This window comes from Rhinolophus sinicus, linkage group LG01 (assembly GCF_036562045.2).
Source record: "Rhinolophus sinicus isolate RSC01 linkage group LG01, ASM3656204v1, whole genome shotgun sequence".
NCBI classification, from domain to species: domain Eukaryota; kingdom Metazoa; phylum Chordata; class Mammalia; order Chiroptera; family Rhinolophidae; genus Rhinolophus; species Rhinolophus sinicus.
The window spans coordinates 149,417,220-149,476,422 of NC_133751.1; the positions used below are offsets into that span (position 1 = coordinate 149,417,220).

The 59,203-nt window shown below is 35.3% G+C and overlaps 1 protein-coding gene across 1 annotated transcript; it reads right to left on the reverse strand.

Annotated features, from left to right (window-relative positions):
- Window positions 1-3,516: 3,516 nt before the first annotated feature.
- IFIH1 (interferon induced with helicase C domain 1) lies at window positions 3,517-54,973 on the reverse strand. The gene is made up of 16 exons (XM_019727302.2): window positions 54,054-54,973; window positions 47,742-47,910; window positions 43,089-43,235; window positions 30,669-30,773; window positions 25,169-25,389; window positions 18,371-18,581; window positions 17,139-17,356; window positions 15,534-15,650; window positions 13,688-13,811; window positions 12,884-13,159; window positions 12,250-12,509; window positions 9,490-9,639; window positions 7,821-7,982; window positions 4,747-4,937; window positions 4,136-4,229; window positions 3,517-4,027 (listed from the first exon to the last, which is right to left on the reverse strand). The coding sequence occupies exons 1-16, from the start codon at window positions 54,504-54,506 to the stop codon at window positions 3,848-3,850; spliced, it is 3,078 nt and encodes a 1,025-aa protein (XP_019582861.1). The 5' UTR covers window positions 54,507-54,973; the 3' UTR covers window positions 3,517-3,847.
- Between the last annotated feature and the right edge of the window lie 4,230 nt (window positions 54,974-59,203).

Here is a 59,203-nt window from a genome sequence, read left to right on the forward strand (position 1 = left end):
AATTAAAATTGTATCTGCATAGTAGACCTAGTTAAGTCCTATACCCACTTAATAAATAAGTGTTGATTTGTGTATTTATCTTGATACTTAAGTTTTTATTGTGCCTACAGAAGATCTAGACATTAAATCCTCTCTCTAGCTACACTGAATACATATTTATGATGATCATGTTTCGTTACAGCTACTACTTACTTCTTGGGATAAGCCATCTATGCTAAACATTGGATGTGAGGCTCCAATACTGTATATATTCTACTTACTATCACACACACGTAGGTCTAAACTTTCCCATCGTTATGCTATAGCTATAGCTGTGCTAGAACTGCTGCTGCTTTTCTGTCAACTCCTATTACTACATTCTGTATATTAATTCCTACCAACTGCTAGGTATGTTCCATGCAATATCCAAATTCTCATGACAGTCCCTCAAGTCGGTATTAATTCCCTATAATCTTAGAGAGATTAAGTGACTTGTTCATGTTACAAAGGCAGTGAGGATACAAACTCAAGTTTATCTCACTTCATTGTCTCCCCATAAAAACAAAAATATAAAATTGTATCTTTTTTATGACTAATTTTTTAAAAAATCACAAACTGGAGAAGCCAGAGTTTATAGTTATTGCAAATTAACTTCATAACTCTTAGAAGGGAATAAAATAATTTTATTTTTTTTCCCTTATTGCTATGACTCATGTAATTGTTTACCAGATTTTGGAAACATGTACTTTATTATGCTCAGCGTGAGTGAATGTTACTTTCCCTGTATGTTCTCTCCATTCTAGTTCTGAAAACGTGAACTATGATATGATAGCTGTTGGGAAGTGACACATGGGTTTTGTCTTTGAAGAACATACAGATATCTGCTGAAGAGATGGCAAAGAAGGGCTTCTAACCATGTGCAAAGGCCCATATTTGAGAACAGATCAGGGTGACCAGAAAAGATTGTAGCAAAAGCATTTGGTAGAAAATGTCAAAAATATGCACTAAGCTAATTCACTTTGGGGTTGAACACTGCTAATATTTTCTCGCTCTCTAATTGTTCTGTCCCATCACCCCATAAGTATATTCAGAGTCTCTTATACCTTAAAAAGCAATATTGATGAGAAACTCCAAATTATTTTTGGTTTTATGTTCAATTGAATTGAAAATACCAGACACCTTTTCCCTAAGGCACAACACTCTGATGTAGGAACTATTAAGTTGCAGAGAAAAAATATTCACCTCTCTTATAGGGTTTTTCATTTTCAGCAATTGCTTATGACGTGCTAATCACCTTTGGAAAACCATTTCTTATTCATTTTTGTGTTGCCTCAATGTCTTACATTCAAGATATTTGTATAAAATGTAAGTTACCGTGCTTTAATTTCATACGGTCTGAAATGATCTCAAACTTTTGGTATAAAATTTTACATTTCTTATCCACAGGTTGGCTTGGAAATGCATGTTCTAAAATTTCCTAACACTTTCAGGCCTTCAAACCTGCCTTGAAACATATGACTGTAGGCAGTGTAACTGTCCTATGAGACCTCTGCAATGTCTAACAGATATGAGCTACCTTCATAGGTGTAACGTACTCAGCAAGTATTAGATAAGGTCTGAAAATGAAAGCAGCCAGGGAGCCAGATGTAGGGACTATGAAAATGTTGGAGTTGTAAGAAGGCTTTGATATAATTTAATCCAATCTCTCATTTTCCAGGATAGGAAACACAGGCCCTATGTGATGAGGTTACCCAATTAACTAAAGGTTTTGTAGGCACTGAAACTCAGGAATTCCAACTTCAGGCTGATGTATACATGTCATGAGCGTATTCTGTAAATGATCCTAAAATATTATGAGTACTAAATGTTCAGTAACAATCAATTAAATCCAATAATTATTACAACTGTTTTTGAATGAAATATATGTACCACAGTTTGAGTTTTCAGGTACTGTCACATATTAAGTTTTATACTATTTGAAACATGTATTTTAAAAATTTGAAGTAAAAGTAGCACTTCATTACTAAAAAAAATTACTGGAAAACATGATGAAAAACCTGATTATTTGTTGACACCTTAAAAACAGTCTACCTGTATTCCGGTAGCACAGTTAGCTATTTTATGCATTTGGTTTCTTGCATAGTTTCCAAATGTTTTAAAAGACAGCAATACTTTACATGGAGTCAGCTGGAGTTTTAAAAAGTATTTTAAGAATACCACAATCTTCTTTTGCCTTCTTGCATTCCCAAGAGCCCTGATTAGCTAATATTTATCTTTGATTAGACTTACCAAAATTTAAAGTGACTGTTAGATTGAATTTAATTAATTCATCAAAACCATAGAAGACTTTCTTTCGCTCCCTCCAGCACTTTATTTCTCTTTAGTCATGGGGGTAACTGTTACCATAGACCAGAACATCTGTGAAACTGGAGAGTGGGGGTTATAATGATCAGTTGTGGCTTTGTCTCAATCACGTGGCTCTTCCATGCCAAAAGAGGCTTTTTGTCTACTGTGAGAATGTTCTGAAGTGCTGGACCCTGTATCTATCTCCAAATGGTCACACTTAGTTCAGAAACACTGAAAATGTCATGCCCACAAAGAGGTTACTCTTCTGCCTGCTGCTAGACAGGAGTAAAAGCAGACATTTTTTCTTTATTCTCTAATAACATTCAGCATCTGCTCCTTGCTAAATCCTATATGAACCCTGGACATCTCCATTGACACAGGTACTCTTGTAGGTATTAATAGCTAGTCTGGACTTAGCCACCATTCCTGTTGTTAGGTAATTTTTTAACACGGTGTAATGTTCATGGAAGGAAAGCTGAGGAAGTAAGCCTTAAGCCATCTGATGCTGCTTTTTAATAATATCTTGCCTTTTATGGTGCTTTGTATTTTTCAAAGTGCTTTCATTTTTCGTGTGTGTGTGTGTGTATCATTTAGTTGCAAAAACTGGGCAAGTGGTATGGGAGGCAGAATTCTAAGATGGCCTCCAAGATTTCTGCTTGCTGCTGTATATGCTCTGAAAACTCCCTTCACGTTGAGTGTGGGCAGGACCTGTGAACAGGATGATAGTCACCCCTGTGATTACAATTAAGACATCGATCTTAGCAGACTTGAGAGAGAGGGATTCTCCTGCTGGCCTTGAAAAAGCAATAGTTATGCTGTGAAAGAGCCATGTGGTGAGGGCGGCCCTAGGAGCCCAGTGATCCCCAGTGGACAGTTAACTAGAAACCAGGAATCCCAATCTACAACTGCAAGGAAATAAGAGCCAACAACCTGAAAGAGCTTGGAAGTGATTCTTCCTGAGTGTATCCAGATGAGAAAATCATCTGACTGACACCTTGATGTTACCTTCTGAGACCCTGAGAAAGGACTCTGCCCAGACCTCTGAGCTACACAATATGTGCAATAATAAATGGATGTTGTTTTAAGCCATTAAGTTTGTGATAATTAGCTATGCAACAATAGAAAACTAATAAAAACAAAGGCAGATAATATTATAACCATTTCACCAATAAAAAGACTGATTCAGAAAGATGAACTGATTTGCTTAATTTTATTCTGAAAATTGGTGATAGGCCTGAAATTAGTACCTTAGATTCTCATTTATACTCCAGCATTTTTCCCCACAGTACTCCACATTACTGCTCCATACTAATGAGTGTTGGTATTGGTAGATTTTCTTTACCCCTATCCATACACAAAATGAATAATTGAAAGCACGATATACTGTCATCCTCTATACAACTCATCTCAGAGAGAAGCAATTATTTTATTCTCACATCAGTTCATAAGTATAATAAAAACATCAATCAAATTATATTAAGTGTTAAGTTGATAATATTTTAAAAGAATCTTGAACCAAATGTTAATCTTCGTCACTACAGAAACAATACTGTGAATAGTCAAGATCAGGAAATGTGATAGGTAATTCTACCCACTTTTTATATTGTTTCTTTGCTGAATTATTTTTGAAAACCACTACAAAATTTTTTATTTTGAGACAAGGAAAATCTAAGGCTTTGTGCACCATCATTGTTCCCCAAGACTGCAAAACAAAAGAGAGAATGAGAGGAAAAATTAAATGCACATTCAATTAGAATCCCTTTTGGTCAAAGTAAGAATAAACCCAAGTAAGAATAAATTCAAAACTCACTTGAGCACAAGTTTTGCAGATAATCTCACCATTTGTTTGATAGTCTGCGAACTTCTTTTGCAGTGCTTTATTTTCTCTCACAACGTAGAGTTCCCTAAAATTATCAAGGAATAAGAAATATTCCTGAGAATTAGCAAAGAACCAATACACAGCCCTTGGGTGTATGTTGTTGAACTTGATGCTCATCCACATGCATGTATTATCCCACACCTCCTTCTTCTCTGCCCCCTCCCCCCGGCCCTGAAGATCTTCAGGCAGATGTCCCTTTCATGGGCACTCCTCAAAGGGCATGTTGCGTTTTGTGACTTCTTTCAAGTTTGTTGATTACTTTAACTGGATTTAAGTTGTTCAAAACTTTAAGAAGAAATATGAGCATACACAAATTGATGTGCCTTGGATCAAAATGGTTTTGGGTCTTATACTTCTCCCTCCCTGCCTCAGTGCAGTATATTTGAAAAATAGACATTTTAAATAGAGATATATTTGGGGGCTGAAAGAGGGGAAGTTCTGAAAAAGAATAAATTTAATTTGTACTATTTTGGAAGAACACTTTAGTATAACCTGCTTCAGCTCTTATAAAGAAACTTAAAATGGAGTCTTCCTGGACGTACTTGAATTCTGGTGTCATATTGACATGGTGCATCTTCTCAATTACGTGGATATGGTCTCCAGAGCAGGCGAACACACTACAATTTTTGCAGACGAAATTTATTAATGATGGGTTTTCCTTGTAATGCTTTGCAGTAGTTCTCTTGATTTTCATTTTATTTTCCATTATACTTTGTATCTGTAATTCCAAAATCTGCATCGAGAAAAGAATATTCAATGTTTTTTTTTTCATAGTTTCACTTAAGTAAATCTCCTTGAGTTCAGAGACGTTAGATAGTTAGGAAAACATACTTTTGGCCCATGGTCTAGAAATAAAAATAATGAGGCAATGGGCCACAAAGAATTTAGTACATAAACCTTCCAATATTCATGGAAATGTGGAACCTTCAAATAACAGCTCATTCTATATTAGGAAAGTTCTATTGTGAGAAAGTCCTTAGCAATAGTCAACAAGACAATGCCCCCTCTAATTACCCCCCTGCTACTTTTAATTCTGTCTCATAAAATAAATCTAAACTTCCATATGAATTTCTTTAAAGATCTAAACACTGTTATTATAGTATTCATAGTCTTCTCTTTTCTATGCTAAGCCCCTGTTTATTTCATTTTTCCTCATATGTTATAATTTCCAGACCTTTTGTTATTTTAACAAATCTCCTCAATGAAATCTCTTCACGTTTATGGCAGAAACTACGAGTTTCCCATCCAGTATGCATTCTTCCTAAGAACAGAACTACAATTTTATTCTGGGTAGACATATGACAGCTAAATGATTATATATTTCTAAGCCAGTGGTCAATGAAACTTAAGAAGATGTTAAGTGGTATTTCCAGAAAGGTTCCTTATGTATCAGATAGCTGGCATGTGTACTTTTTGCTTTTTCCATCTTCTTCATCTTTCCTGCCTAGAATGGGCATGTGACAGCTGAAATTCTAAAAGCTGTCATTGACCTTCTGAGTAGAAGCCAAATACTGAAAGGGCAGAAAGCAGAAAGCGAGAGAGAAGAGGCCTGGGGTCCTCATGACTTCATGGAACTATCATATGAATCTAGGTTGCCCACATTCTTTATGTGAGAGAATAGGCCTTTACTCCATGTATTCAGGCTTTGTGACTAGAGGCAAAACTTATTTCATAGCAGAAATAAACTAGTTCATGAAAGATACAAAACATGAACTATGGACTGGCCAGTTCTCACACCTATCCAACTTCACAGTAGAAAAACCTGGTTCTTGAATAATTTACTTCCAAACTGGAACTCTTGTAAATGACAGTTATGGTATATCGTGGATGAAACCATTGTTTTCCTTAAGACCTGGGGGATTTTTCAGTAAAAGAAAATCATCAGTGCTGACCAAAGCTGAATGGCCCACATCTTTGGCTCTTGCCTCTCTGTTTTAGGCCTTGATTCGGGGCAGCCATATTCAGCACTGAAAAGAGAACAAAACCTTGCAAGCAAAGTGACAAGCTATCGAATAGTTTAATCGGAGATGTACAAAGTCTAATTTCTTATGTAAATTATAACAATACAACAAATTGAAGTGTTCGTTCCCCTAACAGTGTAATTAGGTTGTTCTTGTAAGATATTTATGGTTTAGTGAACTGATTAAAAGATGATTTGTCCTAGGATCACATACTACATATGGACAATTAAGACATACCTATGAGTGTGACAGGAAAAATAAAAATAAAACCCAGGTCAGAGCATGAATATGTAATCAGGACACCAGAAACTAAAAGATAGGCTTTAAATGAGTTCATCCACCCGGAGTAATTTTAGGAGGGCATATCACTCAGCCAAAGGAGACCTGAAAAGGTAGTCCATTCTGGGTCCCCCAAAAGGGTTGTGTCTTATTCTAGAGATTATCTGGAAAAAATGAACTCACAAACCCCAGCGATTTTTCAAGAGTTTACCCAATACAACTAGTCTTGAAACATCAATTTTTGAAAACACCTATTTGATTTCACTCATTTAGAACATTAAACGTAAGGCAATAACTTTCCAGTGTCATTATTTGGCCACAAACGTTTGATTTGACACCACAAAATGTTTAGTTTGCCTTACATTTAAATGGGGTTTTAAAAAATAAGTTTGTGTAGAAACCTGGCCAGGAAACCTTGGAGTTGGTTATAGCAAAACACACACCAATTTGAAAGCATCCCTTTCATGAAACTCTATTTAGGGTACAGCCAATTCCAATGTTAAGAAACTAACATTCACACCCATATGCAAGGGTGTGAATTTTCTTCTAAATGGATTGTTTGCTATTATAGTACTTACAGTCTTTACTTCGATGGTATGGGGGATTTCCTGAATATTGTAGAAATACTTTCTTCCTTTACTGCATTCTTCTCATCACTCAAATAACTTTATGTTAGTAAATTGAGATTCAGCTAGATGGCATAATACGCATTTTCTTTCCATTCAGATTTATCCTTAGTGTCACCCCCTCTAAGAGGTCTTCCCAACTACCCAGTCTAGTGATTATTCTTCTAGTGACTTTTTCTTCATCGTCTTATTCTAATTCTCCAGCACTTATCTCTATGTGATATCTTTCTTGCTTCATTTCTGTTTATTGTTTCTTTTCCTCAAATCTCACTGTGTATACACTAGAATATAAGCTTCATGCAGCAGAGGTCTATCTGTTTTGTTTGCCATCATATTCTTTGTTTCTAGAACATTCCCTCTCACACAGGATGCATTTCATAAATATTTCTGGAATAATAATAATAATAATAATAATAATGTGCCTGTACCAACAGATTGGACCAAACAAAAATTACCAGATTGGGTTGAATAGGTGAGTTGCACTCGTCTTTTCAGATCAAGGGCAGCTTAAACTATATTATCAAAGTTTATGGTTGGTTCCATTGGAATTGCTCCCTTATCATTTCTGCCTGCTATGACTCTTGAGTCTTTGTATGTGAATCTGGACTAAGCACAGCTCATGAAACTGGAACATGCGTATACTTCAGCAGAATTTCTGTCTGGAGACAGACTCAGCCACAAAGATATCAATGGCAACCACATGCAGCCATTTTAAAGTGAAAACTAAATTCAGACAGCCAAAAACAATACCTTATGGGCATACTCCTGTGGATGCATATTTTGAACACGATTTATAGCTTTATACATCATTTTCTCTCGGAAATCATTAACTGTCTCACGTTCAACAACTCCTGAGCCGCTGTGGGCAACCAGGACGTAGGTGCTCTCATCCGCTCTGGCTCGACCACGGGCCTAAGAATAGAAATAAATCATGTAAATGAAGCTCTATCCCTTGCTGTGAACTCTCCCATTTTTGTCCTGGAATGATATCTGTTGCTCCATGTCCCAGGCTTCAAATGATCTCTTTATTCTCAGTAAAGTTAGTTAGTATCTATTCTTTATAAATCAGTCATTTGAAACTCAAAATGCATTTTAATGCATGTTCTTGAGTGATGATGGTCAGGCCCTCACACCAGCCCTCAAAAGCCTCAATAACACAATGCTATCCTGTCTAGCCTTTTTGCTCCCCAGGGCCCACCTCTCAAACCCTGGGAACCATCATCAGTGATTTGGACTATGGGAACCCCACGCTCCTGACCCTACCCCCACATAGTAGGAGTGATGAATGGGGAGAAGGGGCATCTCTGACCTTGATACCAGGGTTGTGGAGAGTGCAATTCTGTTATGGGCATCCTACACTGGATTTTCAGCACATTTTCCCATGAAAACATGCTCACCATGGTGATAAATTCCTATAGTTCTCTTTATAAAGTGATATTTAGGTACATTTTGAATAACAGAAAATTGTGTGGCCTGGCCCAGGAAATTAACTATCAACCATAATATCTTCATGAAAAATGCTTTTTGAGTAACAAACGATTAACAAATCAACTCTTGAAATACAATTACTTCCTAAGTTGGTGACAGTCTGGTTATCCTGGTCCTCCACGACTTGCCTTCCATTCAAGGATGTAATTTAAAATATTAAAAAAAAACCTCTTTAGTTAATTTTATAGGAAGAATAGTATATCTATTAATCAGCACAACTCCTGCGCATGTGCAACAAAAGGTAACAATTATATTATTAACATAGTGTAGGTAAGAGACAAAGTGAAATTGAATGAAAACTGCAACATTCACTATATTTTTCTTTTTTGTGTGTGTATGTCTGTCCACCACCCACCCACCACCATATCATTATGAAAAATTTCAAACAAACATAACAAAAGTTCAAAGAATAAAGGAGGAAAATGCAGAAATAGCAGGGCTCCCACCCTAAGGTTTGGCGTGTTACTTTGTCAGATATTTGTGGGATGCTGTTCTGTAGATTCCTGGTCCACCTGGGGACTCACAGACATCCCGGGAAAAAAGAGGCCTATTTTGACTCTTACAGATGGGGTCAGTGTCATGTTCCTAAAAAGTCTTTGGACACAGAAATAACAAGAGTTGTTTAAAAATACAACAGGTATTTGGTTGTCATATGAATTAAACAACAATTTTATAAAAGGCAGTAGTGTACAGCTCTTCAAGATTTCTCTGTTTTTTACTGATTTATAATTGACATATAATAGACATAACATATTAGTTTCAGGTGTGCAGCATGATAATTCAATATTTATATAATTGTGAAATGATTTCTCTGTTAGTAGGAAAACAGCTATATGTTAAGAACCATGGGTGGTATTTTACTGAAATAAAACAATTAAAATAAGGACACGAAATTTAAAAAAAAGCAACATATTCAAGTATTTGAATATACCTGGACCATGGCTATTTCATTAGTGACGAGACCATAACGAATAATGATATTACATTCTTTAATATCCAGACCTTCTTCTGCCACTGTGGTAGCAATAAGCAGATTTATTTTTCCTGTGCGAAATTTACTAATGACTTCTTTTTGTTCATTCTGCAAAAAACATTTTAATACGTTAAATTTTGTGATGCTAAACACATTAAAATCTTCTAATTAGGAGAAGAAATAACAAACTGCAACTGGTCAGTGTAAATCAAAGGATTAGATCATACACGGATTTGGTGCCATCTGTTTTTGTCATTGAACAAAGACATGATGGTGAGACACTTGATTTCCAATCTGGGATTATCACACAATAACAAAAATATTTCCATCCTCTAGTCTGGGGTGGAAAGATCATCATTTATGTCAAGGAAATAAATTGATGGGCAACTTGGGAGGAAGAAAGGAGAAGATGAGAAACGTGAATGGGTTTTGTTTTTCACTACATTAACTTCAGAATCTTTACTATTCAGAGAATAAGATGCACTGACACGTCTGAAAATTGTTGAGTTTTGAGTCACCGAGAAAATACACACTGCACACATTTGGTCACTTTAAGAATCATTCAAGCAAGAAATGTATGGAATATTCCTGGAAGGACATGTGAGAAACTGGAAACACTGGCTGCTTGCAGGGAGGAGAGCTAGAAGACTGGAGGACAGTGTGGGCTCTGTGCCTTATTAATTTTGAAAGAGATAAATATATTATCTGTCCAAAGGGATGATATAAGTACAAATAAAAAAGTTATTAAGAACATATTTAAAACAACTATATTTAAATGAAAAAAACCTCGAAATTCTGAAAGTTAATATGGGAAATTAAATATGTTCTCTGGCCGTTGCATCAGAGGAATGGGTGAGTACAAACGGAGTATAGTTTTATTTCCATAACCACTCTCATCAAAGCCGTTGGTCCAGTTGGCTTTTGATGTACATTCACACTGTCTTTTGTCCCCATACATTAAACAAAAATAAACACGTCAGATTGACAGTGTGTTCTCCCATCCACTTCCTTTCTTCTCAGAGCCAGTATCTGCCTTTATTTGACTCCTAACTGCTGGAGAATCCTACAGTAAGCCCCCTCTCCAGTGTCCTCTGATAATTTCTCCCTCTTGTGCTCATCTCCACTGATGAAAATTTACACGTCCTTGGATTTTAACGGAAGAAATGTGTGCCTTAATTCAAAGGACTAACTTTAATCACGAGAATTTCAGACACAGTGTCAGACCCTTAAATCATACCAACTACTTAGATGCCTAACTCCTCTCCCAGTCAGTCCAACTCAGATTATAAAGTGAGGATACAGGAAATAAGGAAGGGGTGTGTTCTATATTGTGGCATGCAGCCCCAAAGTCTGAAATGGATGAGGAACAAAAAGTATCTTGAAATTTGTACCCCACCTTTTTTCCAAAGAGGAACTGAGGCCACATACAGTCAAAGTCATAACACTAAAGCTAATATAATAGAAACTTAAAAACAGGAACACGAGTGAAAAAATATGTATATATTACTTGCAAGGATTAACACAGAGATTAAACTTCAGTTTTTCCTGTGAGCTTCCTAGAAGCTAGGACATAAAGGGAACACATTAAGTAAACTAGCTTTCATCACAAAGGAGGAAGCCAACTCCTTACCCATGAAACACCATGTAAAAACAGAGAACTGGCATCAATTTGAGAGGCAACTTTAACGAGAGTACATGTAGAGAGTATTTTGAGAGAGTGGACAATTTCGAGAACTATTTCCTTTCAGCAAATACTAAAACAGATTTAATTTGCTCCATTGAACCAAATGATGGTGACCATAACAGAACTGAAGCATCCCTGTGTCCAGTAAGACTCAGTTAGGGTTTCCAGGAGGGAATTACCGCCCATTCTCGGATTTTTTTTTCGGCTTTCCCATTCCCGAATCCCAGGATACAAACTGTTTTCTGTTCTCCACGATGAATCATTTCCACAAAGTGATAGCCAATATTACCAATCACCTGGGTTCAAGGAGCTAATTTTTCCAATTTCTCGACCAACTTTTCTCAGGATTCGGGTATGGGAAAGTAAAAAAAAATCCCAAGAATGGGCAGGAATTCCCGCCCGGAAACCCTATTCAGGATCAACATGACTTCAGAAGAACATTTTACTCTAACAAGCCACAATGTCTCACCCACGCTTGTAATGTCTGAAAGTGCCTTTCTTCTCTCCCAAGTGTTTTCTACTGTACACATTATAAGTAGTATAATGAAATAAAAACTAAACAAAGAATCCTAAAAAGGTAAAGAAAATCTCTCACAATCTCAAATCTCTAACATATAAAGTGTCTTCATTTTTCTGAATTCCCCTACAGATCTCATGCTATGCAAACATATATTACATAATTCTAATTGTAATGCACACATTTTTGTGGAAATTGGATTTTTTCATTTGATAATTATATTGCAACCATTTTTCCATTTTGTTACTAAGTTTAAATGTCAATCATTTTGCAAAGGAAACTCATTTTAGAAAGTTCCTTCAAGTATGTGGGGGGAAAAAATGACTGCTAGGACAATGCCTGGCCTATCAAGTACCACAGATTAGATTGCTATTAAACTCACATTTTGCTTCAAGGACAAATACTTCATTCTGTAAGATCATTTGTGGGGTGGTGAGAGAATTGATGAAAAAATGACTATATGATTTGTGAAGAGTAATAGCAGTATAAGAAAAAAACTCCCAAAAGATGTTTATACCTGAGTCATGGGCTTGAACTCACTGCTGTGTCCAGCTCCAATCAGATGGTGGGCTTTGACTCCTACTTCTGCAAATTTTTCATTGTCAGTAATCCACTGGCAAAGAGCATATGCACTCTGTCGTGTTTTCGTGAAAATTATTCCTCTTGCCGATTCCGCTGTTCTTGTATATTGTTCCATTATTGTGTTTCTTAATTTGATCAGCTTTTCATTTTCATGTTTTGGGTTTTCAGCCAGCTTTTTCAACATTTTCCTGTTATCTTTAAGACATAATTAGTTTAAATGAGTAAACTGTGAATAATTACAGTGGAAGATTTGATGTAATAATGCACTGAGATGTAGTTTCACTACAGTTAATCTTTCCTTATGCCAAATGATCAGGCTAGTTTAATAAATAAATTCATTGCAGTCATCTTGACAAAAAACACACACGACCAAATGATTGATTATGATCATACAATTCATGGCTACTCTGGTCACATCAATTAGAAATAGCCCCAGTATTAGTGAAGTTTATTCTTTTAAAATGAAAAATTATTTTAAAGGACCTTTTGGAGAACTCTTAAGAAGCAGGGGTTCATGCGAAAGAGGTAAATGCATGAGACTACACAATAAATGTCACACTGATTCTTACCAAAAAATAAAGTGATGAGAAATCTATCTGTCCCATCCAGTTTCATAGGTTTCTTTCCATCATCCTCATCTTTATCACCATTACCACCGTCATCACCACTGTCATCGCTATCATCATCTAGGATTGCAAACTTCTTTTCTTTTTCATCATTATAGAAAGTTTCAAGGTGATTATATGCATCAATCATTCGGATTGTGTCATTAATTTGTAGGGCCTCATTGTACTTCCTTAAATGTTCTGCACAAAGACGGTCTTTGCGATTTCCTTCTCTGGCAGCTATGGAAGAATACATTATATAGAGTGAAATAATGATTGAACACGCCTCCTTTATATTGTGCTGTGGACTTGGATATGTTTGTAATACTGATTCTACAATAGGCTTCACCTTGTTTTTAAAATGGGCAAGTTAAGACTCAAAATGTGCCATAGCTCTAAAAAGGGCCAAGTTCTCCAACTCCCTGACTTAGTTAGGGCTTGAGTTCTGCATCAGCAAGAACATATGCCCGATCCATGCTGAGTCAGAGGAATGGCATGAAACACATATTAGTTGAGTGTGTGTTTGGAGACAGAGATGTTAATACTTATTTTAATATTTTAAATATACAATAAGTGAAAGACTCTGGAGAGAAAGAGAAAATGGATTAATTGGTACCTCTTTCCTTAGGTAAAGAATTGGAACATGCTGATTCTTGTCTTACTTCGACTTTCCATTTGTTTTCACTTTGCTTGGGACTATGCGATATAGTCATCTGAAATCTTGGCATAGACATGGGATAGACTGTGTCAGGTCAAAAGCCAAATTACCTTTTTTTTCCATTTGAATGGCCCATTGTTCATAGGGTTGAGTTCCAAAATCATGCATTGGACTCATTAGGCAAAAAGTTTGAATCTTTGTCATTATTTCCAGAAGTTTGTCTTTAAATGGATCCTAAAAATAAGTTATACACTTATTCTTACATGTTTATATTGTTAAAGGAATAACATTATCCTTTTGAAAATAATTTTTATGTTATAATAAATTTGATTCAGAATCTTTGTCTAGGCAAAGTAATAAGTTAATCTCTCATTACCTCTTTGTATATTTATTTTTTATCATTTTTTCTTTTAAGAGTCTCTACACTTAAGACACAGCCACACAAACACCATGTACCACTTCTGGAATTTCCAATTTAAAAATTTTACAACAAAAATATTAATAAATGACATAAATCTTGAATGCTAAGAATAAATTTAAAAAATAGCAAAGTAATGTTACACTTATTTAGAAAGCCTACAATCTAATTTAAGAAACATTCCTTTTTGACAAACTGGTTTCAGCATTATACCAAAATAAAAAGCTAAGAGAATTTTGAAAAAGCCAGAGACAGAAGAATGCATAATACGCGATTTCATTCATATAAAGTTCAAAATCAGTCAAAACCTATCTTTTGTGTTAGAAGTCAGGATAATTTTTGTCCTTGGAGTATGGTGACTAGAGGGGCAAATATTTATTCTTGGGGTGTTGGCAATGTTTTGTGTCTTGATCTGGATTTGGGTTATACAGGTATTCAGTATATAAAAATTCAGTAATTGTATACTTATTAATTTTTACTTTTCCATGTGTGTTATACTTCAATAACAAGTATGCTAAAAGTTAATTTCAAGAGTAAGATGGCAGATTCTTTTTTTAAAATAGCCTAAATCATACCCAGTGACTTAATCCCAGCCCTCTCCCCTGTAAAATAAATAAATAAATAAATAAATAAATAAATAAATAAATAAATAAATAAAATATCCTTAAAAATTTGATTTATTTATGATTATAAGTAGAAACATGCATTTAAACTTATCAAGTAAAACTGAATAAGTAACAAAAATTGAAGAAAAATAAAGTATGTCAATTATGCTAGTTTAGCTGGAGTAGACAGTACCCTTCCAGAATTTAAAAAAACACAATCTCATGGAGGTTGGTCACTAACATTGGTTTAGTGCTTACTACATTTCAAACACAATATTATCTATATTTCATATTATTTAATCCTAACATACGTATAAGGTAGATTTTCAATGATTACATTTATTATCAGTACATACAGCTGAGGCTTATCATGCTTTATAAATTTTACAAAAGAAAGTATTGACATAATGTACTGGTCATAATGTTTAAACTATCAGTTGTTATTTATTATCTGAAAATATCCATCTCGAAAGTACTATTAAAGTATTTCATTTCTTTCTCACTGTGTCAGTGTTTTCCTAAGAAAGTAAATATACAAATTAGGTAGAATTTTCATTATCATTGACAACTGTAATCTGATAGCAACAGAATGGCTCTGTGGAATGTTAGAAATCTAATCCTGGAATTCACCGAGAAAGTGAAAAAGGATAAAACAAACTACGGTATAATTCCTCTAGTTTAGCTATGCAACCTTCCCTACCCTCACCTGCCATGGCTCTCATGCAGTCAGTTACTGAGGTACTCTTACCATAAACTGGAAAACAGAAGGATGGGAGAGAGACTTCACAGCAGTGTTTTGTGGCCTACTATCAATAAAAAAGTATAAAACTACAACTCATTTGCTAAAAATTTAAAATAACATTGTTTAGATGGCCAATATAAAATAATCTTTTCATCTTTCAATCAAATAAATATAAAATTTTAAGCACATACTTTTCTGGTGTCATCTGCAATTGCAAACTTTTTGCATGGCTCCTTTATTTGATCTTTGAGTTGACCAATGTTTTCTTTCACAGTTTGAATAGTAGATGCATCAAGATTGGCACATATCTGGAAAAGAGACATTTTTAAAATATTTAAATAATTAGTATTACATTTCAATTGATTCAGTGTGGACTTTTTTCATGTAAGAAATAAGTAGCATTACTTGCTAAATATAGTATTTTAGTATTGCTTTCCTGTTGATCCAGTAAACAATAACATTTGTCTTGATGGAGTGAAAATGAGATTCTAAATCAAATTGGTACATAATTCCTGTCTTGAATTCTATATCCTGGAAAAGCTGACATAGAAATAGTATAGCAACTTGCAGATCAGCAGAGAATGGTTATGAGAAAACCATATTAAATGAGGCATTTTAAAGTTCATTTTGACATCCATGGATCATATTACCACTCTTTCCTTCACATAAAAGAAGACAGTGTGAGGCTAGGAGAAGCCAAAGCTCATGGGCCTGGATCTAGATTGGAATTTGTCCTTAATCCCAGTAATAAATTGTATCTTGGAACTAATAATTATACTTCTGTCTGTCTACTCTACATGATTTTGATTGAATTCAACTTAAAGTAAAGGACTTAAAAGCACAAATGCAATTGCCTTGATGCATTTCTTGGGTTACTCTGAATTCATTTAATACTTGACATTAACAATATTACTTTATGTGTTGTTACCATTTGGGGACAGTGAACAAGTAATACATTTTTACTTAAAGATTCTCATATCCCTATTTTCCCATTTAATTTGAATTTCCCAGAACCTGAGAATTACACTGAACAAAAAAGATGCAGTATAAAATATGCAGTTTTAAAATTCATGAAGTATAAAAATTAGAAACTTTCATACTTTTATACACATTTCTATTTCAAATAGGTCATTAAGTTAGCAATAGGAGTAAATATTAAATAAAAGGTATTTATTTAATTTGCCCCAACTTTTCATAAATTATATCAGCTCTTCATAATTTTTGTGATTTGTTCTGTCATAACTATTTATTTTTATTTTTATTAGTTTCAGGTGTACAAAACAATGCAATAGTTAAATATCACAAAGTGATAACCGCACTTCCCCAGTCTACTACCCCTCTGACATCATATATAGCTGTTACAATTCCATTGACTCTATTCCCTATGCTGTACTCCCCATCCCTATCTATATATTAAATTATAGTTGACGTTCATTATTATTCAGCTTCAGCTTCAGGTGTACAGTGCAGTGGTCAGGCATCTACACCATCCATGAAGTGGTCTCCCTAAGACAAGTGCCCATCTGACACCCTATTTGGGGAATATAATCAATAATGTTGTAAAGATTTTGTAGGGTGTCCTAATTTATTAAGGCATATTACTGTTTTGTAGATGATTGAATATATTTACTTTAACTAAAGAAAATAGATTTCACTTAACTGGTGATCATGGAATGCCTTCTTTTATGTACTCTATGGCACTTGAACTTGACCTTCCTTAAAAGCCCAAGAAGCACTGGCATTTTTTTTTTTTTAGCTTTGGGTATTTTTGGTTATACATAAAATCAATGACTTACTTTTAAAATGTGTTCTTCAGCTTTGGCTTGCTTGTTGGCTCCTCCAACACCTGGTGAAGCTGTTAGTCCCAGTATCTGAGGTAGGGGAATCACTGGTTTGTGTTCTTTTTCGAGCCTTTTGTTTTTCAACTTTTGTTTCAAATAACGCCTCATGATGTTATTATAGACTGCTTCTTTATTAGTGTGATGGCATTCATCAATGATGATGAGGGAAAAATCTTAAAAAGGATCAAATATATGGTGATGGGAGGAAAACTGACTCTGGGTGGTGAACACACAATGTGACATACAGATGATGTCACAGAATTGTACATCTGAAACCTATGTAACTTTACTAACAATTACCACCCCAATAAACTCTCATTAAGAAAAAAAAAAAAAGAAAATTCAAATGGTTCATTTGTCCATACCAGCAAGGTGCAGCTAAAAAAAAAAAAAGGTACCTTTAACCTAGTATACTGAGTTGCTATGGGTATGTCTTTCCTTGAGCCGAATACTGGCCCAGCCCTCTTTCTACTTTGTAAGAGGAAAATGCAACTGTCCTTGTCAGCTGTTCATACAAAAGTTCATGAAATATCCCTATTAGATATTATCCCCATTTAATAAATTTGTTTTGAAAAGTTTATAGCTCTAAAATGTGTTGTGGAATGGAATTCAAACCCAGGCTTATTCCCCATAACTCTCAGTACACTTTCGTTCTTTAATAAAATGTTTAGTTTTAAGTGGATGAATTTTACTTTCATTACATCAAATGAAAACTATAGTATTTAGAGAGGTATAATTTTTGTCTTGTTTTAACATTGCGTTTAATTGTTATGATTATTTGTACTTATTTCTCTTCCTTTTCCCTACTTTCTATTCCCATTTCCTACAAAATAGAAAGGATTACATTTTTGTTCTGTGAAGAAGGCAGGTGTAACAGGATACACTAGCATATAAAATCTTGTTAGTACCTAGAATTAAGAAGTAAGTGAAAAGTCCAGGGATTCTTTGATGTAATAATGATATTCTTATGCAGAATAGTGATCTAATTAAAAACTTTTCAAATTTTTTGTTTTTTCCCCCAAAGAAATAAGAGTTTTAATGAAAACTTAAGCAATAAAAGAAAATAAAAATCAAAATTAATATTTTTAAATAAATATTTTAAAATTATTTCATTAATACAGGCTCCATTGCTATCATTGATATTAATACTACTTTTTTTGTTTTCAAAAATAAACACTTCAACCAACCTGACAACTGGACACCAGCATCTTCTCCTTTTTCTGAGTTTAAAAGGGAATTTTCAAGGATTTGAGCTGTACTGATAACAACATCATGTGATTTGACAACTTCTGGAAATGATATTTTCAATTGGGTGTCACCACTTAGTCCAATAACACAATACCATTTCTTCAAAAATGGTAGAAACTCTTTGCGGAAGAGCTGTTCAACTAACGGTACCTTTAAAAATGCCAGAATTAAAAAGAGGGAGAGAGAGAGAGCATTGTCAAAACAAAAGAAGTATTGATCAAATTAATCAAAGGCCTACTATGTATCAAATGTTAACAGAGGTGTTTACATTATCAGTTAATTATGTATAACAACCTAGCCGTCATTCCATTCTTTCATCCATCTGTAAATAAGAATTTATTGAATGCCTATTAGGTACACATTGTAACTGGGACACAAAGATTTTTAAGATATGCTTGACGATTTTTAGGAACTCAGTATAATTGAGCACGTAATTTAAGACTAAACAAAGGAAATTATTACAACACCATATGATAATTTTCCCATGGAAACATACAAAGTGACAGCAAAGAGGAAGAAGCAACTGATTGCTCAAAAGAAGGGTTTAGAAGAAATTTTAATCTTGTAACCTGTGGGTCAGTGAAGAGATAAATGAAGCTAAGCCTGGATAAGTAATTAATTTTGAATTTGTATAACAGGACCAGGCTATAAAGAGCTGTCAACACCAAGCAGAGTGTTTTAAATTTAGGATAAGAGTTCATAGGACCGGTAGGAGTTGTGCCACATTTATGGTTAATTTATTCTTGTTTGTTTGGGGATCAGGCCGGAGGCCTAAAGGAACGGAGGGAGCAGGGAGTCAAAAGTGAGAAGGTAAGACATTAGTGAGGTGAAGGAATGGACCGTTGACACAGCTTTGGTGGCTGGGAAAAAACAAAGCAACAAAGAGGTTTCACAAAAGAGGTGAAAATCTTTCAGAGGCGACTGGCATTGTCTACTGGGCATGTGTTGGGGTGACTGGATCTGATTGGCAATTCACAGTATCTTCACATTCACTAACAGGTCAAAATGCAAATCTTTGTGAAGATCCTGACCTGCAAGACCATTATCCTGGAGGTGGAACCCAGTGATACCACGGATAACGTGGGGGCCAAGATCCAGGATAAACATGGCACTCCCCACCTGGCCAGGACAGGCTCATCTTTGATGGCAAGCAGCTGGAAGATGGCCTCACTCTTTAAGACTACAACTTTCAGAAAGAGTCAACCTTACACCTGGTGTTCTGTCTGAGGGCTGGCCATTAAATTCTTCAGGCCTGATTTCACAGTGCCCAGTGATGGTGTTACTCTGTACTCGAGCCATTTGCTTCAACTAAACTTAGAAATTACTAGTTTCAGTAATAGCTAAACCTATTCATAATATTAAAGAAAGTTTTGTTGCATGATAGCAATATATATATATGACAAAAAAGTATATATATATATGTATATATATATATATATATATATATATATATGACAAAAAAGTATATACATTTTTAAGAAAGGAAAACATTGTATTAAAATTGTAATACTCAATATATACTGATAACAAAAGATGAATACAAGTCATGTTTGACTTCTGCAATTACAAGAGGTACTAAAGTGGTTACCATCTGTGCCCAGACGCTTCTGATTACGGCAAACTACTGTTTGAGCAACGTTGACCAAAGCGTTCACTTGTATACATTTTTTTGGCACCCCCGATATGTGTGTGTGTGTGTGTGTGTGTGTATACTTTCAGCAGATACTGCAACATACAGAGTCAGTTTATATATATATATATATATAATATATATATATATATACACACACACATATATATCAACTGACTCTATATGTTGTAGTGTCTGCTGAAAGTGGATGAGTTGATATCTCAATACTACACATTACCAGTTATTCAGAATATCTCTTGGATTAGGGGAATGGAATAATCAGGCCATCTTGAAGGTTATCCAAGGTTATCCTTGGAAGCCCAAGGCTATAGACTATGGCATATAGACTTGGCAGAAAGAATTTCAAGGACAAGCATCAAAGAATATGCATTATATTTTTTATAATATAATTAGCAGATAATGTAATCAATGGTTATCTTCCCACTGGTCTGCAAAGCACGTAATATTCATTTGTTTACTTGCGGTGAGCCCACTTATGAGTAGATGCAAAATAAGGGCCGGCTTATCCCCCTGATTGGGGAGAACAGTATATGAAGTACACTGCTTTGTATTATTATTTAGTAGAAATGATGAAAGTTTCTAGGAGTGAATGTGAAGGGGGGCAGGATAAAATGGAATCCACGAATTAATTCAAGTGGATAAAGTTCAAGCAAAGTGGACTTAAAATCAAGAAGTGTAAGAAGATAACATAGAGTAGAAAGGGTAGGAAGAGAAATGTTGAGTTAGTGTTTCTTTTCAGTTTTCAAAGTGAAGTCTCTGGTCTACCTGCCACAAAATCACTTGAGAGATTTGGAAAATGCAAACTCCTGTGCTCCACCCCAGAATTACTAAAACTAGGGATCATCCCTGGGGACAGTCCAGAAAGGTGCACTTCTATGAAGCTTCCTATGAAATTTAAGTCTTTAAAATTTGAGAAGCACAAAGTCGTCTCTGTTTCCACAAAGTCATTTCTGATTCATTATTCTAGAACTACAGTAGACTCTTGAACAAAATGGGGTTAGTGACTCTGAACCCCTGCACAGTCAAAAATCCACATATACATTTTGACTCTCCTAAAACTTAACTACTAATAGCTTTCTGTTGACTAGAAGCCTTACTGATAACACAAGCAGTCAATTGACACATTCCGTTGATAACTGACATATTTAATTTGTGTATAAGTGGACCTACACAGTTCAACCCTGTGTTCTGTGTTCTTCAAGGATTCAGGTCAGCTGTATTCTTTGTCATTGCACTTACACAAGACAGAGGTGATAATCTGAGAAGGAAGTATTCTGAAGAAAATAATGGAAATTAATGTTGTGGAAAGATACGGCGTGATCCAGAGGAAAGAAAGTGAGCTCTGGAAACAATTACTTCAGGTACTTGCTTATTGTGTGACCTTGGACAAGTCACTTAATCATCTCAATCATCTCACTCTCTACATTAATAAAGCTAGGATAATGTTAACCTGTGGTAGGGTTGTTGTGAAAATTAAATGAAATAGAGGCTGACATATTGCCAGTATTCAGAAAACTTTCCTGATATTTCATCCATCCTTTTATTCTAGCAGTAAGTATGGTGGAAAGAGACCAGTTGACTTTAGGAGAAAAGGGTTAAAGTCTCAGTTTTCTGATTATTGGCTGGATCATCCCTGACAGGCTAATTAAAGCCTCAGAGCCTCAGTTTTCTGATGAGTAAAATAGAGATAATTACTGTTGCTTCAAAGAGTAGCTGTGTGGTATTAATGAGATAATGTAATGTGCAACATAGTACTATTATATCATTAATACACATTTCTCATTTCCTAGACTGTAGAATCCTTGAGGACAGGTGTTGCATTTCATTTGTCTTTAAATACCCTCATGTTACTGAAAGATTTAAGAGTCTTTATACCATGGAGTGACATAGGGACCTGAGGTTCTGCCCATAAAGGGTGAGTCAAGACCTTCCAAAGAAGCAGCATCTTCTCATCTACAAACAAAAGAAGCTGTCATAGGAGGTAGCAGGTATTGGAAATCCTGACATTTACTCTGGGTGGTATTGACTTCCTGCTGAAGGACACAGAGAAAGCCAGATGCAAGTCTGACATGGCTAATTGGGAGGTGTGTGGTCCTCCTGGAGCCTTTTCTTGAGATATGATAGAGTGTCTGCCAAGACTAATCAAACCCAACTGCTACCCACTTCTGCTGAATCATATGGGACTGCATCATAGCATCTGAAGGAACCTGGGCTTTATTTCTCATGATGTTGAATCCCTAGATAGGAAATAGAAAGTCTGGGAACACAGGTGGTATTTTCATTTTTCTCTGCATTTGAAGGCGATAACTTTGGAAAGGATGGAGAAAGGGAAATGAAAGTAAATGATATTAGGGAACAGAATTTTTCCCTTTTAGAGAAAGGGTTATAATTATCTCGCTGTTGGGCCAAATACAGAATGCAGGTTATATTCGCTTACTGGGCCAGAGATTTCCTGACTCAATCAAAAAGAATTAAAGTTGGAATTACTTTAAAATTCAAAGAAATGGGATAGTAAAGTAAAAAAAAATTGACACAAGTGGAAGAACCAGAGAAGGGACTTCTAGTAATTCTTAGGGAAAAGCAATAGGGAAACAGATCAGGAATAAGACTCGTGTCCTTAAATGTCTACACAACAATGCAATCAATATGAGTAATTCATGAAGATAATTTAACATTTAAACATGGCTTCACATTTGGGTTCATAAGAATCACCTAGATCCAATGAGATGAAAGATTTGTGACTAGAATATAGCACTGAGAAGACAAGTTATTATAAAAAGGAAGGTGCATTAGATGCATATGAAAACTGAAATAATCAATTAACATGAATGATATGAAGAAATAAACATAAGTAATTGTATTTAGGCTCAAAAATTAACTGCACAAAAATAACTTGAGAGGTTTAACAGATTTTCAAATGAAAAGGAATTTCGGCTTTTTAGGTTACAGCAGGCTCCAGATGAGAATGTGGGTGACAGCACTGGTGAGAAAGGCAAACCCAGTCATGGGCTGTGTCACATCGCTCCTAAACTCTGCCCTGATAAGACTCTACCTATAGTATTTTCTCCTACTCTGGACGCTGTTTTAAGAGGGTCTGAGATAAATGTCTGGAAAACTACTAACACTCAGGATGATGAAAAGACTGGGAACTATGTTATATGAAGAACAGATTTAAAAAAAAAACACGGGATATTCATCCCAGGGAACAAAAAAATAACTTAGGAGCTATATGACACTTGCTGTCTTCTCTATGTGAAGGACTGTAATAAGACAAGAGAATTACAACTTAACTGGCTCTGTATCATCACAGAGGAAAGAATTCTAACCAATGAGTGTGGATTCACAGAAACAGATTTGATGAATACATGTAAGGCTTTCTAAATGTCAGTTTGAACAACAGTGTCAGTTTTTCAAAGAATGGATTGATCTGTGTTGTTAGGAGGGGAACCTCCTTGATATTCAAAGTTACTCAGCAGAGATGAGAGAACTACTTGGCAATGGATAAAAGCCTATCTTGAAGACCTGATAAGGGAAGTAAAGGAAGCAGATGAATCAAAAATAACTCCTATGTTTTGAGGCTACACACTTTGGAGGAGGTGGTGTAATAGAGAGACTGATAAGTAGGGAAAAAGGCTTATTGGGAGGGTAGACGATGAGAAGGAATTTAAGGAAATGGGAGAATGTCCAAGGGGGATTAAGAACATCCGTTTAAGTGCTTTTGAATGCAGTTAACTTTGTTCTTTTTTCTGGACCTGACACTTAAGACTCTGCTCACTGTTTAAGGAATTCCATTTCATTAGTTATGAAGGTGAGAACGAAGGAGGGCAGAAAGAACTAATAGCCACTGAGTCATTAATAGGATTTAGATAGGTTATCTAATTTAAACTTCTGAACAACTGTACTGGGTACTATTATTTTATTCATTTTATAGATGAGGAAATTTGTCTAAAGTCAAACTACTGGTAGGTAGAAACAATATTCACACCTAAATTTATTATATTCCAAAAGATAATATCCTTAATAAAGGGAATATATAAAAAACTACGGACAAAATATTTAATGTATCATGACCACGAAAGAAATAAAACTTCTAATAATGGCCATACGAATAGAAAGGAGAGGTCGTTAGGCTTAGCTTATACGTTAAAAAGTCAGTTGGAACTACATGAAGGAAATCATTCAGATCATGGATTCTGTGTATGTTTTTTTAGTACTGAAAAGTAGGTTGCAACTAAACCTTTTATCATAATAGAAATCCAAAAAATACAGGAAGCTTGTATAGTCTATTATTATATTTTCTGTCAAGAAATAACTGGGAATCTAGTTACCATAAGTAATAGGAAAAAAGACTGTTTCTGGTCATAGAAAAGTATACTCAATTTTTACTCCATAAAATGGTAAATATTAATATCCTCAATTTATAAATTTATAAATTAATAAACTCTCGTTTATCTGAATAAAACTCAAATTACTAGATTTTGTTTAAAATGAGGGAAACTTACACCTGTTTACGAAGTCTGCCTTCAAATGCCCCAAGATATGAATTACTAAAGAAAACCTGTTGCATTTAATAATATCTATTATATATATAAAACCTTTGAAAATTATTTATCCATTTAACTTGCTATAAATCAACCAAATATTTACTTAATTTTCCTCTTTATCTCCAAACAAAATTATATATCTTCTAGACAAAGAGCACTTGTCACTTTTGACTAACAGTTAAAGAGCCTCTAAAGACAATATCTGATCCTAGATTCCTGTGATATTTTGAGGTCATTTATGTTTAGATGCAATGATAAATTAGTACCAGTCAACCTTAAAGAATATCTGGGTAAATATACTCTTTATACATCAGTTACATTTCATTAAATGTTCTGGTTTTATAGAAAAATTCTACTTTAAAGGCTAATAACTTTGATATTTTATACAACTGGAAAAACACGACTTAAAATAAAATACTTACTTTGACATTTTTCTAATTAAACTAAATCTGTGTGATCCCTTGTTACAAATGTCACTATACACATGCTTCAAAAGAACAAAATGAAAATAGACAGTGTTATATTATGTGCCATTTGAATACCTTATTGACAAGGACTATGACTTTTCCTGGTTCAGCTGCGTTTTTCCTCTTGTCTAAGTGATCCTTGGTGATGTAAACAGCCACTCTGGTTTTCCCGCTTCCTGTAGGGAGGCATATAATGATATTCTTTCCCTCCAAGGCTGGTTGGGCAACTTCCATTTGGTAAGGCCTGAGATGCAGTTCTGGCTCAGGGGATGCACTTTTTGCCACGTTCTCTTCATCTAAAGGAAGTTAAAAGGAAGAAACATAAGGGGAAAAAGATAAATAAAGAATGGGCAACAAAATAATGAAGGCCTGAACATAGGCCTCTGTGGCTGAAATTCCTTTTCCAATGTATGGCCCAAACCAATCCATTTTCTATTTTCTACACCAAAAGGGTGTCAGCTTTCTGTTTGTATTTGCAGGATACAGCTCAGGCACTTTATCCTGGAAGTGGCCTGGGGGTGGGGGTACTTAGGGAGTAAATTAACAGAATGGAAAACTGGAAGGGGACAATGGGGGGGGGGTGTCTTTTTACAGAATGGGCAATGCCAAGTGGAAATTACAGAAAGGGCTGTGGTGCAGGATTGGCAGTTATGGTTCTTAATGCATCAGACTTTCCATTTCTTTGTTGAGCCATTATGACCTACATGTTTCTCTTAGCTTTTCCACCTACAAATCAAGAGGAACTGGGTAAGTAGGAACCTTCAGTCCTCCTTATTCTGTATCCTCTTTTATTTTTTATTGCAAAGAAGATAAGGCTGATGCTACTTCCCTTCATTTGAAAAACTTTGTCTGAGAGCCAAATACCAAAAGCATATCTATCTATCTATCTATCTATCTATCTATCTATCTATCTATCTATCTATCTTATTTAACTAAAATATCTTAAAATGGTCCCAAAAAACAAAAAAATTCATTCTTGGCATTTGAGCCAACCAGATTAAACAGAAGCAATATTTATGGACAAAGGGAAAAACTCCTCCAATACTAGCCTTTAATTTGTAGGTTTTCATTAAAAGATGAAAAACAACTTTGTTGTTTTAAACTCAATTATGACTAATTTTGCCAATTTGGTTTTGAATTATGGTCTTCATCACTTCCTTATATGAATGTCCCCATGCATTCATATTTTCCTGAAACTCAAAGCACAATATATTAAAAATATTTCCAATTAACCTAGATTTCTAAATTTAAAATACTGATAAAGTAAGTACTAACATACATTAATTTAATGAACATTAGAATAATAAAATCATTACAACATATCTCGGTTTAAATATATTTTGTTTAGAAGTGACCATATTATGTATATTAGCCAGAGGAGGAAAGGTCTAAAAATGTATAACTGATGTGGAATGCATTAAAATAAATATCATATCAATTTAAAAGCCTATCTCATGCTTATGTAATCATAAGAAAAAAATGAAATGACAGCACTTATCAGTATTTCATTACACATGAAGTAAGTGTTCTTTCTCTTATCAACGATCGCAATAAAGCTATACTAACATAATCCCATTAACTTAAAAAAAAAGTTGCTGATGATTCCATTTCAGCAAAGGGATGATTCTATTTAACTGGTTTTTAACTTGTGATAGCATGATCTGAACAGGTAGGAAAATTCACACCAAATACCACTTAGTAAGAGTCATCTACTCACCTGGCAGGAAATTTGCCTTCTGTATGGATGAGTAAACACAGATGCAATACATTTAAGTCATCATTAGATCATCTGCTGATTCATTTAATATGATTTTCAGGAAAAACTCATTCAAGATCACCAGCATTTAAAAATACACATTTACAAGTTTTCTTTCCGTGCTTGTTTTGAACTCCACAGCAATTATAACAATTCATCTTCTATTATATTCATGGAAGGTTCAAATTTATTTAAGAATATCATTACTTCTCTGTTAAGTGGCTTTCATAGATGGTCAAAATCCTAATATTCCACCTATATTTCAAGCCTTTGTAACACAACTTTTCCAAAAAAAGTCACAATGCTTGCAAAGGAATATGTATTTTAAATTATAATTAACACCAAAATCAAGATATTTACTTTTACTTTTAAATTGGTAGTTAATCTAAGAAGTTTGTTTAAAAGAATTAGAAAACTATTTAATTTCGCTCTGGGTACATTTTTGCATAGATTAAAAAAAAGAATAAAGTTCTGCTTTCCTCATAATAGCTACATGTACTTTTAAAATATCATGATTTTTCACTTTTGTTTTTCATGTTTATTATTATATCCTTGGGTAACAGAAATTAAAAGGAGAAACTCAGAGAAATTTTCAAAGTCTTTTTCCCAGGAATCTAAAACTAAGACAAATGAGTCAAACATCAGTATCACTTGAGAAGACTTAGAATGTTGAAAGGGCTATCATGTTCAAATTTAATTGTAGAATCAAAGTCATGACATTTTACTGCTACGTACTTAACTAGCCATGTACCACTAATTCATTCTGCAGTAACTATTTATTGGGTGCCTATTATAACCATACATTCTCAAGAATACAGTCCAAAGCCTCAAGAAATTTAGAGTCTAAGGCATTATCCTGCTGCCACTAAAAATATCTGGCTATTCAATGGAAAGCTCAATACTCTTCCACATTTTTGAGTCAAGTCTAGGAACTAGATGGATGTCCTCAAGTTTAAAAGAGAAGCACAGAGTGAATATGGAAAAAATTAGAGTTGGATTCATTGTGAGAATAGCATCCAAAGCAAAAGAGCTGGATGAGTGCTAAATATTCAGCCTGATTCTTGCCTTATCACATCCTCTGACACAGGGATGGAAGAATTTATCCACATAAGCAATGAAAAGAGAATTTTCTCTTCTCTGTCACCAGAAGGAGAGAACTGGACTGGTATCAATGAGCCAGGAGCCAATTTCCTTTATAAAAAAAAAACACAGAAAAAATGTTTGGGTTTTGTTTTATGTTTGTTGTTTCTTTCTTTTTGGCTCTCCTTGAAAAGCAAAATCAATTAAATGCAATAATGAAAATGGTATTTAAAATATGTACGGGCTTTGAATAACATTGTGCCTTTTCTCTACAAGTATTGATTGAAGACCTTAAAATTATACTATACAATATAAATGGTCAAAAAAAAAAAGAAATCAAATAGGGCTTAAATAATAAAATTCTATTGGAACTACACCATGTGGCAAATTTCATTCTCACATTGATTTTGACAGCTGAGTTATTCTTGGAGAGAAAAGGTCTGTCACTGCATGTGTTTGAAATTGAAAAAGTATTCCTTTACCTATAGTATATAACCAAAAAAAAAGAAAAAAAATACGCCATTCCAGCTGGACAAATATTAATAGGTATTACCTCAAAATAGTAAGGAAACACTTTCCACATATCAGACCAATGTGTACTGCCAAAAAATTGCTACTTTGTGAGAAGCTGTATATCGCTTTGAAAAATGAGAAAAAGAAAAACAAAAAAGCTTTCCATAGTACAATTAGAATAATTTAAACTTGAAAAGTATCTCTGATTATCTTCTACTAGAATGTAATACTTCCACAAAGGAACATAATGTTATGGTATTGGGTCATGTCCATTATCCTTATGGCCCATTATGTAACCTTTGAAGGTGGACAAAAGGCATGTAATAATGTGCCTTTGATGGCAACCTCAAAGGTTAAAATATAATCCAAAACATTGTAATGTTTTTTTGGGATCCAATACGTGTTTAACAATTCATAATTCATCTAAACCTTTTTCTGAATTGATTTCTACTTCATCCTATATCATGCACATAAGGGACAGGACTAATTTTATTATTTCAGAATTCTACTACCCACTATGCAAAGCAATTCTTTTTCCTAGGCACTGACCCCATCTAGAAAGTTAGTGGGTTACCATGAAAAACGTGTTTGCCTTCAAATGTATTTGCCTTTGAAAATGTATTTGCTTTTTAAAAGTAGGTTGCTTTTAGATTTATCATGTCTTTCATGCCACATTGAGGACTGAAAATCAGTAAATAGCTACATTTGCTAACTAGACAAAATGCCCTGCACATAAAGGACAGCCATTAAATAATTACTGAATGAATGAATATTGTTGAAAAGCCCTTACGTAGACAAACAAAACTTAGGATGAGGTCCAGAAGCTTAAAGCAACCCATAAAAATGTTAAATATTAGCTAGAGTATATTTTGAGTTCCAGCATCAAAAATGCAACATAAAAATGTTAATAGTTAAATTAAACAATTGTATAACAAGCATAGAAAAAATAAATATAATCCACAGAAATAAGCACATGGAAAGAATTTGATAAACTGAACACTAATTGAATTGAACAGAAAATGAATTAATGCTTTTTAATTAAAGTTATGACTGACATTTGGTGAATTCGGTTTCCTCAAACCAACTTGTTCTAAGGGATTCAGGAGTGTTACTGAGAGAAAAGACATTTAAATAAAGAAGGTGATTCACTAATTTGAAAGGCTTTTAGGGCAGATGAACATCTTTATGTAAATGATTTTGACCCATTAGTCCTATTGCAGATCTAAATTCCTACAGTTCTTCTAAGAATGCAGAATCATCTGATGTATACAATATTTTCTAAGTATTTTCTACAACTCAATCACAGAACAAATAAAGACTAATTTGTTTCTTGCGCATTTTCTACTGCTTCTTAGTTGGCCACATTGCGAAACATTTTTTTTGTTTGTTAATTTTAATTATGAAATATTTCAAACATACAGATAAGCATAGAAAAGTGTGTAACAGACATTCAAGGACCCATAACCCATTCTTAAAAAATGTTGTTAACATTTTAGCTCAGTAATAATGGAAATGAACATTCAAAGAACAGAAAGAAGGGATTTGGAATCGATCAGACTGACAAAAGTTAGGAGATTTGATAACAGGATGTATTGCTCAAGTATGGAGAGGCACTCTATGGTGGGATATTCAACTAATATGAAGAGTAATTTGGAAAACACCTAGCAAGGTTCTTACTGAGTGACAAAAATATTTTGCAAACTCTAATCTCATGCAAGATATATTTATAGAAATTGAAACTCTTTAACTATACTGGTATGTGTAATTTCTAATTCTTCATTTAAAGAGGGACTCTTGTTATCTGCAATTACCTACAGAGTCACACTCATCTTATTGATAGTATTAATTTTTTATTTAAAATGGATCTTAATACAAAAAAAATAGAATTTGGGAATAAATATGCCAAATTGGATACAGAATTTAAAAGTCAAATGAATTGAAACAGATCTTATAAATAAAATAGACGACATGATTCTATGGAACATGGCATGTGTCAGACCAAAAAGATATGAACTGGATCAAATTTAGAGAGCTTGAGTCTAATACTTTTGTAAGTTGTACTTTGAAAGAAAGCGAATGGCAAAGTTCCAAAACAACTTCAACTGTGGAAAAGAATTGCTTTAATTGCATAAATACATTAGGGAGGGTATGAACAGCCCCCATGCTTTCCACTATATGGCGTCTTATTTCACACTTTTTAAGGTTTACACAACAGTTAGGCAGTACCTGAATCACTTCCCATGGTGCCTGAATCACTGCCCATGTTGCTGTTATGTCCAAGACTTTCATCTAAGCAGCTGACACTTCCTTCTGCCAAACTTGTGTCTGATTCTGCAAAGGAAAACATTTTAAAATATTTTAGAAATATTTCTGAGAATAAACGTATTTTAACTGCACACCTCTACAACACACAGTACATACAGTTCAATGCAAGTAGGGAAGGCACACCCAGACAATTATGAATGAAAGGTAAGCGTTTCTGGCAAGCTACATTTCAAAACTCCACTATGGCTAAGAAGCTGCCGAGTGGTGAATCAAATACATATACCTACTTAAAGTACCATACATCCAAGATGAGAGCTGATACAAAGTTGTAAGGATTTATGACTTTTGTCATTCCAACATGTAAATTTTGTCCAAAAAAGAAGATATAGGCTTGATAATGACTTTTAAATGAGAAATATTATATAGAAACCATGGAGTGATTTTCACATAAAATAGTAAGGAATAATGCTTTTTTTTTAAAAGTAATAAAGTATTGGATTTGCTGATTAGTTATGAAAATAGCAGTTTGGTATTAAACGTAACTTTAAAATATGAAAAAGAATTTCCTCAGAAAGCCTATCTGTAAAGCCTGCCACTGCAGTTGTACTAGAAGCTCATGTGAGGTTGGAAATAAATAGTTTTCTTTACTATAATTAAACTAAGCTTCTATCAAAGAGTTACAATTAGTGTGAGTGGCAAGGGCACAACCTGTACTTGTTACCTGATTTCCTGTTTCTAGTACTCAGTATCAATTCTTTTTGAAAACCGCTTTCCCTCAGGGGAAGACTCCCCTTCTTTACAGTTTATTTCCAAGGATTTATGCAATTCAGTCCTCAAGCATCAGAACTATTGCTAAACTAACTGGTAAAAATAAATGAAACATGGTTACAAATGTTGGCTTTGGAATCGGAAAAAACTGTGAAATTACTGTTGCAGTTGCTCTGTCCCTAACTTTCTCTTATTTAAAATGAGGCTAGCATAATTTACCTCACAGGATTTGATAACTGTTAAGTAATATCAGGTATGATAAGCTCTTAGCACTTCAGCTTAATTGCTGGTGATTGGAAAATGAAATAAAATTCAAGTAGTTGGTGCATTACTAGGGTGAGAGTTTCACTTAATAATGTTCTTCTTATAATTAATAACATTTCATAATACTTATTAGATAACTATTATTTCATGCTAAAGCTGCCAAACACACTAAATGAATTATATTAAAGTAGCCTTTATTCAAAACTAGTCTGGGTGTCACACATTTAGGACTGGAAATAGAAATGGGTGAAAAACAGACACATAGTATGTTATCAATAAGACTTCTCTGGAAATAGACAGTGTACAACTCCTTAAAACTACAGGTATCTTCTCTTTCTTTAACCAGTTATATTTTTAAAGTCAGGTATATTGAAGTGTAATTTATACATTGTAAAAATGACTCTTTTTAGGTCTATAGGTTTATGAGTTTGACAAACACATATAGTTTTGTCACTACCATCACAATCAAGATTTTCCCATCGCCTCAAAAGTCCCCTCAAACCCCTTTGTAGTCAGTTTCTTCCTGCTATCCCCTGGCAGCTACTGACTGGGTATATGTCCCTATACTTTTGTCTTTTCCAGAATGTCATATAAATGGATTTATGACATCTATCTATGACATCTTCCTTTCAATCTGAATAAGCCTATTTAGCTTAGGAAAAATGGAATTATAGCCAATGACAGTCAAATATGTAAGATATCTTTCTTAAAAGTTAAAAGAAAGCTAATAAGAAATTTGTAGAAAAATTCTCAATGGACACACACACTGTTTAAGTACATTAGCACAACATAAATACACTAATGTGAAAATACTGTGCTTATCAGTTGATGTAGATTAGCTCTAAAACTCAGATTTGAGGAATCCCTTATGATCACACGGGAAAACCTATACATCTCACTGAGAGATTTTAAATATGGCACTTTGCAATTCCCAGAGGTATGCCTTGTTAGAAGCTCAGAGGCGAGTGTGGGATAGAACTGTCAAGTAGAAGAATGTTTTGGGCAGATGTACTGATGAAAAGAGAATATGATTTGTCAGAAAAAGGCAAGGTGTAAAATGAGATCAGGAAAATGTCATTGCAAGGATAATTCCGGATGTAGAAATAGAGACCAAGATTTTTGAGGCAAAAAAAAAAGTAAATTTTGACATGCTTTTCATTTCTTGTTGCAAATGTGGTACTGAGAATTGAATAAAATATCAAAAATACTGAGAAATACTAACAAATGTTATCTACAATCTAACACTATATCTCTAGGTTTCCAACTAAGTGTAATACAAATGGCAAATACATTTAATTTCCATTTTATTTTCTAATCACTAGTATTTAAACCATAATACTAAACCGGCTTCATGTATATGTAAAGTCAAGATTTTCCCCACACTTTGTTCTAACATACATACGATTTGGGGGAGCTATTTAATTCAATGTACACAAATAATTAATGAATATTACCGAAAGTTGCTACCAAAAGTAGGGTATTATTAATTAAGTTCATTATTTGGATTATTTCTAACAAATAAATCTGTAATGTGTTAGGGAGACCCTGAGCTTGGTGCTTTCACAAATGTAATATAAACTACATTTTAAACTCTCAACATCCTATGTGGTAGATATCCATTATTACCTCAATTTTATAGGTGAGAAACTACAGCTCAGAGTGGTTAAATCATTATCCAGATCACACAGCCAGAATGGGACACAGCTGGGAGTCCCTATTTTCTGAATCCATTTCCAGTATCCCAGTGCCTTTTACCCAACACCATGCATGGCTGATGATCTGTGCGAAGCTTTGTAAAGAAGCAAACAATCCTGTGTCTATACGTTTAAGTGAAATAAAATTGTTTGTTTAAAGCATCTACACATTTTCATTATAATCTCAAATTTTCTATCAGTGTTGAAACTACTTATTTTTGCAAGAAAAAAAAGTTTGCAAGATTGTTTTATGTTGCTAATATTTCTGATTTCATCCACAGACTTTCATGTACTTTACATTTAAATATCCATATTATGTTGAAACTTTTTTTTCTGTACACAAATAAAAAAGGAACACTCTATCCTTGTTGGACAAAATTAATTGTAATAATTCTGCTAGAGATTATTACAAAAAAGAAAGTGAATATATACAGGTCTGTTTCTTTGTCATTTTAAGCATATATAAGTCTTGAGTTTCTCAACACAAAAATAATTTTGTTTCCTAGGCAGCAAATTCTTATGCATTATATATATATATTATATATATATATAATTATATATATATCATATGTATGTATATTTATTTCACAGAAATAGAAGTACTATAGGAAACAACTTTAATAATAAAAGAAAATATGTTGTATCTCCCATAACATTGAGAATGTTTTCCACAGAGATTTTCTTCCTGCATTCATTTTTAAAAATCATGTTACACACACCTCAAAATGCCAGATCAAGAAAGTGCTTTTGTGATGCCAATATTAAATTAACCTATTGAGTTTATAAGCCAAGAATTCCTGCAATTGATTATATAGGAATATCTTGTTTCACTCTTCATACTTTTCACAGTATGTCAATCTTAACTTATGTCCTAATGAATAAAGTCATGTGTCTATAATTTTAAAACAGATCAACTGAAACAGAGTCAATTGGAGACTGGGTTTCGCCATGAAAGAAACATGGGCTAAGGAGTCAGACAGATCGGTCTCAAGGTCTATGCTCAGCCACTGTTAACAAGTGATTTAACCTTTTTTTAAAAAATTAATATAGACAGTAATTTCTACTTTATCATTTATTATGAAAATGATTCTGTTAGATCAAGGAAAAGAAACTTGAGGAGAAACAAATCGTAAATTTTCATGAAGTTGCTGCTTAAAGAGGCGTTGAATATTAGAGTTTTATTAAATAATATGTTTAGTTAACTTTTATATAGGTGTTATTTCCTCCAGAGAAAACATCAAAACTAGCTATTAAACAAATTAGAAAATGCTGGTTATTTCTGTTTAAAAAAAAAAAAAAAAGCAGTTATTCATATCAAACTCTATTGGAATGAAGGAAAATGATACTCATCCCGTTAAAAGACAGGATTTTCTGTAATAATTTTGTAAACAACACAAAAAAGAACAGCTTTGCTTTCAATGATAGTAAGTACCTAAGACCAGTCCATAAGCCTTGGAAAAAAACTGCCTCATTTTTACAATCACAACTTGAATATTTTACTAAGGCAGAAATATTAATTAGAATCTGAGAAATTTCATTTTTAACATCCTCCGGATCTTAAATACTTTAAAATATTTTTAAACCATTTAGAAACCAAAAACATTGAAGTTAAAAAAATTAAAATGAAAACCTCTTGGTTGAAAAGGCCTTTTTAAATCTATTTCAATGTAAAGTATGCCCTCTGCTGGAAAATGCTATTATAACAATTAGTTGATCAGTGCATTGTTTTTCAACCTAAGAGCTAAACTTCATTAGGGAAGACACAAATGAGCTCTTACTTCTATTCCTGTAGGTAGTGTCCCTCCTATCTTTAGCCTCGATCCATTTCTTAGCCCATAGACTGTTTCTCCTTTTTTACCCCTTGACTCGGGCTGCCATACATTTTCCTTGTAGTACAGCAGAAAGCAGGCCAGGGGCCCCTGCATGTATTGAGGAAGAAGGGCACCCACAGAACTGCTTCTCCTGAGAGGCAGCGCTTATGTGGTCCGCAAATAGTCTAATTTCATTTGTCATGGTTACCATAAGTTTATTCTAGTTCTGACTTCGTGATACAGTTTAGTTACCTCTTTCGTGATTCCTACCTTCTCTCTAGTTGCATAATCCCCACAGCCTAGAATGTTAAAGACGACCCTTAAAACTTCCAACACATGTGCGCATAAGGACACACACTCAAACATGGCATGGGCTTCTTAAGGGTACCTGCTTTCTTACTATTAATAATACAATTTCCTTTTCTTTTGAAATAACCTTCTTTTGAGAGGAAATAGATGACTTTTATTTTCAGCTCCATGTATATGGATGTGTGCGTGCGCACGCACACACGCTCACATTTTGGTCTGTCAGATTTTTCTCTCCGTGCCAGGGAACATGTGTTCCCACAGAATGGAGAGAAGCCACCTCCACCCACCTTGCATATTCTCTCCTGGATCCAAGCTTCTAGGAAATGAGTTTCCCAAAGAGAGAGAGAGAGAAAAAAAAAACACCTCTCCTAGAACCACAGGCCCACATAACTGGCTGTCCATGGAGCTCCTTGCTCCGGTTTATAGAATTTATATTGCTGAAATGTTTCAGTCGGAATTAAATTTGAATTGCGTGTAAGGATGTTGGCTTAAATTGTATCTCTGTGCTCTTTAGCCTTCAGAGTTGGGTCACAAATAGAAAGATGGTTATTAAAGTACAGGGCTGTAGGGATAACCATACCCACTAGAATGACCGATTTATTTGCTGTCAGTCAGTAATAGAGGCAAAAATTTCTAGAGCAGACTCAGTTTTGACTGGTAAGCCAGAAGACCCCACATGAAGTCAGTCTTGGCAGTAACAAGGTTTAGGGGTGGCAAGATAGAAGAAGATAAATTGGAAACTTCTTTGGTAAGCACCCTTCGGGAAGAGCTGTAGAAATCAAGTGGACTTTAGCAGACATGAGGAAAGTACGTTGAGAGATACATTTTAGAGAATCCTGGTAAATGTTCAAAACTCAGCTCTTTGGGGGGAAAAAGCCACAATTTAAAAGTATGTGCTCATCTCCATGATGTAAATATTCCCACCATGGCTGATTTCAAGCCACCAGTGTGGTGCCACTGTGTGGAGTTAGGAAGCCGTGCACCTTGAGTTCCTGCAAGCCAGTGTGAGCCAGTTCTCGCACCCTAAGAATACATTCCTCTAATCAAGGGCTTTCCTACAAACATCATTTGAGATGATAACATGTGCATCATGCTACTATTTTGTAATTGTCCAAATGCTGAATGATAAACTTTTAAGAGTACTTTTGGCATTAGGAAAAGCATTTGTAAAAATCCTAGCGAAATCCATTAATTCTCAACGATCTTCGAAGTCTTAGCCGCCACCACCCTCCTCCATAAATGCTCCCCTCTAATCACCTGTTCTCCTACAGACATGTTTATAGAATTTTGCTGTGTTTATTACAGCTGGATTTTGATATGTTTATCCTCGATAATAAATATCACATTACATACCTGGATTGATTTTTGTAGACTTTATTTTTTATAGCAGTTTGATTTTCAGAGCAAAATTGAGTGGGAGGTGCAGAGATTACCCACATACTTCCTGCCTCCCCCATTATTCGCATCCTCCCCCCTAAACACATTTTGAACTTGCCTAGATCTGTGCTTTTGCTCATGATGTGTGTGCAACCTGACATGCTTCCTGCCACTTCTGTTTACAAATTGAACACAGGACTTTGAAGCCTCAGACAAAATGTCTCATATTCCCCTACTGGTAAGCTTTCTCTCTTTTCCTTTTTCTCACAAGTATTCTCTCCTCATCCTGTAATACTTTCTCTTTTGCTATAGATAGATGACTGCTTCACTTTGGGGGTATAACTTGCTTTCGTGCACTGGATTATAACCAGTGAGGGCGAGGAGAATGCCTCAGTGCGTGATTCCTGAACAGCCTGCTCCTTATCGCCACGACTCTAGCTAGCTTCTAGTCCTCGTTCACACACCAAAACAGGGAAGGTGAGGTCTAACAATCAAACTAAATTTAAAATCATCCTCTGTGGTAAAATTTGCGAAAGACCACAAAAGGAAACCTTTAAGATTGTAGCCATAAAAGGGATGTTAGAAAAATAAATCCAGCATGTATAAGCTGCACACAAGCGAGAGTTCTTTCTGTCAAAATATCTGTCTTCATTCCTGAGAGATGACGGGTGAATCCTCCTAGAACTATTGTAAGTCATATAACTGACCTAGATGGCTCATGGTAGGTTTCAAATAAAATGTAACCTTTCTTAATCTTTCACAAACACCAATGTCAGCATTAGCAGCATCTCTGTCTCTCTCAGCTCAAGTTCATATCTGCCTTTTGGATTACCTCAGTGTAACTTCTAGTTCCCAATAATTAATGTAAGTAAATTTAGAAAAAAAAAATATAGCAGTAAAAGAGAGCTATCTTAATTCAAACCAATCCTGTAATAGTATAGGTGATTTTGACATAATATTATTGTACCCTTTCTATCATTTATCTGTTCCACCAAGATCTCAAGTGCTATATGGTATTTATTTCTAGAGAGTCTAAAAATTTCTAAATTTCTAGAGGTTAGTGCTATAGAACATTATTCTGGTCCTCAAGTGCAAGGATAAATTTTATGGCATTTTAACAGAAAATAGTATAGACCAAATCTAAGATTGGACTTTGGTCTATAAAAGGCAAAACAAAACAACAACAAAAAAAGTGCTATAACAGATTGGGCCAGGGAGAAGGAGGCTGTTTTATAAAGGTCAATTTTTAAACCCCTCCTACAGAACATGATCTATGCAAAATATATCCACAATATATTCCAAAGCATAATGTCACCGGATAAACCTAAGGAGTAGAACATATGGGAGAATATGAAAAAGAAGGTATTAAAGTCTGAAAACAAGCAGGTTGGTAAGCTCATTAGCTGGGGTGGAATTTTAAAATCTTCACGTGAACGAATATATAAATCAAAATATACACATGCATTCATAGTCATGCGCATTGTATATTCATACACAGCACACACTACACTGTTACATTATACAGGAACAGTGAAATTTCTCTCTTCATAAATGTAAAAGCGCCCTCTGCTGGCCAATATGAGGTATTTCGATTTTCTAGTTTGACAACAGGGAAATACAACATAGGATAGTAAATTTGAGGGATTTTTCTGCGGAACTCTGCATTAAAGTAAGTTGATTCCAAACAAAATAAATTTAATTTAGTTCTGAATCTCATTTACTTTACTTTTGTTCTATTATAGAGCATTAATTCTTACAATAATATAATAAAAATGTCGATATAAAATACTCACCTGTGACAAAGCAGCAGTAGCAGACAACTAAAATTGATTGTACAACCAATTTTACTATAAACTTATAGAATTAAAATAATCCAGATAATTATGTATTTTCTATAATTAAAATATTTTTAATAGAATAAGATGAATGTGGGCTTTGTGTCCCTCTAATGTTTTTTAGGGAATTGTGGTCAAGAGAAACACTGCAGTTTTCCAATATTTTCTTGTTATAAGATGACCAGCGACTTCAGAAAGCAGAATTATAACACACAGTATTAATAGTCTGAGAACTATTCAAGTATCCTTCAGAAATTATTTAATTTAGAAAAAGACAAAATAAAAAAAACTTGTTGGTATATCTTAACTATCAACTACTTTCTTAGTGGGAAACAGTTGGAAGGAGGGAGAAATGCCAACCCCCTGATGTGGAGATATGATGAAATCACCCTCCAGAACTATCCACTGGGGAATTCTGATATATCACCACTAGGATGAAGGAGAGATGTGATTAAAACAGGTTTCAGGGTGGGTCACAGTTATTAATGGCAGTCTGCCTCACCCACCAGGTGTATTATGGGCTAAAAGAGGCTAAAAAACAATATATGAAGAATCTTTGCATTAAGAATTTAAATAATTGACATTTGTAGGCATCAAGACAACTATACACTGAAAAAATATTTTAGAAACTGGCTTAGAAATAAAAAGTAGAGAAGTATTCATTTGAAATTGGAAATAATTCAAGTCAATTTTTTTCGTTCTGTATACTCACATCAGCAGCAGCGTCTATGCCCTAACGCAAAGGCACTACATTTTCATAAATAAGTTACCCTTTGTGACTGCTCTGGAAAGAGCCAGAATGGATTGGACTAATTTGCTCCCAAATTCACATCGCAAGTATCTTACAGACTAGAAGATTGTCAAAGTCTGTGTATGGAATGGAGTCCTCAGATGACTGCAGAGCTTACTGTACTCTCACATGTTCTCAGACTTTTATGTATCTTAACAGTCTGTACTTTTCTTCGTAGCACTGAATGCATTACTAGTGCATAGCACTTACTATGCAGCTATGCCGTGACTACTCTTTGGCTGACATACCCATCAGCTGAAAGCACCAGGGGGTCAGAAGCCATTGCTGTTATCCTCCCACTGTAATTACATGCCTGGTACATGATAAATATTTGTTAAATTGAAAGAAGTGAAGGGAAGAGAGGGAGGAAGGGAACCCAAGAGGAAAAACAACAACACTTTCTGTTCCTTAAGGCCATCATTAAGATCCGGATTTTTTTCACAAGATCCAGCTTTAAGTTTTATATTAAATAGTAAGAAAATAGACTTTTTAAAAAGTTTTGCTTTTAATGTTGTCCACTTTGAGACTCAGAATCCTCCATAGATAGATAAAATGCAGTGTGATAAGATCCATTAGTCTGGCAATCTTGGATGAAAAACCCCTATTTGAGATGCAGGACCATTTCCAGCCTCTATCCTGTCCAGTTTTTTTCCAGTATGGATTTAGAAAATAACCGGTAACCCACAGAGATGTTATAGTCTACCAAGGAAATCTATTAAAAGGTGAAAACCCCACAGTCAGACAGTGGATTTTGGCATTCCTATAGAATCACGATTTCTGAAGGAAAGCGCATTTGCTCAAATTAAAAAAAAAATAAAAATCAATTCTTCTAGAATTCAGAGTTAAAAGCATTGTTATTCTACAAATTAAAACTAGCTACTTAAATTGAGGTCCAGGACCGTCAGGAGCAGCATTGCCTGGGAGCATGTGAGAAAGGCAGAATCTCAGGCCCCACCCAGGACCCACTGAATCAGAAAGTGCATTTCAATAAGACTCTCTCCTCCAATTGATTCATTAAAGCCTCAGAAGCATTGCATGAAAAAACAAATGCCATAAACAAACCTAAACAGCAGGCAAGCTATAAAAAATATTGGTACTAGTCAAGATAAAGGATTGTTTTAGATAGTTCATATTAAGTGAGCAAGATTAAAAATAACTTAATAGAAAAAGATAGGTAATTAACAAAAACAACAATGAAAAGGAATTAACTAGTAAAAATGTTTTTCAATGGGATTCAAGAAATTCAAGTTGAAATAATAAAATACCTAGTTGGAAAGTTTGAAAATATTACCCACTCTTGTAGAAACCACTTCAGGACAATAGGCACTCTATATTTTTGGAAGACATGTAAATTAGTACAAGTTCTTGGAGTGAAACTTGACGTTACTTATCAAGTGTCTTAAGATTATAGAAATCATTTGATCCAGAAATTCCAATTATGTAATATGTTTATAAGACTTAAACTGAGACATAAATACAGAGTTATTGTGGCATTATTCGTGTTGAAGAAACTTGGAAACATCCTAGATGTTCAACAATTGGTTAATCAATTACAATACATCCAGTGGATGGAACTATTATTCAATCTTTAAAAACCATTCTATAGAACATCTAATAAACACAAGAGAAATGTCACAATGTATAGACATCCAGGTGTGTAAAGAGACGGAAAGGATACACACCCAATTGTTGAGAGTAATATATTGTAGTAGTATGGGTGACTTTTTCTGTATGTTTCTATGTTTTCAAATTGCTACAATACAGCCATATTATTTTTCTGAGTAGAAAATAGTAAGCTTTGCAGTGGTATGCTGGAGTCAGCTTATACTGGCTCAAGAGCCAATTGTTAAATGTTCAGGACTTTTCCGAGCCATATGTTAAGCACAGACATTTAAAAAAAAAAGAAATTCCATAAACTTAGAGTTACATAAATTATATTAAAACAAAGGTAATGGATATTTAACACCCATCATTTCCTGATCATTTTGCTAGATTTTATTATTATCTATGACGTTGAGGTTATTTATGTCCATTGCCCCTATATGGTGGAAATGATTATAATGTTGTGCTAATGTACATCTCTTCCCAACTTTGTGTCCAGCAACATTGTGTTGGAGGCTTGATGTCAGCCTTCGTGGAAGCATTTACACCAGGGAGATTGGTATATGTTACAAATCAGTGCCTTTTTCTTTTCCAGAGAGCCACTTGTTAAGCATTTGTCAGCACACCACAAACTTTAGTATTTTTTGAGAAAATAGAATGTGGCCCTTTCGGGAAAAGAGGGGAGGAGAGAGGATTATATTATAAGCAAATTAGGGAGAGGAACATAATTAAATTAGTTCGATTCCTCCAGGGCTGTTTCATATAAAAAAAGTGGACATGGTGGTATCTCGTCCTCACGTGAAGTAGTTACTGCAATTCAAGTCAACACTAGCTGAGTACCTGTTGGTCTTCCTTTCCACAAGGTTTTTAGTGCTTTGCCTTGGTCTTAGTCTCTACAATCCAGACATCCCAGTATGTAAAACAGGGGAAAAGGTACTGGCTTTACTTAATTATCAGAGCCAATTACAAACAAGCTAATGGCTGATCGTGCACCACTTAACAACTGGGAGACATTCTGAGAAATGCGTCCTTAGGTGATTTTGTTGTGTGACATCATAGAGCGCACTTACACAAATCTAGATGGTGTAGCCTACCACACACCTAGGCTAGGTGGTGCAGCCTATTGCTTCTAGGCCACAAAGCTATACAGCATGTTACTATACAAAACAACATGAAATTAAATCAAGCACAAGAGAAAATAACGCAATCAAGAGATGCAGTAAACACTAGATATATGTGGCTGCTGCCAGGGTAACACAACATACTGTTTTACAGTAAACTTTTTTTTTTATAAGTACAAGTATATACTCTAAAACAATGATAAAAAAGTATAGTATAGTTGTTTATTATCATTATAAAATAGTATGCACTGTCCATAACTGTATGTAGTATACTTTTATATGACTGGCAGCCCTTTGTTTACACCAGTATCACCACAAACACGAGTCATGCATTGCATTACCACCTCACAACAGCTATGGTATCACGAGGCGATAGGAATTTGTCAGCTCCTTTATAATATTATGGGACCACCATCATATGAGAGGTCTGTCATCGACTGAAACGTCCCTAATGCACTGCACGACTGCAATGTATTTGAAAGTGCTTTGGAAGCCATGAAATGTAGGGCATGCTTATGATATTTATTGAATTACAAAGACTACAGATATCTTATAAAGTAAAATTAGAACCAAATGTGTTAACATTCATAACCTATTAAGAGTGCATTAGTTTTGAAATTATTTTTAGCCACCAAAAGAAATTATTTAAACATAATCTCTTTTAAAGAAGTATTATTTTAATACAAATGCTTACAAAACCCCAAAGCCCAAATTTTCTCCCCCTGCTTAACAGACCTTGATGTCACCCATGTACCAACTGATTTTTTTGGAAGTAGTAGTGTATGTAAAGTATATAGGTGTTCCAAGTACCTGAAACTATAGAAGAATCCACAAAAGATGATTCCAGGGAATTATTCTCCATGTCCAAGCCCTGTTTCTCTGGACTTGCCTGATCTGTGGCTAAAGGAAGTGGCTCTTTAACTTCAGGACCATCTTCTTGGGATAAATTCTCAGTTTCTATGAATAAAAGTATTAGGACATTAAAAAAATAGTGCAATGCAAGTTTTTATACAGTATACATAACTATTATTGTTATTTTGAAAATGAAATGGGGACACCTAATGGAGATTTACCTGAATATACTTCAATACGTTGAAATTCTAAATATAATGTAAATTATATTGCAATGAAGCTTTCACAAACTGTAAATAGCTGTTATTGTTACTCTGAATGCCAAGTGGGGAATCCCTAGTAGAGATTTGCCCAAAAGTACTTCAATACGTTGACATTTTGAAAGGCTTAGAACATGTTTTTTTGTTCCGACACAGTATTTTTACTTTTAGTATGGACATAGTAATTCTTTGTAATGATTAAATTTTATAAAAAGACAATATAATAAATATTATGCTAATTACAAGAAAAGTGTGATGATTTCCTATCTGACCATTACCTTTAGGAAGTAAGCCACTTATTCAGTGATACAAAGTCACATTTAAGGCTGAATTAATGAAAATGCAAATTTGGTGGTAGTTTTTCTTTAGCTTGTGCTGTTGCCATTTTGTTCCCGCGCAGTGCGTTTTTACACGAGATGTACATATGCTTTAATGTCAGCATAAACTCATGTATTCTGAATTTCTGGAGTTTTTTAAAAAATATTCAATGAAATATTCTATATCCTTCCTTTCTTCTTTCCTCCATTTCTTCTGTCTGGCCTTTCTTCCTTCAACAAACATATTGAGTGTTAAGGGACAATGTGGTTACAAAATAAAGCAAGAGTCTCTGTTCTTCTGAAGCTAAAATCTATAAGAAAAGACTGATGCCATAAAGAAAAAAATTTAAAGTATCATTTTGGATTAGCCCATTTTATATAATAAGAGGAAAATGTATCGTGTGTATGAAGAATTTCCTGAAGAAAATTGTTGTGATTTTGGAGTTTGCTTTAGCCAGACAACTTGACAGTGTTTGCAGCTACATATTAAACATGGTTGGAGTTTCAAATCATAATGGTCAACTTGTTTTGTGCTTACCATATAAGCATTTCACATATGTTAAATTATTTAATCCTCAAAATAAACCGTATAAATAAGTACTATTATTATCCCCATTTAACAGAGAAGTAAACTGAGGTACAGAGAGGGCAAGTACCTGGCCAAAGTCACACATCCAGGGAAGTGAAGGAGCAAAGATTCAATAAGCATGAGGATCCTGAGTCTAGGCTCCCATATCTGTCAGGTGGGGACACGGTAACAAAATGCCAGAGATTGAGTGGCTTGAGCAACAGAATTTTATTTCCTCACAGTCTGGGGACTGGAAGTCCAAGATCAATGTGCCAGCAGGGTTGATGTCTGGTAAGAGCTCTTTCCTTAGGTTGTGGAAGGCTACATTCTCACTGTGTCCTCATGGTACAGGGAGGGAAAAACGGAGGGGGGGAGAGAGAGAGAATCTCTTCCTTTTCTGATAAGGCTGCACTCCTGACCTCATTTAACCTTAATTATCTACTCAAGATCCTATATCTAGATTCAGACACACTGGAGCTTAGAGCTTTAGCATATAGATTTTGGGGTGACACAATCCATAGCAGCTCTTACCAGAAGAATAATCACAGCTAACTTTCTGGTCAAGGCCTGCCAGAAAAATGATTCGATTCCCATAATAAGATGTACAGTTCAGTAAACGATGTTTAAATCCCTGACTCCTCTGGTTGAATTTTCTGAGGAAATGAAAAGTAAGCCCTACTTATTTGGAATGAGTTGTTCAGGAGCAACTTAACTGCAGGTAGGGGTGGGGTGTGGGGAGTAGAAGCATCCTGAGACCCAGAGAGAGATTAGCATTTGCCATCCGACTTTCAAAAGACATTTAGAGATCCATTTCTCTTCTGCTCCTTGCCCTAGTAAGAGCCACATAACTGAGTCAACATCCATCATCACCCACTTTGGTCAAAAGAGGGAGAAACCCCCGCTGTGAGAGGACCCTGCCACGGGACAGGGAGGGAGAAAGGGGAGATGGAGAACTAGTGCCAGTATTTTTCTTTTCACAAAGCCCTTCCCACTTTTATAAAGTGGTTGGCCTTGGCCAGCCATGATATGTGCGTGGGCTGAGAGAATCTGGACAAACTAGTCCCTAAGCCACTCGGCAACAGACACATAAAGACCTAATCATAATACAAAGCTATAGCACATAATAAGGAAAGGAAAGAAGGTATGTAAATACTAGGTGTACACAATGAGATGTATTATAACACAGATATTACATGAGATTTACTATATATACTCTCCATAGGTTGCTATTGTTTCAAGAATTACAATTTGAAAAAATCATGTTAAACTTCTAACAAGGCACCTTCTATAGAAATTAAAAGCAAGAAATATTGCCGGACATGTTGTCTATGGCAGGAGAATCTAGATGTCACTTTGAAGCACATCTTCTAGACCCTTTCCTAAATAACTACGCCACTGTACACAACTGTAACATGGACACTGTGTTTCCCGCAAAATAAGACCTAGCTGGACAATAAGCTCTAATGTGTCTTTTGGAGCAAAAATCAATATAAGACCCGGTCTTATTTTACTATAACATAAGATGAAGTCTTAATATAATATAATATAATATAATATATACCAGGTCTTATATTAATTTTTGCTCCAAAAGATGCATTAGAGCTGATTGTCTAGCTAGGTCTTATTTTCAGGGAAACAGGGTAGGTATCCTCTAATTTGGGGGATGGGGCTATAAGAAGGTCTTTTGTGATTTGAAAGGCTGCCCTTTGATACACTAAGACCAAAATTTCCCAAGGAACAAAAAAATTCTATAGTGATTCCCTTTTGAAGTTCATGTCCTAGAATGCTTGTTATAAATCCAAGTGTTCCCAGGAAGTCTTGTAAAGGAATTCCTCATGAGAGGGGTGGTCTGGACTGGGGTCCAGCTCATCCTTGATGTGTGTAGGAAACATCTAAAGGTCCCATCATTGTATGTAGCTGCAGCTGGAAGTACCTTCAGGTTTAGCAAACTGGCCTTAGAGTTATGCTGTGGAAACAATGACTGGGCTACAATGTATAACTGCACAAAACCATAATCTTGATGCAACCACTGGGGCCCCTCCAGAGAACTGAAGCAAAATAAAGATGCTTCTGACTGAGGAGGACTTTAGATACAGTAAAGCTTTGCTGTGGAAATAGAAGCAATGACAGTAGAAACCCTGGAATGCTTGTAGACAGATCGTGGAATTCCTGTCTAGATTTTGAAAGTTGGATTGGCCAAATTTGACTGAATAAGCACCACACATACACACACAGACACACACATGTAATGCTTAAATAATTCCGGAGAGAAGGGATAGCTGCAATGCCTCTTGAGATTTCACTTTATGGCAGTCTAGAACATATGACACTGCACAGAATTGGTCTTGGGGTGAAAAAGAAAGACCCCGCCCAAACATCTTTAGAGCTTCTTATACCTCGCAGTAAAAATATTTGCCTCTCTCTCTCTCTCTCTCTTTCTCTCTCTCTCTCTTTCTCTACAAGTATATGTGTACATATGTGTATTTGGTGTGTGTGTGTGTGTGTGTGTGTGTATTTCAAATTACTGGGCAAAATAAATTTATTTTATAAGTAACATAAAACATAACATGCTATCAATAATTTAATAACTATCTGTTTTTATTTTGAATAACTTAACTTAGAAAATTGTTTACTGTGTACTTTATTCCATTAGAAAGTGTGGTAGGGTTTTGTATATTTCCTTTAAGACGATATCCCCAGCACCTAGACCAGGGTCTGGTGCATCTTTAGCATTCATTCAATGTTAGTTGAGTGACTGAATGAATAATAGTGATGTAAGCTTGAAATGATTTTAATTAATTTTAATCATTTATTACCAATTAACTTTCAATTTGTCTTACACATGATATTTTTGAAAAAAATATGATACGTACTCTAAAAAGAAAAATAAGATAGCAGTTTAAATTAGCTTTACAAATAATATATGTGAAACAGCTAGAAAATGTTATTTTATTATTATAACTGAATAAATTTAAATACTCACATGAAATGATATTGAAATATTTTGGCTATTATGGACCTTTTATCAAATATTTACTAAATTCCTTTAAATGTATATAAATTTCCAGGAGACTGTGCAGCAGAGTTATAATAATAACCATTAAAATATTTTCTTCCACTTTAATTGTGTCTGTTCAGTGTTGAAAATGTCTTGATAAAAATTTTAGGCAATCATCTTGCTTCCAAAATAAAATGGGTAGTGGAGAGAGTGTTGGACTGAGAGTCAGCTGCCAATTTCTCAAAATTCAGTTTGCTGAATTTTGCAGTTTTCAGTAAGTTAATCTTTTCCCAGGCAGAAGTTTCCTCATTTGTAAACAGGATAAAAGACAGGATCCCTCAAAACCCTTTCAGTTTTGAAATTTTGATTCTAAATGTCTCAGTGTTTGGCATTGTGTTCACAAGCTTCCTTAAGCTCTCCATAGCTAGGCAAAATGCACAAACTCTCCCTTCGTAGAATTAGAAATACCTGCATTGCTTTCAGAGGCACTGGTGCCTGTTAACTCTTGGGCAAGTGCATTGTTTTCCGTTTGCCTCAGAACAGTCACAAATGTAGAAAACCAGTTTTCTTTCTGCACGATCCTTCTCAGTAGCTCTCTTACACCTGCTTCATTTCCATTATTTTCTGCAGCAGAAATCTGTTTTAAGAGGAAAATAGCATTAAAGAAGATCTAACATCAGAGATAAAAGAAAAAAAAACGAAGATCTAACATCTTCTGAATAAATTTAAAAAGGAACTAGCCTTTAGAAAACTTGAGTAATTAAGCATAAGTATGAAGACTTATTTCAAACACTAAAGACAGCAGTGCACTTGTAGTACCTCAGCCATATCCATTCTGAATAAGGGGTACAAAAGAAAGGGCCTTTAATTTCCAGCCACATTATGTCTATTTGCATCAATTTCTTTCCGTATACCTAGGGCCTGATTTTGCCTTTCAATCGTGGAATCTGTAAATGGGAAGTGGAATATTTCTTATCCAACTCAACTTTCTTCACTATTAATATTACAAAGTAATTACTACCACAGATTTATATTCTTGCATATGCAATATTTGAAATATTTATCATTACTCTAATATTTTTCTTAAATTTGTGTTTATTTAATATTATGAGACAACTTTATTTCTATATCTCTTCCTTTTTTAAAGTTAGGGGCAGAATTATTTCTATATCTATTAATTACAATCTTTAGCCCTCATTTAATTTCCCTTTTAAATTAATCTGGCAAATCTTTCTAAATGCGGATCATTTGTTTAAATTATCACAGTGCATCTCCCCAATTCTTCATACAGCAACAAACATTTGGAGGAAAGACTAATACAGGCCACATTTAGACCAGAAAAACAACTAGACAAGACATTATCAGCTTCTTGTGCCATTAGGCAAGCCACTTTACCTCTCTGGGTGTCAGTCTCTCTGAGTCTAAAAGGAGGCAACTGAAAAGAAATTTCAGGCATTCTCCTTCCTTGCTGCACAGTAGAATTACCTGGGGAGCTTTAAAGAATACAGATGTCTGGGATCTACTCCCAAACATTGTGATTTGTCTATGCTGGAAACCTAGAAAGTTTTCTTAAAAAGCATCTAATGATTCTAATCAGCAGCTCAGATACAAAATACTGACTTCAAAGGTCCTTTTCAACATTTGCTCATCTTCTCCATGTATAATTTGGATTGCTTCGCTAGATTGGTTTTTTTCCTGCAAAATGTATGTCCGCTAGATTGTTTTATTTCCTGCAAAATGTATGTGTTTTCTAGTCCCTATAAATAAACGCCAAAGCTTTTAAAGTCAGGACTTTGTTTGCATTTTTGCAACAATGTCTGGCCCAAAGTCAGTGGTGGCTATACTATTTTTATGGATGACTAGGAAAAGCATCTACCTTTACAAACATGTCACCAGCGAAAACTACTTAGTACAAAGGTGTACAGCATGATTTCTACCCAAAGGATATTTTAGTTTTATTAGCTAATAGTTAATAATACTATTATAAAGGCTTTGCGTATATTAACCCAGCAACCCTGAAGAAGGTACCAATATTAGCCCATTTTGCAATCAGAAATCCAAGGCACAGAGAAGTCCAATTACCTCCCCAAGGACACAAAGCTGGTAAATGGCCAAGGTAGAACTTGATCCCTGGTAATTGGTTTCAGTGCTACTTTCCTATACTCTAAGTATTGCTAATAATTTTTGTCTAATTTTACATTCATGTTCAGGCAAGAAGGGTTAAAATGACAACTTGAACTTAATAAATTTTAGGTGATTTCAGTCCATCTCCCCCACAGCATTTTCTAAGCAAATTCTTGCTCATTTCCTACCTTTTCTCTAACTTCATTAATCTTCTAAGGAAGATTATTTGTCTTGTCTAGTGTTTGTAACATCCTTATTATTATCTGCTAATTTAATCAGAACTAATTTGTCTAAAAATAACAAGTGAGGCACTATAATAAAAACTCTTATTAAAAACCCAAGCATACTATACCCACTAAATTTTCCTCACCTATTAATCAGTTAACTAGACTGTAAAATTAAATGTGTTGAGCTTGATTTGTCCTTATCGAATTCAGGTATGTAAGGATTGTTATGTTATTATTTCCTATAAGTATTTTTATTATTTGAATGTGGAACTACATATACTACCTGTGCAATTTTGTCAGCTTCATCAAGATTCTGAAATTTTTAAGGAATTTTCCCAGTTTGGGTGCTAGAAACTACATCAATTCCCTTTGAAGCAACCACATAATTGTTTTTTACTTAAATCTGCTCTCCTGAAAGATAGTGAAGATATTAAATTCCAATACATAAACTTAATTACTGAAATTTTCGGGAAGTATTTAGACTTGAGGCTGCAACAGGACATACGATTCCCACTCATGTTCCTCCTGCACTGAACTGTTCACTGAATATGAAATTTCAAAGGTCTATGGATACACTGTTAGCTAATTTATGGAATATAAAATAAATATGAATTTGTGGGTAATACAATTCAATGTTTTATATTCTAAATTCTTTGATTTATGTTTTTTTTTTCTTTCCAACAGAAATCAGTGGAGAAATGAATGATATTTCCAACAAGCACTGGTTTGCCAACATGATAGTATGGTTCAATAAAAATGCTTTCTCTCCCTCATAAGAACCTTAGACAGCTATTTAAATAAAACAATGATTTTATTTTAAATACAACAGAGCTCAACTCTCAGTACCAATAAATCAGGAACTAAAACTCATGTTAAAAACAAAGAATTTTAAAGAACTAGTTGATTAACAGAAAAGTTAATGTCTTACCAAATGAATATGTATTGTCATGTTAACATAACTAGTTTCCTAGTAGTATTTTTTCTGGCTAATAAAATTCTTATCTATCCTAATTTAGTAATATTTTACAATGAACTGGTAGAGAATGACTCAGGTATTCAATTTCATGTACAGGTAATTGGGCTTGGTTTCCAGCTGGACTGGTCATAGCCTTTCTGTTTCTCCTATGCAAATAAAAATTGTATGGCATCTTCCAGCCCTTGCTTTGAACTGGCGAGGGCTGAAACAGGCACCTCTCTTCTACTGTTCAGATTGATGTTAAGACTACGGAAATGTGCATGTGATCACATCTTTCCAGAGTTTGTGGCTGTCTAAGTCAATGAATGGGCCAAGATACCCAATAAACATCCTAAAACAGAAGCAAATCAGTAGAGGGGCACTCCCTAACATAGGGATCATTGTATTATGAGTCCATAAAGTGAATCTTGTACTTTTTGTTGAGGTAGCAGTATTTACAGCAGTGTCTAGCATACGCTAGACATTCTTTAACTATTGGTGTCCAAAAAGCAAATTTTGAACTCTTATGTTCACCATCCATCTATCCATTTCCCAATGCTTGACAACATAATTCATTATATCATGTGTTTGCATCTCTTATTCCAGACAACTCTTTGGAAATAAATTTAACCAATCACCTAAATGTTAATTAATAAACATTTATTAAGCACCAACTCTATACCTAGTTTTAGATAGGTTCTGGGAGCTTAAAAAAGATTGTTTCTCCTTCAAATCACAGTTTAATCTAGGGACTTTAAGAAGCAGATCTCAAATTCAACGTGGAAGATTTACCTAAATCCCTGAAACTAAATTCACAAGGAACTATAATCAAATGTATGATAATAAAACTCATCATCATCCTTCCTCATCATATCCAAATAGCTCTTTACTATTTATAAAGCTTTTATAAACATAATTTCGTGTTCACTAAAATACTATGCGAGGAGAAATTATTATTATGTTCATTCTTATGAGTAAACTTCAGATCAAGGAACTTAAATAACTTGGCCCACAGTAACAGATACAGTAAGAAACAAAGATCTTAAGTTCAGGTTTTCCCATTCCAAATTCCCATGCTTCTCGCACTGCACTTTGGCATTTAAGATAAACATTCATCAATGACATTCATATCAATATAGTTTCTTCTAAACCTAGTGCATATTTTCCATTGTTTGTCATAGCTTATTTTTGAGACTGATGATATATGTAAAATGATATGTATCACCAGTACTGTCTAGGTACGAAAATCATTCCAGAATCTCACAGACACTATTCCTCTTTATAGAGCCTCAGACACATAGCTCTTCCATCTTTCAGAGCCTTCTTTGAAATATGAATCTGGGGGATACTTTGGGTTGCACCGGCCTTAACTGCTACCAGTACACAAATGTCCCTTTACTCGAAATATTCTGTGTGTCAACTCCTTTGCATTACTGCTAGCTGCCTCCAAGCTTGCCAGAATCAAGAACTTGGATAAAATCTAGCTGGTGGAAATTCAATCCAGGCAAGACAAAAGTGATGCTGATAGGCAGAAGTATTTAGAGTAAATAAGGAGAAGTGCTGTTTTGCTGGCAATCGGGACAGCATACCCACCAAACATAAACAGCTTTGTGGTGTTACTGGACTCTGTTGCTTCTGGACTTCCTAACAGCTACTGTGGCTGGAAATGCCATCTTCCATCTCCAGCTGGCTTGAAGGCTGCATACTGTCTTCCAAATTAAGATTCTGCCACAGTGATGTACACATTTGTCATATCCAGCTGGACTACTATAATGCGTTCTAGCTGGTTCTCAATACACAAAACTACATAAACGCTACAGACAACAGTGTAAAGTAATCTACTTGTTGGGAAAACCAGCCATCAAAATCAGGTGCATGCCCAGGTCTTTGGACAAGCCTATGGCTGTCAAATCTACAAAGGAGAATTAACTTTAGTCACTAAAGACTAAGTCACATCATAGGTTGATATGAGTTCAAGGCCCAAAACTTTGTAATTTAAACCCAATAATGAATAAACAAATAAATTAAACAGGTTTCTTTGGGTGATCACTGAACACAAAACTAGATCTAGAATCATTTGTAGTGAGGATACCAACGATTCGAAAGAAAGAAAATGTCAAAATCTTTGCATGTTAGCCAAAGCCTTTGACTTTTAGTCATGGGTTTATTTGCCTACATGCCTTTCATGCTAAGATATTAGGCTTACAAACTGGAATAAGTCAGATTCAAATAAGTCACCATTTTTATACTTCACAGTATGTCCCCAATCATTGAAAAACAATAGCAATAAAACATTACATTAAGTGCAAAGTTACCTGTAAAATTCACCCTGTCAAAATGCCACCTAAAAAATCCACTACTTGATCACTAATAAGAAAATCTGCAACTAGTAGACATACCTTCCAATGAATTATCTCCAACTTTTGACTTGCAGAGAATGTTGAAAAACTTGAGAGAAAATAACATGTTATATGTAATTTCCCTATTTAGACCAAGATTAAATGGCATAATGTATAATATAGGTTGGCGATTGGCAATTTTTTTCTCTAAAGGCCAGATAATAAATATTTTAGGTTTTGTGGGCAGTGTAGTATCTGTCCAACTACTCTTGAAGTACAAAAGCAGTCCTAATATGTAAATGAATGAGCATGGCTGTGTTCCAATAAAACTTTATGAACACTGAAACTTTTTTAATCTAAAAACTCTCTTTAGCTTTTGAGCCTGCAATAACCAGCAGCAGGCTGGATTTAGTCCATGGGTCATTGTTTGCTGGCCCCTGTTCTATGGAAGTGTATTAAGTAAGACATAAAATTGCACACCATTAGACCTAACTCCATATCTCTGCCACTGTCTTCCTAGGAGGCCCTGGGGAAGTTATTCAACCTGCCTCAGTTTTCTCATCTGTAAAATGGAGTTAATGACATTAACCACCTCAATGGAGTATTTCCAGCATGAATTGTTGATACATTTTGCAAATGATACTAAGTGCACATTGTGAGTGTTCAATAAATGTTATCTATTGGCATATATTTATTATCTAGAATTAACTCCTCTTTAGTTTACTTCAGTTTGCCACTCCTCTTTTGTCATGATGCTCAGATATATCCAAATGAATATACCTGAAATTTTTATACATAAAATGTCATTTATATACAAAGCAGCTCAAATTGTTATTATTCAATGCATAAAATAGTAAAAATATCAACGTTTTTGTTTTTTGTGGATTTGACACATTTTGGAAAAAAACACGAAATCAATTAACGCGGTGAAAGGATTAGAAAAATAGATTTTTTTGTGTTTAAATTTTCAAAATTATGTTTTAGATGACTAGATATTATATTATCTTCTCAAAGAAGGAGGGAACCAGATTTACTCAAAGACATCAAAGAACGTTTGGAATGGGGCAAATGAGCGACCAGGCCCTAGGTGCAAAAATCTAACTAAAAGCCAAGTTCCATCTGAACTGACACCTACCCGATTTCGGTCTTCAACTGTCAACAGGTCCACCGCCACACATTTATCCAAGACATCTCTAACTAGAAGCTTGTCCACCAGGGTGGGCTGTAAAAGGTTCAGCAGTTGGAGACACTCATCATGCGTGTTCTCAAAGGATGGAGAGGGCAAGTCTGTGAGCTCAGGATTCATGTAGCGGGCGGCTAAAGGGCTTCCCGTTCGCTGGAGGGCCTCCACAAATACCCTCGTCCAGCCCAGGGGCCAGACCCCCTTCTCCAAGGTGCTGAGGAGCAAGTCAGCTCCGTGGATTTCCCCGTGGGTGAAGGCTGTTCTCTCAATCTTCTCCTTCTCATCTGCAGGCAGAAAGTCCAGGTAGTCCAGCACAGGCCCCACCTGGATGTACATTTTCACTCTGGCCCGAAAGCATGAGATGAGATATCGGAAACTCTTGTCTGAGGAATGCCCGTTCGACATCTTTCCTTCTCAGAAAAGGGAGAGGTTCTCCCAAGTAGATGGTCAGGTTGCTGTTCTCTGCTGACCAGGTGCGATGCATATACCCCTGTCTGCTGCCTTGGGGGTAGTAGGGTCTGCGGGGATGTACCTGACAGCAACGGGGTTGCCTTCAGGACCCCCAGCCTGCGATCGCCCCTGGCAGGTGGGCAGGTGGGCAGGGCGAGCCGGACAAGGGACTCCGAGGCAGGCAGTCGCCTGCGGACGGCGCGGCCAGGCGACTCTCTGCAGTGCTCTCCGGGGCTGGCACCAAGGAGCCGCCGCTGCGCACTCCGGTGGGAACTTTGAGCCCAGTTTTCCCCCAGTCAGTTTTTATAGTTTTCCTGACTGTTTTCTGTTTCGATTCTCCTCTTCAGGACTTTCCAAACGTAAGCCGCCGGGCGGGGGCGTGGCTCTTTCTGCGAGGAGGAGCCAGCCACCCTGTGCTCGGTGCTGGCAAGTGGGAAATAGAAACAGAAAGCGAAATCTCTCCCCCGCCAAATAAGACACCGATGCTCCAGCAACGCGCCTCCTGCGGGCATGTTGTCCTCCTTGCAGAGTTCTGCCTCAAAAATCAGACTTCTTTTGCGCAGCTGTTTTGCATCAACTCTTGTCAGCTAAAATGGGGAGAGTGTGAAAACAAGTAATTCAGGACTTCCCCGCAGGGAGGTGAAGAGAAACAGATGCCACCACCCCTTGGCTGGTGAATGCAGGCAGGTCCTGCCACCGCCAGGGTGTAAGATTGCAAGGGACAGGTGCAGAGATGAAACTAAAGAGACATTTCTATAGAGGTGTAACTGCAGAACCCCAGGATGAAGTGACCTCTTGTGGGGACAGAGTCCCAGAATGCAGTTTCCAGGCTCTCAGCCTCACGTGGAAAGGCGCTGGCTTGGGTAGTAGATGGCCATCAGCTGTAACCAGTTAGCCATTGGCCACTGATATAACCGCCATAGCTGAGGAAGCAAGCACTGATTGCAGTTAGCAAGGGGTTGGTTGGTTGTCAGAGAAGCGGATGGAAGATTGAGGCTCTTGCTTCCAGTGTCTCCAACTCAGCCGCCAGCAAGAATATGGTAGTATGACTTTCCTATCTGTGGCTCCATTGGTGTTCCTTTTTGATTTGGCTTTGACCAGAGCCTGGTGACAGATGCAGAGGGACTTGAACCACCAACTCGGTTTAGGAGGAAGCCAACATGGAAGGTTTCCTATCTCCCAGCATGTTAATTTCCCGTATTTTTTAATATACAACTTTCCTTTAATAAAACAAAACAAAATCCCCAACAACTTATTTTTGACATAGCTGCCATTCTTTTCTTGGATTCAATACAGCGAGTTTTGGCTGAAGCAGCTAGGAACTTAATTAGCAACTAATGTACCAACTTGTAGTAAACATCAACATTTGTCTATGTCATGAAGGAAAAAAAGACACCCACACTGCAAAATGGCAGCTTCATTTTAGTACAGAAGCCACATAAACATGAGTCCTTCATGTTGCTGCTCAGGCATTCTGCAGCGCTGGGTGACTATGCGTGGTAGTATATATGCTTCATAAGGAGGACCTCATGGTCCAGAATTATGCTGAGGATGGAGGGGTCATTTAGGCTATCAAAAAGATATGTTTAAGAAAAGTAATTTGTTAGCAACACACATGCAATGATTTTTGGAGAGGCCAGGAAACCTGGCTGTGCTTTGGATGGTATAAAAGAAATACAGTCTTTGTGTTTACCGGAAGTATACAAAATATCCAAGTGAGCACTTTATAGCAAGTTTATTCTCTATATGATATAGCTAAGCCTTTTTCTTCCTTAAAGGACTGTAAATTTCTTGAAGGAAGAAAATATTTACACAGTAACCACTACAGTACAAACAGTAGACTCTTGATGATTTCCCACTTGAATGGCAGTTTTAGTTGCCTTGCATCTAGCAGCTGGCTTAACCTAAAATGCAAAGTGAAATCTGCTGAAATGAGTTAAAACCTTGGCCTTATAGGTGGGCCTGATTTATACTGTTCTTTTCTGTTTCTTCATAAAGCATTAATATATCTTTACTTAATTTTGGGATTTGACCTTGTACCTAGGGAGAATATAGTCACGTTAGATATTACTACAGAAGTAGTCAAATTATTGATTTTAGTTATTGATTCTACAAAAATATGTTTTGGGGCTATTACAAGAAAGTCCCCTTCCTTCCCCATGTGCCCGCAGGCATCATTCAGTATGTTAAACCAAAGACTAACAAACAAACAAACAAAAGACATTCTGTACCCATCTTTTTGTCCTTCACTTTCAAACACTGGGGGATAAGAAGGGATTGCTGATTAAATATGGGAAAGTAATGTCATCTTCTTAACACCACGAAATTGCTGCCCTGATGAGAGTATCAAAAGTAGAAGATTACATATTTGTATTCAGATCATTTATTCATTCAGTCATTTAAAAATATTTATTAACTGGACTGTGTAGATGCCTGACCAATATGCTATACATCTGAAGCTGAAGTAGAATACATAATATTGACTGTCAACTATAATTTAAAAAAAAAAATATATATATATATATATATATATATATATATATATATATAGCCAAAAAAAGTATACACAGTTTAGAAAAGGAAAAAAACTGTACTAAAATTGTAATATTCAACATATACCGATAACAAAAGATGGATACAAGTCATGTATATACACTTTTTTACACCTTTTTTTGGCACCACTGGTATATGTATATATAGCCACCGGATGTGGAGTACAGCACAGGGAAGATAGTCAATGGTACTGTAACAGCTATATAGGATGTTAGAGGGGTAGTAGGCAGGGGTGGTGGTTATCACTTTATGAGGGATGTAAATGTCTAACTGTTACCTTGCTTGGTACACCTGGAACTAATAAAAATATTTACTAAATAACTACTATGTCACCAGCACTGCTCTAGGTACAGTTAGTAAACTAGAACAAAGTTTCTACTTTTATGCAGCTCACATTCTAATGTGAATGGGGAGACAGATAATAAATAATAATTAGAAAAATACAGTTACCAGGTGAAGATAAATACTATGAGAATAATGGTAAGATCTATTCCTAAGTATTTTATTATTTTTGATGCTATTGTAAAAGGGATCATTTTCTTTATTTTACTTTCAGGTAATTGGCTGTTAGTGTATAGAAACACTACTGATTTTTGTATGTTGATTTTGTATCCTGAAACTTTATTGTTGGTTAGATCTAACATTTGTGTGTGTGTGTGTGTGTGTGTGTGTGTGTGTGTGTGTGTGGAGTCTTTATGATTTTCTACATATAAAATCATGTCATCTGCAAATAGAGACCGCTTTACTTCTCCCTTACTAATGCTGATTCCTTTCTCTCTCTCTCTCTCTCTCTCTCTCTCTCTCTCTCTCTCTCTCCTCTCTCACCTCTCTCACCTCTATCCTTTCTCTTGCCTCACTGTTCTGGCGAGGAGTTTAGAACTATGTTAAATAGGAATTGTGAGATCCAGATAATAATGCACATTATACTTTTACTGGTTGACTTTCCAAATAGATGCCCTTTCCTAACCCTCACAATTACCATCACATAATATCCATCAACCACAATTCATATTTACTCTCATGTGGAAATCACGGCTGGATGAGGTTCAGTGATGAGGACTAAGCATAGGTGGGAATAAATGAGGGAAAACAGAAACAAACCTCTTTTTAGGAATCTGCCATATTCTTGATATGACCACTTCTGGAGAAAGGAGGTGGAGGAAACAAAAGCCAAGCCACCATCTCTTAAAATGTATCCTTTTTTCTTTGTCTATATTTTCCCTTGTAATTTAGTTTATTTTCTGCTTTTTGTTTGAATAGACATTTTCCTCTGTTAAGTTTCTCCTAATAGCTTTCATTTTCATCCTTCTCATTGTTTTCTAAACATAACTTTCTGTTTCCTTTCTCCTTTGAGTTAGGAAATCTTGCTGCCCTTTGCCTTCTTTCTAGACCTGCCTAGACTTTTTAAACCAAAAGAAATATTTCAGTCTCTATCAGTTTCAAAAGCCACCGTTTAGCATTTTCTTCTTTAACTAGTAAGACAGGGATATATTAGATAACAGATTCCCACTGTTATCCAACTTGTCATCTGAGTTTTCTACAATTAAGAAGTAGTAATAATCATAGCTGCCACTGCTTTGTTAAACCAGAACTACAATTTAATGGCCACACATTGCAGTAATGCCTTTTCCAAAGAAAATGACAATAAACTTAGTTTAGTGAGGAAATCATTCTAGAATTATTGTTGTTTCTTAATTTCTTTTCTAATTGTGTCAATAAAGAGCCTACTCTGTGTAATTGAAAGTTAGATGCCCCCTAACCTAGCAGTTAGAGCTGTGGTTAAGCACAGAGACTCTGAGCTCAGGATGGCGGATTCACATGTCAGCACTGCCTATCAATTCTGTGTGATCCTGGGGAAACCATGTCAGATTTCTCAGGTGTAAAATGAGAATGATAGCAGTATCACGTCATAAGGTTGTTTGAAGGATGGACAGTAAAACACTTAGCACCAGGCCTGGCGTATTATATTTGCCCTATAAGTATCTACCAGCATTCTTAGCAAACAATGAATAAGAGATGGTGCTAGCTCTCAAAGAATGCACACTTTAGAGAGGAAATAAGTTAGTTGTATACATAAACACTATATAGTAACCAGCCAT

What these genes read in the sequence shown, in the direction of transcription:
- IFIH1 (XM_019727302.2), bottom strand. Translation starts at nt 54,506, where the DNA reads ATGTCGAACGGGCATTCCTCAGACAAGAGTTTCCGATATCTCATCTCA. An exon ending in CATTCAAATGGAAAAAAAAG is followed by an intron (nt 13,160 to 13,687) that starts GTAATTTGGCTT and finishes ATTCTTCCATAG; the next exon opens with CTGCCAGAGAAGGAAATCGC. An exon ending in AGTTCAAGCCCATGACTCAG is followed by an intron (nt 9,640 to 12,249) that starts GTATAAACATCT and finishes TGTTTTTTGCAG; the next exon opens with AATGAACAAAAAGAAGTCAT.